Genomic DNA, 60,948 nt, shown 5'->3' with positions numbered 1-60,948 from the left:
GTACCTAATAAAGTGGCCGGTGAGTGTAACATTTCGGAATCTACAATGTATGCAATTATTACTTATTGCAAAAAACAACATCAGAGCTCTCAGGCTTGACCTCCGTCTCTGGCGAGCTTGGTGAACACCATTTTGTTTTATCTCCATGGTAATGGATATATAAGTAAGAGGGTCAAAATTCAGGGTTTGATGTTATGAGAAAGTGGTATATCCTGATTGTGGCCATACTGCAGGCAACAGTGCGTACTTTTAAGGGCAGCTGCAGTACATACTAGAAGTAAAAAGAAAGAATATGCGATTCGGAACGCACCCCAAGTCTTGTCAAGGAGGAGTCTTGTTCTGTAATCTCGCGAGAGGTGACCTGTAGGAAAACAAGGTGGGAACCTTAATTAGAGTTGGAGAGAGCAGTGCGGGAAGAGTTTGTTGTGTTCGAGCACAGAAAGCTTCAATAATTTACCCTACTCGAAAGCTTAACTTAGTGTTATCTAAGACTTAAAGTGTCATGCTTAATTTTGACAACGTGAAAAGACCGCGAGATTTCAAAGCGAGACTTCGTTAGCGTTGAAAACAGAACCTCGAAAGGTAAGGAAACGTTTAATTTCTCTGTTTTCGTATTGTCAGACTCTTCTATTAACAACCTGAGGCTTTCAGTGGCAAAAATAAGCACGTGTAATAGACATAAAATAATGGTGTACAGCTTGTCGGGTTAACATTGCAGCCTGTTTAGCCGCAGTCTCTCTCTGGACCAGTTTCAAAAACTTTTATCATTAGCCACTTAGACAGAAGAACATGGGGGAAAAGGGTCCAGGTTCAAATATAAGCAGGTTACCCATGTATGCTACTTTATTATCATTGACAGCTAATTAGTTGTAGAGGTTATTATAATTAGTTGCCACCTATTGAACCACAGGGAGTCAAAGGTGCTTTGCATTCACATAACATTAAGCTCACAGTTTACTCATACACAGTACAGTGATATTTGGAGGTGAAGTCATACACAGGCTGGGAGTTGGGTGCATTAAAAGACCTGTTGCAGGCTATAACAGTTGTCAGCTCCTAACACATTCACAGAAACTGTAACAGCACTCATCATGTGGAACAGAGGAGGTCAGTTTCACATACAAATATGATGCTGGATCACTCTCATGAATTTTCACTTTTCAAGAACACTGGCCTGGTTCTTTGAGTATTCTTGGAAATTACCTCTGGCCCATGTACCCGCTTACCTAACACTCTGTCCTGTAGACGCCAGACGTGATGCTCTATTTGTTTGGCCTGATTTCATTTAACCTCCTCAAGCTTGAGAAGGAGGCACACAGGTCCACCTGGGTCCTGAACTACTGGTTTACTAGCAGCTCAGCAGGTGTGGCTCCAGTGGTGGTCTGGAGGGATGACTTGATACCTAGACAGCTTTGTTTCAAGGCTCCGCTCCCCCATCTTCCTGATGGGCATCCTTAAACGCTGTATCACGTTAAGTGCAGCCAATGGATTATGGATGGTGTTGTGCAGTTGTTACATGCTTGATGCCATTCCTCTTTAGAAGTGTTTGAAATCTCGGGCTATCAGCCATTATCACTGGCAAGTAGGGGATACCGGAGCAATTGTAGAAAAACTTTGGTTTTGATGTCCTCACTCAAAAATGTCTTGAACTATTTGGATACAATTTTTATGCTTGTTACTTGTATCTGTGTTGTACTTTTTAAAAGTCATCAGTTGTTTTGAAGGCAATGTAAGAGTCACAATATTGAGTGAAACACTAAGTCAGACGTTACATCTGCCAGTTACAATTCCAACAACGCACTTGTTACCTTAACACGAATACCAAGGACCACATAAACTCCCAAAAGTATAGATATTATTAAAACTATTTGACATCCATTGAACAATTAATTATACAAATATAAAGTTACAGTATACAAATAGAAAAACAAAATTTGGACAAGTATGACACATACTTGGTTCTGTCTCAATTCTGGTTGGTGCAATATGAGATGTTATTGCCCATAGATTAAAATGTGTAAATTTAAATGGCTCCATCCACATTTTTGGGCTACTAAAAATGTTTTGGGCTTCGGCTATGGTTACAAATTAAAGAAACAAGTAGAAAGAAGCCATTATAGCAGTATTTAAAGTTAAGACAACATTCGATTTATAGACATTGAGGATTTTAAAAGCATCTTGGTGGGCATTGATTCACAGATTGAAAGGCAAGAACTTAACCATTGGACTACGTCACAAAGTCTATAATGAATAGAAGCTAAACACAAATCACTTTTCTTAAATTAAATCTGTTTTGTTCTTTTTACTGAGCTGGACACCATTTTGATGGTGTCCGAGTCAATTGTAACACAGTAATTTCTACTGTTGCAATCAACATGAGAAGCATATTTAGTATTTTTCAGTATGTGTGAGGTTTATTTCTCTCTCACTTACAAGCCTTTGTCTAAATTTCCACAGGACATGCACCAGGAAAAACCCTCCAAAATGAGAAAATCTATTGTGTTTAAAAGCAAGTTAATGGCTCTATTCGAGCAGTACCCAGTATGCCTGAGGAGGTGGACCAGCCAGCCACATGTCAACCTCTTGAACAAGTTCCTGCTGCTAACCATCAAGCTGCCGCCGCTGTGCTCTCCATGGGGTCATCTTTTGTAAGGTCTAAACGGTAAGAAAGTCATTTTGCTCCACTGTTTTTGGTGAAATACCAAAGTAAAATCAACTGCAAGCTCAGTGGTTCAAAGGTATTTTTCTACAATTTCTTTCTGCACTTTTATGAGAACCAGTTTTGTAAAGGAGATTCAGAAAATGACTTAATTTTAGTTAATTTAAATCAAGAAATATCCAGGAATGGCACCTCCAAACTTAATATACATTGTAAAACCAACATGCTTCTGTAAGTGTGCTCGACATTTTAATAGTTTCCTATATTGAATTACCAGATAAGAATAATAAATAAATATAATTGAGATGACATGACAAGGACAGATCACGTTAAAGTTAGTGCACCACTTCTTTTTTTTTTTCTAAACATGAAACTAATCAGCCTCGAGGGGAAGTGTTTTTTCAAATAAGAGAAATTAAAAAAGTTAATTATTACAGTAATAACTGAATTTATGTTTTAACATATCTGCACAAAGGTGTAGATAAGGTGTTGCCAGCACTGGTGCCAGAACCACATTGTTTCATCTTTGTTTGTCTTTCATGTGTGTGCCAGTAGTGCAGTAAATCTGTAGTTCAGCGTTTTCCCACCAGGGCTCAGCGTAAAGCCGTGCAAACAAATGTTCTCTCTCACGGAGAGAAACACATCCTTATCTAAATGGTAAATTAGCCAAGCCAGAACTCTGCTAATTTGATTTTCTTCAAGAGGGAGAGAGAGGGAGAGCTGTGTATTCACCGGGAGGACAGACTTGCATGAAATGCTACATGGGGTGGACAAAATAACAGGAACAGTAGTCACTACTGTGTGATAAGATAGCTTTGCAAAAATGACCCCCTTTTTGAAGCATGCAGGGTTTTGATAACATTCTGTCAGAGCAATGTTGATTCAGCTGTGTGTATTTGTAAGGCTTAACTTTGTCATGACTCTGTATAAAAAAATGCATATTTAATGTAGTTCCAGGAATGGTACACAAAAATATTGCAACCTCCTGTACACCAGGGGTAGACAGTAATGTTTAACTGGTCAGGGGTTAAGCCTGTGCAATTAGGAGGCTGCTTGTATGGACAATGATATACGTCAGAGACAATGTTTCTTGTTCATGGTTGCTATAAATGTCAAGATTTTACACATGCACTGGCTATGAATTTAATTATTTTTATTTTGATTATCTATTAGACCCAGTGTTTTTTGTTTGTCCATGTTTGCCTGTCTATAATTAATCTACCACTTAAAAAATAAATTAATTATAAGAAAGTAACTTGTGACAATAATGGGCTACTACATGCCAAACTGGAGGGGATGAGAAAAGTAGTAATTAGTAATAATTAGCAATATTAATGTGGTGATCTACTGTAAACACTGTATACAACCAAGCAGCTAAAACCTGCCACTGCCATGATCTGTAAATGCACAGTCTGCTGTAGAGTGCTCCAGGGATGACGTTTTTCTGTAGGCTGATGTGGAAGTTGGCATCATACTGTATTCCTTGTCACTTGTACAAATGGACATAGTGATAGATATGAAAAAGTCTGGGTGAGCTCCGTCACACACAACAACCAAAAGTTAATTTAAAATATTGTTGGAGAACTAGTTTAGAACTAGTGTCAATTACAAACTTCACTCTGGAGGAGTTAAGTTGATGTGTTGGAAGTTACTAAAATGCATTTAAGATTAAAATGAGATTTGAATTCACGCACTTTTTGTGTTAGAAAAAGTATATATTAATTGTACTGCAGCTATTGTGCATAATTAGGATAAAACACTCCCTCCAAATTGGCACAAGGGCTACATTTTGGGGTCTGGCTCATGAAGTAATAACCTATCTGTGGTAGGGCTGCAATGATTAGTCGACTAATCGATGACTGATCGACTATTAAAATAATCGGTGACTATTTTAGTAGTCAACTAATCGGTTTGAGTCATTTTTCATAGAAAAGAACTATAAAAGTACCCAAAGTAAAAAACTCTTATTACAGCTTCTTACATTCAAATATTGGCAGCTTTACACACTCTCCCATGATGATGAACTAAAACCCTTTGGCATGAGTATGAAATAAGACGTTAGATGACATAATTTTGGGGTTTGGGAGAGACAGACCGTCATTTTTCAACATTTTAACATATTTTTCGATAAAATGATTACTCGACTAATCGAAGAGATAATCGACAGATTAGTCGACAATGATAATAATCGTTAGTTACAGCCCTAATCTGTGGAAACAGCATCTAAGCTTGACCGATGTGTACAGGCGTAAGCTAATTAGGATGTGGCGGACATCTGTATGTAAATAATTCAATGTAAATCAACACCATTGATCTTCTAACCTGGTATCATCGTTCTCTCTCACAATATTATTTTCTGCAATACTTGACATTTTAATGGATTTATGAATGAAAAACAAAACGTGAGGGTGGCAAAGAGGAAAAGCCGTGTTTTTAATACTATTGATCCTCTATAGTATACAGCAACTATAGTGTGCTGCAGGGGTGACATTTTTTTTCTAGGCTGATGCGGAAGTTAGCATCATCCTGGTTCCCTTGGATTTTGGACTATTGCAGAAAATAAGCTCTGTGGCACACAAACATTTTTGATACTTACATGTTTTGTTCAGCAATATAATCCTCACTAATGAACACCGCTTTTATGATTGTTGAAGCCTAAGAAACTAATGTTAGGCAATAAACGATCGCCACGTCAAGGCTGTAAAGCCGTGTTTGGCGTGATGACATTCACTACATAGTCTTATTTAGCCACTTATTAGCAACTGCTTTTTTTTTTTGTAAAAGACATGTAAAATCTTCAATAATTCACAAGTGGGGTATTTACAGGTTTATTTTTCTGTGGTAGAACAAAACATGAAAGTCTCTTGAGCTTGTGTTAAGCACAGATCTTATTTGAGTCATCTAACTAACAACCCATTAAAAAAAAAACATTAACTTCAAGATGAGGGAACCAGGAGAGCTAAAATGCAAACTCATTTCCAGGTTTTAGGACTCATTCCTGGAGCACTCTGTTATCTTCCAAAACCAAAAGAAAAATATTTTTGACTCTGTAACCTTCATGAGCTGGGCTCTTTATCTGTTACTAGTCTTGTCGCCATTGCTACACATCATACCGTTATCCATTCACAGATCAGTTCTGTTGTTACTCATGAGTTTATCTCTGTGCGGAGTCTGTCGTTGGGATAAGATACACTGGTGTCACAGCATTTCTTATGAGATGTGTGTAGTTTACACTCCCCGCTTGTGTAGACACTAAATTCTTTGTGCTTTATTTATAACTACACTCTCTCCTTTTGATATATCCTCATTTTAATTCATCGATTTGTACAACACTTGTAAGGACTTGTACTTGTTTTTTGATAATGTCTTCCCTCTCAGGTAGTTAGAGCCTAATTTGGCAACTGTAATTGGATGTGATCTCATGCTAAAAGCCCATTATTTCTAATAAAGGCTACTTAAAGTAATTACAACCTTCTTGAGCAGACATCAGCACAGAGATTAGATAATTACCATGATGGTCAGTGCAAGGACAGGTCAAGGAGAACACACATGGAATATACTGCCACTGACACTAAAAGAGATGTTCCCATATTCTGATACTCAGGGGTATACCTGCACTTTCACATCACTTTCAAACTGGATTTAGACTGAGGTGATGGTTAGACGCCGGGGGAATTAAGACAAGATTTGTGACATGAAGCGTAACCACGGATTCTCTGGTCAGAAGGTCTTAATAAGACAAATGGGACAAGTGATAAATGACTTCACCCTTCTATGATGTAAAGACAATGGATATCCCAACAGATAACATTTTCCTCTTCTATCCATATCATTTGAGATGGATGAAAATGACACATTGTTTTCCACTGACTGAACTCTTCCCCAGTGGTGCAATTTTATTATGTGAACTCAGTGGGTGGTGGATTGAAAGTCAGACTCCATGCCAGACTGACTGAGTCTCATTAACTGAGGCGCCTCTGAACCACACAGTGGAATAGAACATTAAGATTATCTTATCGCCTGTCGTGCTTCTGCAACAGATGCTCCAGTTCAAATGAATCATGCACGTACTGTAAATAAAGCTTCGCAACTTTTTCTGTGTCAGCGCAGTTAAGCTCTAAATAGACAAACCTTTAGGGTTTTCGTAACAGCAGTACCGTGTGGTTCAGCCTGCTGTTTCATGTAATTCTATTGATTATTTCTCTGCCTACTCTGGTTGGTGCATCTCAGCAAATTCCAGTCCACATAAGATGTCCACCTCCTCAAAAAAACAAAGATCAGACCACAGCTATGACCTGGTTACTGTGAGTGTGAAACTGTGTAGATTCTCAGTTCAAGCGTTACTGCACAATAGTAAGATAACTGCATGCCCCTTTCACTCTTCCTCCTCATTTGCTGCTCTCTTACATTTGTTGCACTGTCTGTTTGAAGACACTAGGGGCTGTCCAAGATACTTAACCATGCAGATGTCACCTGAGTGCCACCTTCAGCTGAAGAGAGGCAGTCAGCAGAAGACTTTTTCCTCAGCAGACACTTATACAATATGTCTTACACTGTCAACCTAGATATTAATACTCTGATGAAGCTGTTGCACATAGAAGGCTCGGCCAATAAATATGACTTTTGTTTTTAATCAAATGGGCAGTAAATCTTCTGCATGCATAAAACAGTCATTTTTACTCCTCCGTGCCGACGATAGCCGTGGCCAAAGCATTATGTTTTTGGGTTGTCCATCCATCCGTCTATTCGTCCCAACCCTCTGTTTCATCCATCCCATACTTGTGAATGCGTTATCTCAAGAATGCCTCAAGGGAATTTCTTCAAATTTGGCACAAATGTTGACTTGGGACTCAACAATGCACTGATTTGTTTTTGGTGGTCATAGGTCAAAGGTCAAAGTCACTGTGATCTTGTCTGTCCTATTCTCGTGAACGCAGTATCTCAAGAACACTTTTGGGGGAATTTCTTCAAATTTGGCACAAATAATCACTTGGACTCAAGGATGAACTGATTAGATTTTGGTGGTCAAGGGTCAAATGTCAACTTGGCCTTGCATCTGTCTCAGTCTCATGGACGTGATATTTTAAGAACGCCTTAAGGGAATTTCTTCAAATTTGGCACAAACATTCACTTGGATTCGAGGATTACCTGATTAGATTTTGGTGGTCAGGGGTCAAAGGTCAATGTGACGTTGCATCTGTGTCACTCTCATGAACACGATATTTTAAGAACAGCTTATGGGAATTTCTTTAAATTTGACACAAATTTGTCCCCTTGGACTGAAGAACAAAACTGATTAGAATTTTGTGGTAGAAGGTCAAAGGTCAGTGTGACCTCACAAAATATGTTTTTGGCCATAATGCAAGAATTAATTTGCTAATTATGACAAAACTTCACACAAATGTCTAACAGGATAAAAGAATGACGTGATGATATTTTATATCCAAAAGGTCGAAGGTCAGCTCCACTGACCACTAACTAACCACTTTTCTGGCCATTACTCAACATCATATCTCAGACACTGAAGGGGAGGCATTTGTTTAGATACTGAGTTAGTGACACTAATCTTGGGTGTCCACCTTGAAACTGTGCTGATTGCATAGAGCTTCTGTGCTGTCGTGGGGAAATGTGTGTGTAGCATCCATGTTTTCACTGACATGGGAGTAAACTGTAAGAGAAACTTGACTGGTGCGCAGAGGCTGAGACATACAACCGTAGGGTGGTAATTCTGGTCTTTATTGATCCATAAATTGGTTCTTTCATTTCAAGTCAAGTCAGACTTTATTTATAAAGCACATTTAAAAACAACCTCAGTTGACCAAAGTGCTGTACAGTTATTGAAATATAAAATAATCATACACAAATATCATAATAAATAAAACAAAGGAAATAGTAAGAGCTTAAAGTAAAATTAGGATAAAAAAGGAAATAAGAGTAAAAAAGAGTAAAAGCCAAGGATTCTTGCCTAGCTGGCCACAATAGCTTCTTTTGTCACCAGTATGAAATCATCTTTTGATGAAGATTTGTTTAACCAGTTTTCACACACCTGTTTGTTTTGTTTTACTGTCTGTAAAAAAGGGATCGATGGCGCATAATTTAAAGACGGTAACAATTGGGTGCTTTCTCCTAGTGAAGCGACTGACTCACTGGGTGTTGGCTGCATCATTGTTAGAGGACAGGACAGTGCAACATTTAACACCTCATCAGTTCTCAGTGGATTTTCTTATCTACTGATGCTTAAAGTAGCAAGGTTTGTCATTTTTGTTCAGTAAAGCTGAATGCGTATTATTGTTCCTAGTTGCTCAGGATAGTTTTCACAGTTCTTTTTAACTTCTGGTTGAGAATAGCTCACGGTAATAGTTGTCTGTGTTTGACATCCGAGCACTCCAACAGATATTCTTTTTATTTCATTTGTATTGGGGTAGAGGCAGAAGTCTCTTCTGTGGATATTTAAAAACCAAAGCTGTTTGTCTGCATGACTAGATACCGCTAGGAATAAAGTATACTTTTGTAATTAGTTTTAACTGATGTCTGTGTGTTCACCGTGCCTGTGTGGCATCTTCCCACAGTCTCAAGACCCGCAGGTTGGGTTAATGGGCAGCTCTCGCCTGTGAGTGTGAATAGCTGTCTGTCTCGATGTGTCAACCCTGTGATTGCCTGGCGACCTGTCCCTGCCTCTTGCCTAATGTCAGCTGGGATCGTCTCTAAAGGATAAGCAGGTATAGCTAATGGATTCCTTTTTATCCTGATTCTGTGACATTCAGGTGTGCCAGCTGTAGCACTCCATGTGTATGCTGGAACATTTTCTAATGCACACTTAAGCAAGAGCAAATATAGACAGGAGCCAGGTATTTAAATGAATACATGGATAGTTAGTGCGATGCAACTTTGCATGATGGCTGGACTCTGAGAAGAGACTGATCCCTTGAGTGTATAAGGAAATGTGTTAAAGGGATACTTTGCTGATGTGTATCCAGACTATTTGGTAGTAGTAAATGAACTGAGGTAACTTTCACTCATCTTACCAGCACCCAGATCTCCCTGCTCACCTCTTATCGTAAATACATCCATCCATTTTACTGGCTTTAGGACTGTTGCTTGAACTATAGATTGTATTTTGCATTTTCGTATGCCCGCCGCCACGCACGCAAAGAGTGTAGAAGTGGATCAAAAGAGAGCTGCCCTTCTTTCTCTCTCTCTCTCAAACTCAGACCAAACTGTAAAACTAGGCAGTGACTACTACCATATTGTTTCCTGTGAAAAAACTGCCAAGCTTGCATTACATCATCCACCAGCGGGAGCGTTTATTAGTCCAGTGCAAGGCAGTGCATTCTGGTAGTCGTAGGTTTTCTACCTCTTGAGCAGAAGCAAATGCCACAGCCCTTTTCCTCTATTTTCTCTGGTCATATAGCACAAATTTCAAAATGATTTGTGTCTGTCTACTGCATAGACATCCCAGTTTTATGGAAAGTCAGTTTTTCCAGCTGTGTAAAACTTCTTTAAGCACACTCATAGAGGCTCGCACACACATGGTGTATGGTTGTGGGTCTGGAGGCGAGTCCAAAATGGAGACAAAAACAAACATATATGCTCTTCATACATGCATAAAGGAAACAGCTGCACGAATATCTCTGAGCGACCCCTGTGCACTTTTACTCGTGCAGCTCAGAGAAACATAAGCATAAGCATTTAGTCAGCAATGATTTATGGTGGTTGCAATGGATAACAGTAGTGACCTAGTTAAATATCAGGGAGACGAAGTATTAAAACACCCTCCTTTCTCCATGTATGTTTGGTGTGTTGTGGACACTCAGAATTGTGTCATAGTATGGCTAAATACACAGTTTCATTCTGTCATAAGCATAATAAGCTATTAGTTGTGATGGTATATATGTCCCTCCTTGTGCAAGAACATGTAGGAACATTGTAACAGTCTCTCGACAACAGTTCTCATTTGTATTTCTGTGCCAGTCCATTGTGTGTATTCTCTAGTAAACTGAATACAGTCAGTACGCAGGAGTCCAGACAATAGGACATCATTTATTCACTTTCATGTGTATAAAAGTGACAATTGAAGGAATGACAGTCGTACTGGCAAAGAACACGCTTCCTGTTAACTTACTGAAAATCATAATTTCATTAAATTTTGTTGGCAAGTGGCTTAAGTGCCTGTGACAACCAAGGAATGTATCCAATCAAAGAAAAATGTCAGCCTGTCAGCTCGCTGTAACAAAAAGCAGAGGATTGAGAGGAAGCTGATTAGCTGTTAATTATGCTCAGGTGTGCACACATGCACACGCACAGGCTGTCTGTATTGCTACCACTTTTCACCGTACAAAAACCCCGAAGTAAACCAGTTTTGCTTCACTCTGCCTTTGTTGTTTCAAAGAGCTGATGAGGCAAAGCCACCAAACTTAATAGTTCTTCCCCAGTGCAAACTCTATAAAACCAGTTAAGCCCATTTTTCCATGCTGTCTGTGGGATAGTGCCTCGAGTGTCTGATTTGGCTCACTAGACAGTGAGACAGCTGTAGTGTATGGGCTCAGAAGTATTATAAAGCTCCTGCTGGTGAAGCTATCATGTAATGGCTCTTTAATGCATATCCCTGGTCTATACTCTTCCGCATCATATACTTCCTGTTTTCACGACTTGTCCCTGCTCTGGGATTTTACCTGTTTGGCAAAAACTGCAAATAATAATAGATAATAAATATATGTGTATCTTTGAAATTGATTGCCAAAATTAGTGTCTGTATGTGTAGTTGAGACTCAGTCAGCACAGATCCGTAGATCATAGGCCAGTGAGGTTAAATTTAGAACTAGGTTGGACGCTCTTTTGTGGTAAATAGCAGGCTGGGTCCCTCCTTTGTAGCTTGGCCATTAAATTACAACTCTGTCTCGGTTTTAATTGAAAGCATCTTTGACTGTATGGGATATGCAGAGCTTTGGCTAGAGCTGGAGCAGAAAAGCTGGCAAAGCTTTAGCTCTCTTATTTGGATTAATATCCCCAACACCTGTCTTTGGGGAAATTAATGGGTGTTACTGTAAGCAGCTTTCTTTCTTCCTCAAACCTTTTCTGCTGATTTCTTACTTTCTTGACCCCTTCTGCCAGCTCTTTTTCCCCCTCTCTCAGTTGTCCCTCCCATGCTTTCCCTCTGTAGATTAATTGCTCAGTGATACCGTATGTTAAGGACTGCTGTGAGTTTCCCTACCCAGCTGTTTGAAAGCAGAGTAGTCAGCAGGATTTGGCTGCTCGGTCCTCACTTGCCAATTCGTATGCACTCCCTCCTCTCGTTTCCAATTCTCCTTCAAGGCTCCTCCTCTTGTCCTTTACCCTTTCTCACTCATCTGCCTGCTTCCAGTGTGATTTTCCCTGCTGGCTCTGTCATGATGTGGTCAATTTTTGTTTTATCATTGCTATTTCTGTTGTAGCCTCAACAATTCTTACATGGTAGCTTAAATAGAAAGAGCGAATATTATCAGATTTTAAAGAATTTAAAGGATTTTCAACTATCTCTTGATGAACATTATCATCATGTTACAAGATTCTCTGCTATATGACCTCTAACTTACTGCAAGTGTGCTTTCACAACTAACCTGAGGCCTGTACTACAAAGCTTGTTCAACTTACCTAGGATATATTTTTGTTATCTGGCTAGACTGATCCGAACATTGGCTGTCTGGATAACAGGTACTACAAAGCCAATTATCAACTAGTTGAGTCAACTCTGGGTTTTCTTATCTAGCCATGAGCTCGTTCATGTGAAAGAGGCGAGGGTGTTAATTACAAGCAACGTCATCAGAACCATGAATGGAGGAGGCTGCTTCATATCATATGACATGAAACAGTACCAAGTGTCTTGGACTGCGATACAGTGAAAAGTAAATGACGCGGAATGTAAACGATACTGTAGTCTTATTACAGAAAATGTAGGAACGTTGAAAGCAGTATCGAAAAATACACCATCAGCAGAGACATAAATTACGTATAGGTATCACTAGGCTATATGTGACATTAGTATAGAGTATTTTATAGATTTTTTTTTTTTTTTGATATTTAGTTGGATGATGACAAAACATCTCTGAATATGTCGCATAAAACACTTTAAAGTGATGCTAGACTGTTTCTGCTACTGAAGTAAAGGGTGGAAAAGCAGCCTAGTTAATGACTGATGAGGTCTGTGTGACCAAGATGTTGCATTTATAATAGCAGGAGCCAATTAACACTGCATGGATTATTTTATTAATAAAATATGATCTTTTTTCCTAGTTCTCATCAAACAGGTGTCTCATGTTATTTTGAGCTGCAGTGGTGGAATCAGAGAGTTAAAAATGGCAATGCGATCACTGCCGACTAAAATAACTTTGCATATGTCAAAATGCTGTTAAAATCATGTGTTTAGTGTGTAAACATATCTCTATGTTCGTTAGAAGCTATGTTTTAAAGCCGTGGAAATAGAGCCCTGGAACAATGACATGATTCTGCTGACCTGTAACAACATATAGGCTCCTCTTTTTTACCTTTCACTCTGGACTTTAGTTCGTGGATCATTTTTTTCTTCACTGATTGGTCAGAGGTCAGGGAGCTGACAGGCTGTGATCCCGTGCTCCGGAGCAGGTTAACTGTTCAGCATAAGTTACCAAGGTGATTTATCCTGGTAAACGGAGAACCAGCTTCATCACGCTGAAAATCCAAAGTTAACCCTGAAGTTACCTCACTTACTTACAATCCTGCTTCGTAATACAGGCCTCTGGTTCAGTTCAAATGAATGCTAGTGTGTTTAGGCTGGTGTTGGAGCTGTCAGTGGAGCACTGGTGTGGACAAAATAACCATTCCAAGACAGAGATTTTCCTGGATACATCAGAAAATGTAAACAAGTTACCACAGATTTGTTTTGTGTGTTTTTCTTGAGCAGTTTATCATTAAAAAGCAAGTGAAACACAGTGACGCCACATTTACTTTCCTTATGAAATACTATGGTAAATGACTTGTTATTACAAGTTATTCATTTTTCACAACATGTGGTCAGATTGCAGTCTTTATTAATAAAGCTTATAGTCAGTAATTACTTGGTGAGCTCTTGGTGAGCTCATGGTGTGGTTGTCTTTTCACCTACGTCCAACGCTTTGCTTGGCAGACTCCACTTCCCATGCTGTGGCTTTTCTTACTGCTGCTGTCAAGAATAAGGAAGTGAAATGAGGGGAAGAAGGGAATGAAAGCCAGAGAGGCTTATTGAATACATAAATCACTTCCTGGATAGAGGGTATGTTGTTTCATTGCTAATGGATCTCTGCCACTGCTCCGTAAATCACAGTACACGCAACCAGACGTGGTACTACTAGGAGGCAGGACTCCTATGATAGAAGACATTATTCTGTTGCTTTTCTATTTTGTTTTCCTCCGTTCCTCCCATCCTTCTCTTGCAGGGATTTGGGGTTCACACAGAATTGCAAAACAAGCAGTATTTAGGTTACTGCTCTCAGTCCTGCCTTTCTCCTCTCTGGGTAAATGGGCACTTACTCAGCTCGGTGGGGGCGGCAATAATCCCTGACGCTGAGGAAAGTCACCAATAGTTCATACCTGACCAAGCAGCCATAATGTCTCAGCTTGTCCTTGGGAATTATTTCCTAAAACTGTAGGAAAATCAGATCTGAATTCATGTGATTTTCATTGAGAGCCCAAGTGTGCATCTAATGCAAAAAATAGTATCACTGAAAAACACTTTAGTTCAGTGTGTTTTTTCTGATTGAAGTCCAGATGCCAAGGTGGTAGGAGTGTTTCTTTTGTATGCTAATGTAATCAAGGAGGCTGTGTGAATAATACCAACAGCTTCAAGATGTCACAAAACAACAAATGCACGTTTCTTGGTTGCAAGGTGGCAGTTTGGTTCAGTAACAGAAGAACTGCATACAATACATCATATATTTGAACCAAAAAACCTTATTTGTCCAGGCTTGTACCAAGTCTGAGCTGAAATGTGAACAACATCTTACATCACAAGAGGCTTGGAGTTTGTATAGCTGATATCAGTTGCAGTTAACAGATGCACATATTACATTATATCCAGTGTTCCTCTCATTGCAATAATCACCACTCTTTCTGCAAGTTGTCATCTGAAGTGTTAGGTAGCACATCAACCAGCTCACGAAGGCAGCAGGCAGCACTGATGAGCAGAGGTCCACATAGAGAAACATTCTCACCAGTTCAATGCAATTATTCCATGTTCAGTGTTTAAATTGCATTAGGAACAAAAATGAAAAATATAAAATAAGTTAGGAAAGTGCTAAAATAATATCTATTAAAGATCCAGTGTGCAGGATTCAGAGGCATCTCTTGGCAAAAATAGTATATAATGTCCATAACTATGTTTTCATTAGTGTATACAGTAATTACCTGAAAATAAAAAATAGTTGTGTTTTCGTTTGTATCTACATATGGAACAGATCTTATTCCACAGAGTCTGCCATGTTGTTCTACAGTAGCCCAGAATGGACAAACCAAACACTGGCTCCAGATAGGGTCATTCGTGTTTTCGTGTTAGCCACGATAGTTCTCCTACATGCTTGGCACACAGGGCTAGTTTCAGTTCTGCAACCCTACTGCCACTTAAAATGCCACTAAATCTTACACACTGGACCTTTAATTGAACATTTAGGATTTAAATACTAACTTTAAGCTACAGTAGGCAGCTTTACAACAAATGACTTGATGTAATATTTGCTGAAATTTTCACTATATCCTGACCAGTGTTGGGTAAGGGTTACTTTAAAAGTAATCAAAGTATGTTACTGCATTACTTTCTAAAAAAATAACCAGTTACTTTACTGCGTTACTCCCTGAGAAAAGTAACTCAAGCACTTTTAAAGTACTTTTGAGTATTCTACATTTCCTATTGGGCAATGAACCACAGGGCGCTAAGCCTACATTTTTTTGTCTCTTGCCCTTCACTGAGATCCAATTCTCCCATCACAGCCGTCACTTTGACCAGTAGAAACACAGAACGATCTGCTGCCGTAGACAACTGTATGACATCAACACCCCAGCACTTTTAATATTTCCTCTAGGGATGTTACCACACAGAGTAAAAGGGGGAAATGATGGTGTGAAACAGCAGAGGCACTTTGTCAACAAGCTGAGTTAACGTTACTGTCATTAGCATCAAGCTAGCAAACAATGGTACATCCTCACGGTCGGACATAAAGTAATAACATTAACAAATAGCGGCGGGGCTTTTACTCACCACAACTGCAGAGGCTCCCAGCTTCATTTGAAACAGACTACATTATAGACGGTCCGTTATTCATTAATCCCTCTGTGTGTTTATATATTTACTTTTTATCCGCTCCGTTGTCTTTGTAAAGGTAACATATCGCACCGTCATTTCAAATTCAACACTAAAATTAAAAGCCCCTTATAAGCTCGGCTGAGAGAATCCCTCCATTTTCTAAATAGGCTTTTATTCTGAAACATTTGTCAGAACTTCCTGTGGAAGATACAGTAACTTGATAGTTTACATATGGTGCTTCAAATGTAGCTCCTGCCATCTGCTGACACTTTTAGGTGACTACAACAACATGTCGGCTGGCACATGAACGGACACACAGTGACTCAAATAATAGTAAAATAAAAATAGGACAAGAATAACCCGATGACATCACACACGCCGTGAAAGACGACCGGGGATAATTGGTGAGTACCAGCGTGTAGCGTGTACCAGGCATAATGCAAGTCCTGAGTCTGAAATATGTCTGTCAGCAAGTCCTACTCCACCTATTGAGACTCCACTGTAGACAACGACAGCATTTCTCTGACCATGTAGCGAGCCACAAGCTCCGTGGCTTCTTTCAGACTGATAGGTTTAACGTTATCTCCGTTATTAGAACCAAACGACAGCCGTTGCTGTTTCGGAGCTGAAGGACCAGCGTTCTAAAAGTAACGGAAGTAACTGATGTCTTGTTTGAAAATGTACTTAAGTATTTGATTACTCAAACAGCAAACTAACGCGTTAGGTTACTCGTTACTGCAAAAAGTAATCTAAGTACTCTAATGCGTTCCTCTGGCTCCTCCTATTGCTCAAAATGGCATTTGCAAGAATCCACCATGCCTAAATGAAAATGAAACATTTTTTGCTAATGGCTAAAGAAAAATAATCTTACCTCAAGTAACAGGTTTGTTTCAGTCTCACTCTCTCTTGACTTTAGCTGCTTGTTTACTTTCAGTAATCACTAGCAATAAGAAAAACAAAATACCAACAACAGCAAAGACGAGTAAACAAAGCAAAGCAAGCTTTTCAACACTGGTCTTCTTCTGTGAAAGTGAAAGCAAGCTTTTAGGTGTCAACCTTTGTCTCTTTTCTTGTCTTTTCCGTGTATGATGTTGCTAGCTGCACAGTGTGTGCACAGTTGACAGCTATGTTAGAGAGCCATCCTTACTCTGACAGGTTGTTTTCGTTCAGGCATGATAGATTCTTGCAAATGCCATTAGGAGCTCTAAGAGGAGACAGAGGAACATGATTTTTATTTTTTACAGATTATGTGTCATGTACTACTGTCAGTATAGTGAGACTTTAAGCAAATACAACAAAGACTTGAGTTCAGCAAAAAATGGAGAGAGGAGTTGTTAAGTTACCCTTAAATTCAGTCAGACTCAATCAGATATGCATAGTTAGTACGTAGATTCTACTTTTTAAAGGTTGACGTTGATCCTCACCCAATCTGTCTGCCTTCTGTGAGGGGTGACTTTGGCTTTGTGCTCCTAGGCTCCTGACTCCTCATGCTTCACTAGCCTTACTGCAGCAATTGCTATAGTCCCTCAGCTGGAAAAAGCTTCATTAGAGAGGGGAGATAGTTAATGAACTCTGATCCCATGTCCACATCTGACATGGTGCCTTCATTCCCAGCTTTCACTCCTTAGCAGCCTTTCAACTCTCTTTACCTGTGGACATCGCTCTTCTTATTTCCTTAGTAGACCATAGTTAAATATGAGATCACACTTCCTGAAATCAGTTGTCTGGACCTTTCTCAGACAGAAAAAGGAAAAGGTGACAGTTAATCTTGGTTTTTAGCTCTGAGGCATGTGGCCATTAAGGATGTATGAATGAAGCTACCTCCACAGCCTTCTGCAGAGAGTCTAAACAGTGTTTAACTTTCATTAGGGAGATGTTTTAGCTGTGGGAGAAATAGATAGCTGTTCAATGCATGGCTGTTTCCTAATCAACTTAGTTTAGTTAGTGCTGTGTCTTCCCCACAGAGTCAAACAGTTGTCAGGGGTAAACTGTTTGATCATTTGTATTCACAAATTAGTCATTTGTTGCCTCAAATGAATAATTCTTTCTTTTAAATTACTGACTTTATTCCTTCACATTAATACTTTGTTCTTGTGGATGACTAGATCATCCCCCCACATTGCGGTCATAATTGCCTCAAATTAGTCTTAAAAGAATACTTCACCTGCAAAATGACCATTTGTGTATCAGTTACTCACAGCATGTAATCCTGAATGTATAATGAAAGCTTTGTTTTTCTCCCATGCCTCCACGGTGAACAGAGAAGCCAAAAAAGGTCAACATTCTTCATGGACTGAAGTAAACAGGGTTCGCATTTAACAACAGCAAAAGTATATCAAAAGATCCATTTACAAACTCTCACACAACTCATGAAGTTTGATAAAATCTTCCACCTATGAGTAGCACTCCCTGAGTGTGCCTGGGCAGGCACGTGTTGAGCAGAGTTTAAGGACATGTGCATGCCCAGGCACACTACTTGGCTATGCATGACACTGTGTGGACTGAGTTTTTTAGGGTTTCACACCTGCCCTGTATGGTTTGGTTCAATTGAACTCAAGTTTGTTTGCCTTCTAAGTGCGGTACGTTTGGGGAGATGTGAAAACAGCAATTGTACTCAGGTGTGCACCAAAACAACCAAACCGAGATCTGCTTGAAGAGGTGGTCTCGGTCCGGTAACAAACGATCTCTGGTGCGGTTTGTTTGTGGTGAGGACATGTTCCAACCTCGATCCGAACCTACTGCAGTCGCATTACACATTGTTTGGGTTAAACAAGCATGAGCATGTTACAGTCCTGGAGGATAATTAATGTGTGCTTCCTCCTGTACTGTCTTAATATGCACATTCAGCACATCCAGTGCATCAAAACATTGTTTTCTAGTTGGAGCCGTGCCTCGTTTTCAAACTGTATGGTTTGACTAAAATGAACAATGCAAGCAATATAGTACACAATGACCAGCGCTAAAATCAACCTGCGTAGTTGTCCCTCCATTGTGACATTAGAAAGTGTCACATTTATCTTGCAAGTTTAGTTTTCTTCAATGTTTTGTTTACTTCCTGGATTTTTCCCACATGGAAATTCTGACCAATCAAGCACAGCTTTCTTGTACAGGCGTTTTATCTGGTCCGCTTGTAAATGCTGCCGTGAGAACATGAACCAACTCTTGGCAATTATACAACTTTGTAAAAAAAATTAGTCCCTGATTTGGACCAAAGCAAGACAACTCTAGGTCTGAAAGCACCCTCAAATAGTAAAGGTTTAGCAAAAATGCATGTGTTTGGGAAGAACTGAGCACAGGACTGGATAAATGAGACCTGGATTACATGACGGAAGTTGTGTAAGAGTTTGTAAATGGATGTTTGGATATAGTTTTGCTGTTCTTAAATGCGGGTCCGTTTACTGCGGTTCATGAAGAATGGTCCCCATATTTGGATTCTTGGTTCACTGCAGAGGCATTTGAGAAAAGCAGCGATTTCTTAACACATTCAACCTTACATAGGGAGAATGATTTATAAGCAAATAGTCATTTTGTGGGTAAAGTATTCCTTTAAGTTACTGTAGTCATAGAAACTTACGTTACAGTACATATTGTTGTGGCTAGTTCTGTCAGTCCCGATAGGCAGCAGTTTTAGTGATGAGTTGAATTATACGCAAGCAGTCTTCATGTGTGAATAAACTTTGATTAACTGCTTGTGATAGGTAAGATGCTTTTTATGCCTCCATGCCTGGGATAGCTGTGGTCAGAGGCATTATGTTTTCAGGTTGTCTGTCCCATTTTGTGAACAAATATTTTAGGAACACTTGAAGGGAATTTCTTCAGATTTTGCACAAACATCTGCTTTGATTCAGCAATAAACTGATTAGATTTTGGTAGTCAAAGGTCAATTGTAAAGGTCACTGTGACCTTGTCTGTCTCATTCTTGTGAACACGATATATCAAGACTGCTCTGACAGACTTTCTGACAAATTTGACACAAACGTTCACTTTTAATGGCACTTTCCTGATATTTTGGCATCGGTAATCTCCAGACTTTGTGGAATATGTACGGGAATTAAATGAGAAAAAAAGTATTTTCAACTGATTCAAATTCAATTTGATTCAAATTTGGTGGTCAAAGGTCACTTTGATCTTGTGTTTGTTTCATTCTCATTAACCCAATATCTCAAGAACAACTTGAGGGAGTTTCCTCAAATTTGGCACGAATGTCTACATGGACTCAAGAATGAACTGATTAGATGTTGGTGTTTAAAGGTCAAGGTCACTGTGAGCTCACACATGTTTTGGGCCATAAGTCAAGAATTCATATGCTAATTATGACAAAATGTCACACAAATGTCTAATAGGACATAATGATGAAGTGGTGACATTTTATATCCAAAAGGTCAAATGTCAGCTTCACTGTGACATCACAATGTTTTGCAAAAACACTTTTCTGGCCATTATTAACCGCTATATCTCAGGAACAGAAGGGGAGACATTTGGTAAGATACTGTAATGGTGACACTAATTTTGGGTGCCCACCTTAAAACTGTGCTGATTTTATAGATCTTCTGTGCTGACTTAGGGAAGATCTGTGTGAAGCATCCATGTTTTCACAGACATGGGATGTAAACTGGAAGTGAAACTTCACTGTTTCATGGAGGCACACAACCGTGAGGTGGTAATTCTAGTATAAATGTGTGAAGATAGCAAGAACTAGTCTCGCCACCAGACAATCAGAGATCTCCGCCTTCTGATAGTCTGGGGACACTCCTTTCTAAAGTGTGTTTAACATACCGGCAAAAATGGCCGGCAACAAAGCAGTGCCTCTTGCATTTTTGAAAAGGACACGCCTTCTCGGAAATGTGCGCTCCCCCTTTTCTCGTCCACAAGGAAACAAACACACAGAGAGCTTGAAAATGGATGCCGAGAGATTTAACTCCGTTTTATCAAACGTGTTCTCATCCATGAAGAAAATATTTTTCCAGCGGATGTCTTAGTTACAACATAATTGAGCTAACTGGAGTAGTTTCATGTCGTATCCGACAACGGGAGGCTTTTAACAGATGACGTCCTGATGTTAGCTTAGCTGCTGCTGTTAGCTGTCCCTGTCAGCTGCAGCCACTGATGCTTTCTAGACATCGTGATTTCCCAAAACTGAATAAATACCACACATAGCAACACAAAACTGCTTTGCTAGCTCAATCATGTTGTAACTAAGATATCCGCTGGAAAAGATATTTTTTTCACGGACCGTTTAATGAGTTATTACCTATTACAGACACCGCTAACGGCTAACAGGGCTAACAGCTAACGGTTAGCCCAGCTAAACGTGCACACAGAAATAGTAATGTTTGTTCAATCATTGTGTTTATAGACTTTACAAACATCGGATTAGTCCAAACGGTGATACAGTGATGTGAAAAATGTGTGTATGTATATATGTATATACATACATATATATATATATATACAAAACAACACACACACACACACACACATATATATATATATATATATATATATATATATATATATATATATATATATATAGAGATATATAGAGATATATAGATATATATATATAGATATATATATATATAGCTAAAAGCTCTGCTGGTTTTCTACCCGGAAGTATTTGTAAACAACAAGGCGATTCCCTCTATAGTCCGGCTGGACGGATGAGTCATGGCCTTGTAAAAGATTATGTTTGTTTCTTTAAGTTGGCGAGAATGTGTCGCCGCAAACGCGACAAACATCCACTAACTTCAACGGCGTTTTCTGCGAGCACGGCTGAGCCATTTTGTACTGTTACACGTGTTTCTAGTGGGACTATGTTTACAAGTACAAGAGTTCAGCGAGCCACCGAAGGACCGCCCTGCAGATTTACTATTGGCTCTGCAACGTAGGGAGTTTTTTTAAACTCTGAAATTGTATCCGCCCATCTAAACACAAAATCAGGGAGAAAGTCATCAGTCTTTAGTTAAGCAAAGCGTCTAAAGAACTGACCCGTCTTTAAGGTAGTTACGTCTCCAGTACAATCTCGAGTGCATGCCTGATTGTTACGTGTTTTGTTTACCTGACATAATAGGAGTGCATTTATAATGGATTCAGACTGAGAGTGTCTGATGTTTTGCGATATTCGGACGCTTGCTTGCTGTTAGTACATGATGTTAAGCCTACGTATTCTCAGAGGAACTTATTTTTACTGCACATTATGACCAGATGGATGTAAATATGTTGGACTTTAACAGATTTAGATACATTTTGTTACATGTCTGTCCCTCTTTTTCTCTACAGGATAACTTAGCAGGCATGTCAGAAAGCACAGAGGCGAGGAATAGTGTTAGACTTCTTTTACTTGCCTTATATTATCTTCTTCCGTTCTATAGACTGATGTGCAGCATGAATTCTGTAGTTGACTCTTAGTCCCCTGTTGTCATATCAGACTTGTGTACCTGTTATCATAATGACATCAGTGCGGCCTGGCAGCCTTGTTGTCATACCAGCACAGTCATAGTCCAGACATGGGAATAAATTTAGACAGAGCTGGAGTTATTACAGAATACAGGAAATGAAATCTCTCTAAAGACTCCTAAACTCTGATTTACAAATTAGTATGTTTCCAATCTTTGGCCACATAAGCAAATGAAAAAACGGAGGTGAATGCACACAAATAAAACCTTGGAGCTAACAAATCTGCGATGGCAATAGACATGTTTCCTTTACTGTTAAGAGCATCAGTGGCACTAATGGCTTTTTGTTTAAGAATAAAAACCTGTGAATTAATATTACAATAGTTACCTGCAGCGATGGTAAAACTATTCCGTCACTTTGTGCTTTACATGATCATGTTGTCCCGTTCATATAATCAGTACATAACACTGTATGTAATCAATGTCTGAACACTTGGTTCTGACAAACATAATCCCCCTCATACACAGCAAACACACGTCATGTCATGTTGTTCTACATCCCTCTGATAACGCAACTAATATGAGCAAATACCGCTAAATATAACCTTGGACTCATAATCTCATCACTGCCACATTCCTAAATAAAGAAACCCACCAAAGCTTCACATATAAGCTGGTTACAGGCTGGTGGTCCCAACTCACATCTGTGCTACATATCATCACCATGATCATCTGTTTCTCAGTCTCCACCTTCTACTCCCTCTGATGTGTACAATTTAATAATTCATGAAATATGACATTGAGAAATACTAATTATGCATCAGGGCATGTATGTAATTAATGCAATAAAGGGCTGACTGACACAGGTTTTAACTGGGAGAAATAAGAATTGCAGTGTAGTAGATGTTAATCATACTGGGAGGCAACATAGTCCACTGTGCATTCATCATGTGCATTGGTTTTAATATACAATACATGGGATTAATTGGTTGACTTTTCCAGTGCAGCTGTATTTAATAAAGCACTAGTAAAGGCCTCAATCTCACAATAAATATTTTGAATTATTGTAACAGGAAAAGAACAATAACTTTCATGATGGCTCCTGAGCCATCATTCACCAGTGCCTTTGCACTGAAGCACTATTAATAATTACTGCTATCAGTTACACCTATGTTAGACAAGTCAAAATGAGAGGTATGAGGAAGATCTGCCAAGCAGGATGTCTTAGTGGGAAGTTTAACTTAGTTTTAGTTTAGTTTTAGTTAGGATCCCCACTAGCTGCAGCATAGATGCCACTGTTCTTCTTGGGGTCTGGCACATACTCTTAACATATGCAATTCATAACATATAACAGTACATATATGTAACAATAAAACAAAACACAACAAGAAGATTAAAAAAAGTAATAACAAAGGAAGTACGGATAGGCTGGTCATGATGACAGTTACAGTGTTCAAGTAGCCAGACTTTCGTGCTAGTTCTATTGGAGTAAATGGGGCAGCCACAGCAAATCACACTATAACCCATCATATCTTTGTTGTTTAGTGCCGAAAAAATTCTTCCACCAGATTAAAAATCACACATTACATGATACTTAATGATTTTTTTTTTTTTAATCTAAATATGCACATTCTTTGTCCTTGTTATTGGTCTCCAAACAGATTGATGCTCTGTCCAACAGAGGATGAGGTGCAGCTGCTGGACAGAGCTATGATCAGACCCTGAAGTGATGGAGCTAATTGCACAGGACAAGTGCCTTGACCCTGAAATGATCACCTTGCTGCAGTTTATTCACATGAATGGTCTGGAGGAAGCAGCTATTGCTTTGTTTAGGGATTTTATAGAACAACAGGAGGTCAGTGATAATGGAGATTGCTGTTGTCAATGACAATCTTGACAATGGTGATGAAGTTCACCCAGCTTAAGACGCTGCTGCTGAGCCTGAAGTTGAGGTAGAAATCAACCAACCTGTTGAAGCAGAGGATCCCCTGCCTGGAGGATCCAGAAAGATGGCAAGAGAGGAAGATAATGGTGAAGGTTATGAAAGGAGCAGCAAGTGATTCGAGGTTTGTCTGGGCTATCTCTGACAGCAACACCGACAGCGACGTTGAGGAAGTATACCCAGGATCAGTGCCCTCCTCCAGCCCAGCACCAGGAGCATCCAGACAGAAAGTCAGAGAGGAACACCATGAAGGTGATGAGATGGGCAGCAAGCCATTCAGGTGCTTGTCTCACACCGTCTCCGACACAGACAGCAATGTCAAGGAGGTAGACCCAGCGGCAGGGCTCTCCTCTTGCCATGTGCATGGACAATCTAGACAGAGGTCAAGGGAGGAGGATGACGAAGAAGATGGAAGGGACAGCAAACAATTCAGACACTGCAGGTTTGCTGACAGACATTTTATAGTAACCTACAGTGACTGTAGGACCCCATCTACTGAGAGACCTCATTTAAAATGGTTAATTATCAAAAAATAATAATTAATGGGTTATGCCTCATGACTCTGATGTCATATTACTGTTTTTCAAAGTCTTCAAACATATCTGTGGAAACTACATTTTCATCACTCTTAGTTTGTATCACAGCTGTACCATCCTAAAATGTTTGAGTTTTTAGAGATTTACATAGTTTACATTTGACAAAGGAAATAATGAAACACCTGGCACAAACTTGACAGGTTTCCCATGCTGCAATACTGAAAGAGATTATTCATTTAAACCTTTAAGCCTGAAAATCATTGGTTTCTCTCATTTGCAATGATGTCAAGATACAGAAAAATACGCAAATTTAAACAAATCAAAAAGGGACAATACTCGGTGAAAATCACACGCCAAGAGGAGGGGATTTGTGACCATCGTCTTGAATTGTCCTTGGATAGTGAGAGTGTCAGTCCAAGAATGTGAAGTAGATAATTCCATGTGTTTGGTGCAAAAAAATATACATTTATCAATAAATAAATAATTTGCATTTGCTTCTCTGGAGCAGGGCCAAAAGGGTGGCCGCCCATCTCCAAGCGGATAATGATGATGTCTTGCCGACAGCAGCCAACCCCCAACGACCCTCCTTCTCCCCCTCAAACAAGTGTATGTGTTGCGAGACTCCACTCATCTCTGTCTGTGCAGAAGACAAGAGAGAAAGGTGTTTTTAAAAGTCTCTCTGTGATCAGCTCTCAGTACTTTTTTGGCTTCCAACTGAATCTCTTTGGTTTGAAGTTTAGTTTCTCTCCTCTGTCCTGTTGTACTGTAGATATCAGCTTTATTTTACTGTTTCATGTTCGCTTTCAGCTGTATGAGTTGTGTTAAGTTACTGCTGATGAAAACCCAGCATTTCCTTATTTTGCTGCTTCACAATAAAAGCTTTTCCATAACAAAATGATGTAAAATAAATTTATCACTGACTCAGCGGAACTTGGTTAGTGACTTTTCTTCAATAAAAACAAGTCTACTGATACCACAAGGGAGAAAGTAAAAGCAGAACCAGACGCAGTGAGATGTTAGATGGAGAGTTGCACACAACAGGCTCTTACTGCACCTCTAACAGGTAAACGTTCTTTTACCTACCCTGCTTTGTGATGGAAAAACACTCTTGGCAAAAGTAACACCGGACTTGAGCTGTAAAACAGCCTGCTGCTTTTAAATGCCATCACTCAAGACAAGCCATTGATATCAGTTTAAGACACGCCTTCCCTTCCCCTACCCACAGCAGGTAGCCCTGTTGTAATCGAGATTCAAATTCCTGCCATGCTGGGCTGACTGACCAAACCAAGCTAAGCCAGCCCATGACTGTCGTAAAGGGGTGTTTGAATCAAGGACAACCTAATTAGGATTTGGTGGTCATTTTGACCTTGTGTCTGTTTCATTCTTGTGAATGTGATGTCCCAAGAACACATTGAGAGAATTTCTTCAAATTTGTTGCAGACCTCTGCTTGGACTCAACAATGAACTGATTAGAATTTTGTGGTCAAGGTCACTGTGATCTGGTGTCCGTCTCATTCTGGTGAAGGCAATATCTCAAGAAGGCCTTGAGAGAACTTCCTCAAATTTTGGCACAAATGTCCAGTTGGACTCAAGAATGAACTGATTAGTATTTGGTGGTCGAAGGTTAAAGGTCACTGTGACCTGAATGAAACATGACTCAAGAATTCATATTCTAACTATGACAGAATTTCACACAGATGTTTTATAGGATAAAATGATGAAGTAATGACATTATATATGCTAAGGGTCACAGGTCAACATCACTGTGACATCACAATGTTCTGCAAAAACACTTTTTTGGCCGTTACCCAACATCATATCTCAGAAACAAGGGGGGGAGACATTTGGTCAGCTACTGAACTGGTGACACTAATCTTGGGTGTTCATCTTGTAACTGTGCTGATTGTATAGATCTTTTGTGCTGCTGGGTAAAAATGTAAATTATAACTGCAACTTGACCAGATTCATACAGCTGCAAGGCGCTAATTTTAGTTTCTCCCAGAAACCACTGATAGAGGGTGTCATTAAGTTTACAGGACAGCTTTTAATTTCTCTGACTATTTGGAAATGATAATGAATAAAGGTATTAAAATGTGGACGTAACAGGTAAAACATGGGACTAAGGGCGGCTGATGGAGGAGTTTAGTGTGGGGCGGCTGCACTGCAGTTGTGCTGGATTGATATTGACAGTGCAGGGAGTGAATAATATATTTCTCATATTTGCAGGTAAGAAGTATTCAAGAATATACATAAGTAACTCTGTTGGGTGATCATAAAAACAAAAAATGTTGATACTGTAGACAAGAATGAACCGCAAGCACATGACAGCTTAATATTCCAAAGATACTGTTGCTGTAGGCTAATATTGTTACAAGGGGAAACAAGTTGTATAAGGATAACCTTTTGTTCTGCTATTTCACAGTGTCAGACTGAAAGTGTACATGGCCACCAATTAACATTTGTAGTGCCAACCCTGGTGTTGGAAAACCTTTCTTTTGTGCAACCGTGATTTTTGCAGAAGGCTTTTTTCACACTAAAATTAGAGAATGGATTAACAGAGAGCAACACAGAGAGCCTTTCTTGTCCATCAAAAAACCTACAGGCTCTCACCCCTTTGCTTCCCTGGAACAATGGCTTTCTCATGCTGGTAATTGCATTTATTGAAAAAGTAGCTATGGACAATGAGTTATCAGCCCCTGCTGCTTTTAATTAATATATTTTACCCATGCTGTTGCTCTTTCAAAACACTTTTGTGTTTTATTGTAAGACTGACACGCACTTTGCTCTTTAATTTATATAGACACAAAAGCACAAAAGAACTAATACCTGGGAACACCTGACATTTCAGTGCTGTCAGAATGTGAGCCTGATTAGCTCAGTCTTTACAAGAATGCAGTACAGTAATCAGGGTTTTCAGGGCTCTGGTTTTGTTTTGAGTAGCTGTGTTGTTTTTAATCTTGGTCAAGAACGATGGTCTGAACAACTATTGGGAAAAAAATAGTTACTCCAAAGAGGGGTTATGTTGTAATTTGTGCACACACTGTATAGTGAATAATGTGTGGACTGAAAGGTTTTGACCACACTGAGGAGACTTTTTTGCATTGGTACAATACTATACATTTCAAAACTATGACCAGTGGATGCATGGCCAGAAACATCCTTTAGAGAATCATGTTTTCTGTATAGTATCCATCCTCTTTGCAATAAATTTGAATTTTGGTTGATAGTTAGGATTAACTGTAGGATTAAGTATCTGTGTATGGATCACACGCATACATTTGCATGAATTTGGTTTGCTTCTGCTCTTTATGTTTGTTTACAGTTTTACAAATTAAGATATACAGTGTATATAATCTTCTCATCTGCTGGACTCAATGAAAGTGGCAGAAATGTACACTGCTCAAAAAAATTAAGGGAACACCTAAATTATGCATCAGATCTTGATGAACAAATTATTCAAATGTACATTGTATAATTTGTTGAGAACAAAATGACGTAACAATGGTCAGTGGAAACCAGCATCATCAACCTACTGAACCCATGATCTAAAATCACACCGAAAATCAAAGTTGAAATCGCAAGCTAAACCAACTTGCCTGAATTTTATCATGGCAACTCATAATGTGACTTAGTAGTGTGTATGGCCCCCGTGTGCCTGTATGCTCTCCCAACAATGTCTGGGAATGCCCCTGATAAGTCAGTGGACGGTGCCCTGGGGGATCTCTTCCCAGACCTGGAGCAGGGCATCAGTGAGCTCCTGGACAGTCTGTGGCGGTACTTGGCGGCGTCAGATGCACTAAGGTCTGGGGATTGAGAGGGCCAGTCAATGGCATCAATGCCTTCATCATCCAGGAACTGTCTACGTACTCTGGCCACATGAAGCCAGGCATTGTCCTGCACCAGGAGGAACCCAGGGCCCACTGCACCAGCATCTGGTCAATTGCTCTGAGGGTTTCATCCTGGCACCTAACAGCAGTCAGGGTTCTGTTGACTCTGACAAGGATATGCCTCCCCAGACCATCACTGACCCACCACCAAACCAGCCGTGCTGGATGATGTTACAGGCAGCAAAATGTTCACCACAGTGTCTCTAGATCCTTTTCATCAGCTCATTGTCAACCTGCTCTCAACTGTCAAGGGAACGGGGCGCCACCTTGCAATTCTGGTGTTCTCTGGCGAATGCTAATCGGGCTGCATGGTGCTGGGCTGTGAGCACAGGTCCCAGTAGAGGCCGTCGGGCCCTCATGCCACCCTCATGGAGTCTGTTTCTGACAATTTGGTCAGAAACATGCACACCAGTAGCCTGCTGGAGGTCATTTTGTAGGGTCCTGGCAGTGCTCCTCCTGTTCCTCCTATCACAAAGGAGCAGATATTGGTCCTGCTGCTGGGTTGATGCCCTTCTACAGCCCTGTCCAGCTCTCCTTGTGTCTCCTAGTGTCTCCTCCATGCTCTTGAGACTGTGCTGGGAGACACAGCAAACCTTCTTGCGACTACACATATGGATGTGCCATCCTGGAAGAGCTGGACTACCTGTGCATCCTGATTGGGCTGCAGGTACTGCCTCATACTACCGGTAGTGACAAGGACACTAGCAGAACACAAAACTAGAGAAGAATCAGTGAGGAAGGATAAGGAGAGAGCAACTGTCTGTGGCCACCACATGTAAAACCATTCCCTTTTTGGGGGTTGTCTTGCTTTTGCCTCTCCATTGCACCTGTTGTTTAAATTGATTCACAATCACTTGTGCTTCCTAAACGGACAGATTAATATCCCTGAAGTTTAACTGACTACGATTAAATGTTCTCTTAATTTTTCGAGCAGGGTATTTAAGCCTGCAGAGTTGTGTCTGAGAATACATACTTTAAGTATTGAAAGGTACTGCACATAATTCGAGAAATGTTGAATGTGTAAACAGTGAATATTTAAATGTTGCCACATGTTTGAACTTAAAAAAAAAAATACCCTCTACACTTCTGACCTTATTTGACCTTTTACTCATTTTGTTGGAGGGTAAGAAAGTAGGGTGACGGCATATTAATAGCAACCACTAAAGTCATTTTAAAGTTTTGATTGCCAATCTACTGCCTGTAGAGCCAGATGGGTTTGGAGCTCAATGCATGAATGAGTCTATTAGTCTTGAATAGAGTTTCTTATGAGATGTTATTTACAGCAAGGCAGCCTTCCAGGGCACACTCTGTGGTTTGACCTTCAAATCAGAACAGCTGATTTCTTAATATCCTTGATACAACAAAGTGCAGATGTACTGAACGAGAATTACATCACATCCGGGGACAGCCGTTTCATATAAAACAAGACTGTATGTCTGTAACTCCAAGCTGTATTCTACATGTAGTGATAGTGAAAACTGTTATTCTAATAATTCAGAATAACATGCTACAAATACCTCTTTAAATCTGTTAGAAAGGCTACATTACAGTGTGTCATTGACTTGGAAAACAAGTGCATAGTCATCCCATATATTAGTCCCCTGGTCTTATACTTGTGGTCTTAAAGTAAAACAGACCAGTAGTGGCAAGGTCTGCGGATGGCCATGCTCTAGTAATAAGATTGCACTGGGATCAGTGTCATATGTATAAATGTGTCCATTTTACCATTTTGTTTGTAATTTTGGTTTGCCATGTAAGAGATGGGCTCCCATTGAAGAGGCAATTCTACGCATGGCTGACTCCTCGTCTCTTTCATACACCCTTTCCGTCTCAACTGAACTAAAATGGGAGATAGCTTTGATCCCTTATGAACACATTATTTTCATCTTACACAACCACTTTCATTTCTATTCCCTTTCTTCTGTTTGTGGAAAAAATATGTGAGCTTAACAGCAGGTGTACCGTGTTCCTGTCTGAATAGTTCCATATATCCATCCTCTCTCAGCACAATAGCACTTCAGCTAGCCTGGGTTCAGTGAGGCAGTGATTCGTACAATAGGTGGCCTCTTTCCATAGGGGGAGGAATGATTTCTAATTTCAGGAGAGCCTACCGCTTGGAAATTGCAGTTCTATCACACCACCACCCTTGCTGGTGAATACTGACAAGCCCATATCTTACACTCAAACAAAGTGACGTGGCTGAATGGTGTGGAGAGGCAGCGATGTAAATATGAGAGATTTGTTGTACACCAGTGTATCAAAGGAATGGGAGTACACTGCTGTGTCCTTGTGGAGCTCCAAAGGACTGCATATTAAATGTCACTGCCCCTTAATCATCCACTGCATCCAGGTGCTGGCTCTTTATGCGCTGTCACTTTCCATCCAGGGACAATGGACTGTTTTAAAGTCCCCTTCAGCCACTGTGTGAGCATATGGTCCTAAATAGTGAGATGTCAGACCGAGCCCAAACTGCTATGCATGGAGTACTTAAAGCTGAAATCATGACAGTTTTTATTGATGCACATGCACATTCACACATGCGTGCACAAACACTCTCTCTCCCCTCATATGACTCATGACTTCGGTCCTAAAGGTGCGTTAAGATATCCTGACTTTGCCAGACCAAATCCCAAATGAAAATTAGTCTAGAACCCCTCGGTTTAATTTTGTTTTCCAAGGGGTGTTGTAAACAGCTGTAGGCCAAAAATGTGTCTGGATGCACAACCAATTAGAGCAGTGGTTCCCAACTGGTGGGTCGCTGTCCAAAAGTGGGTCATGATTCATTCTGAATGGATGGCAAGTGACTCATCAACATGTCAAGTATCTTAAAAAGAACTCTTTATTCTAAAGTACAGTGAATTTCTGACAAAAAACAGCAAGCTAGCTTGACGACATGGCCAAACACTGGTATGACGTTGAATATATTGAACTAGGTGGACCTTGAACTATTGACTAAGGGGAAATCTGGACCCCATGGCTGGGCCAGTTTGGAACCACTGAATTAGAGTAAGGAAACGTGATGTAGTTCAAAGTGACAGATAAAAGTAAACAGACTACAGTGTGCAGATATAAGCTATGATGGTGTAGCATCAATATGTCTGTGAACTGTTTTTTCCGTCAGAATTTGAAAGTAGTACTGCAAAGGAAAGTTCTACTTCATCTGCAGCCATGTTGGTTGTTTTTCCTCAACGACGCCCCATTTTTTACTAAGATAGGTTTATGCTTGCAGTAGATTCATCAGCATGATGAGTGTGGCAGCCAAAAATTACATCATCACGTATTTTGCATAAAGCACAAAAGCTCCACATGTTGTCAATCATCGTCTGAAATAGGCCCCAAATTTGATGAACAGTTGTGACTGGCCCTGGATAGGCCGGCTATAAATGTGTGTGAACCGGAGGGTGACCCAATCTGCCAGAGCAAATAAAACATAAACTTGCAGACTTGCTTGGTTTTCAGGCTAGTGTTTAGACTTAATGTGAAACTAATTTACGAGGTGGAGCGGGCACTGGCATTTTCTGTGAGATGTGAAATGAGGTCAAGACACATTTGGGGAAGTTGTAAGTTGTCAAGTTCATTTATTTTGAGCAAAATGGTTGCATGAAATCTTATACTGTACTTTAGTGAGAAACAATCTACTCACAGTTAAGTACATTTTAAAATGTTAACTACATGGTCGACTAAGGCATTAGGACTCTCTTCCAATCAGTTATCCAGCCCAGCCAGAAAGCCATCTCATTTTGAGTATGAAGTGTTAGCTGTTTTCTGCTCATAGATGACAATACTTTTGAAATGCTTAATTGACAAAGGGGTGTTTCATCAGTAATGTAAAGCCTCTAAAACATTGTAATCATTGTGACATCCTACTTTTAACTGAGATATACTCACACTCGTAGTAAACACGGGAAAGTGCTCTTTTCTGTGTTATATTTCAATTGGGCATTTTTTTAGTAATTCAAGGCAAACATAAATCATACTGCCCTTCCGAAGAGATTTGTCAATGATCACTCAAACACACACAGCTGCAATTATGCACACATATGAGAACAGGAAACAGCCCGACCCATGGCCTGTTTGTGAGTGTTGTTTAATAACAGCCTGGCAAAGCCGAGTACATTTTTTGTACATATGCTCCATGGTTGGCTGTATGTCTTGACGAGATTTCTGAAAACCTGCAGCACTGTACTTATTTATTTTTATTAATTTATTTTTTGCTAGAAATAGCATTGAAATTGCACCTTTCCTCATCAGTCTATGATAATAGTGATATTACCAGTAAATTATAATCTTACTGTATCTTACTATATCTTATCTTACTATTCTTGATGACAAGACAATGACAAAAACTCTGTCCGTGTGTGTGTCTGTTCCACGTTTTTCTCCTCACTGACTTGGTCAATCCATGTGAAATTTGGCACAGTGTTAGAGGGTCATGGGGGGATGCGAATGAAGCAATATTACATCAGTTGGCCAAAGGGGGGCGCTATAGCAACGGATTGAAATCGCAAACTTTGAATGGGTATATCTCATGCCCTGTATGTCGTAGAGACATGAAACTTTGCACAGAGATGCCTCCTCATGAGGAACATATTTGCCTCAAGAACCCATAACTTCCGGTTTTATAGATTTTCCGCCATTTTGAATTTTTTGAAAAGCACTTCAAAGCACTTCTTCCTAGGAAAGGAAGAAGTTTAACCGATCTGCATGAAACTCTGTGAACATAATCTAGGGACCAATATCTAAAGTTCCCTCTTGGCAAAAGTTGGAAAACTTACTAAAACTGAGCTTCTATAAGGCAATGAATATTGCGGAGGGCGTGGCTCATCACATAAAGGTGTATAACATCTCAAGGGTTTCACCGATCACCACGCAACTTTGTAGGCATATGACCATACATAATCTGAGGGGACACCTCCATTATTGACCCGATCAAACTAACTATCCCTCTGTTGGCAATGGTACTACTGTACTTTCAATAAAGCAATCGTACTATCAAATTCACAAAAACTCTGTCTGAATACATTGCTCTTCTTAATGGCTTCAGTTGACTATTTAATCTGCTATTTCCTATGACCTGTATCCCAAACACACACCACGTGAAACTGTACGTGGGCAACTGTGCACTCAGTGGGTATGGTCTAGTCTTTATAAATTCACTCATTCTAAGTTCATATGATAATCAGACTGTATGGGCACAGTTTAGATGTAAATTATTTCTACTGCAACCCCTTTTTCTTTTAATATTTAACTCTTATTTTGTGCTTTTATCCACAGATAACTGAGTCAAGCTGTGATTTGTGTTTGTAAAACACATGACTGTCTATTGCGACACTGACCATTGATTACAATGATCGTACATTATTTCTATCTGGGTATAGTTGCGGCGGTTGGCAGGACTATGGGTGATGAAATCTCTGAAAAAATAAAGCTCTTTCTTTCAAGATAATAAATATACTGAATACTTTAAAAGCCATTTTTATTTATGTATTTCACTGCACTATTGGAAACTCAAGGAAAAAGTCTCATAAATTACTTACGCATACACTCTGGTAGTAAAATGCATTGCTTTTGTCTGCATGATTTCCTTGATTGATTTTCTCCCCCAGTCCAAACAAAGTTTAGGTCAATGAGAGTCAGATGAATAGCCCAAGGTAACATCTTCAGATGTCTTCAATCAAAAGTCCAAAACCTAAACATACCAAATTCAATTTACAGTGACATATGAAAAAGGGAAGCAGCAACTCATCTTATTTGAGAAGCTGAAATCAGAGAATATTTAGCTTTTTTTCTCCACTATTTTTGCTCAAAAAATGATATTAAAAATAGTTAGTAGTTACTTTCTGTTGATTAACTCATTGATAAATTGGCTAATTATTTTAGCTACAGATACTGTATTTGCAGATCTTACAAGTTGAGCCGCCAGTTGATGCTCCCTACCAACTGAGACATCAGTAAAATGGCTACTGACATAGTTAACAAATCAAGAAACAACATACACATTTGGCTAAGACATCATCATTAAATCAAATTGTGCAGGATGAATCTGGCATAATATCCTTATTTCATGATATCTCTCTTTATCTTCTCCATCTGTCCTGTGTCTGTTAAACCAAAGGAGAAAATAACCTTAAAAATCAGTGGGCGTTTCATTTATACTAAAACTCTGTGCTTAATTGCCCTGAAATTCTGTAGTATTGAATAACTGGCTTGGCACCGCAGAGAAAACTTTTGAAATTAAAATTCATCCTTGACTGTAGTCAAGGTCATTGTGCTGTGATCCACTAATTTACCTGAGACATACACTACATAGATCCCCTCGTTAGTATGGAACAGCTGGAGTCTTTGATTGCTTTGTCCTCTGCGCTCATTTTCTCATGAATCTAATTTAGTATCTCAGAGGTGAGGAAGAAGAAGGAGGTCACCGTAGATGACAGTTCACAGTTATAGCTCAGTTGAGGTGAATATGCTTTTTATGAGCTTTTAAATACACAGAAAGATGTGTAGTCTAAAATCTTAAAGAGTTTACTGGTAACCAAGCATTCTCAGCACTGGCCGTTCCTGTATTTACCTGCTAACACATTGACGTATCTATAAGTCAGTAGAAACAAAAATTAAACAACACAAAGAGTCCCTGTAATGTGAAATTTTAGTTATGCTGCCAATCCTGTAGGCCAGTCAACCAGTGTGCAGCTCTGTCAACAGACCAACACAATGCTTGTTCTACACTTAACTTGCACACACTCTCTTTTTCCTGTTAAAAGGCCCAATGACTATTTCTCTGCCACGGTAGTCGAATGAAATACCAACTCTCTTTCTCTCCCTCCATGCCTATCCAATAACCATCACTGCTTTGTTGACAACAGTGACAGCCCAGTTCTGTCTGTTGTTGTCAGATGATAATAGGTCTTGGTGGCTTTGTGTCATGCTGTGTTTGACAATGATTATTGGAAGCTAGATTTCTGTACAATATTCTGAAACATGTACTTACCAGCACCAGTTCTGAACAGGAGCAAATTATAGATAGGGTTCCTATGCTCATGAAATCCTGGAAAAGTTATGAAATTAGAAAAACAGTTTTCAGGCCTGGAAATGGTTTGGAATTAGCAGAATCTTTTGGAAAAGTTTTGAATATACATTGTTTTGGCTATTTTTAAAATAGATTCCCAAAACATGTCTAACGTTACATAAAAATGCACCTTGTGTTTTCAATTTAAAATCTAGTGCTGCACTGCTGTTGAAACGAGAACTAGCATCACTAGTATCGCTTGATATACATAGAAAAGACAGACATTGAGGCATTGAATTGTGACCACTTTTAGGGAAAGAAATGTGCTGTCACCTCACTTTTTTCTTAAAAGAAGGTTTACTTTTTACGGCTGTTGCACAGAGCTAGAGTGGGGCGTCCACTAATCGAAATATTGATGGTTCAATCCCCGGCTCCTCCAGTCTGTATGTTGAAGTATCCTTGAGCAAGACACTGAACCCCAAATTGCTCTTGATGGCTGTTCCATCAGTGTGTGAGAGCATGTGAATGCCTACTGAGTTGCAGGTGGCACCATGTATGGTAGCCTTGGCCACCAGTGTGTGAATGTGTGTGTGTGAATGGGTGAATGTGGTGTGGTGTAAAAGTGCTTTGAGTGGTCGGACGACTAGAAAGGCGCTATACAAAGTGCAGTCCATTTACCATTTAGCACAGTGAGAGGATAATAAGATAGGTGAATATTCACTGTTGGTGTGGTAAAAAACTAAATGATGCTAGTGACAATTATTTACAATTATACTTTATGATCTTCGGTTATCTGTCCCCCCAAAAAAGGGGCGCTGATGTTTTGAGAAGTGCCCGTATGTGCCGATCTGGTCTACTGGCATATGCAGCTGGTTGGTGGCAAGCATGTCTAATAAAATTAGCAAGTGTTAGCAGTTTGCGTATCCCCAAATGCCAGGGAAGTGTGTAATAATGTACAGCTGTATTGCTATACAGGCCTTAAATGGCTTGAATAAAGTCATGGAAATTGGGTTTAATATTATGGAGAAGTTATGGGGAAAAACATTAAAATTCATTGGTAAAAATGTGTGGGAGTGTGAACAGATTAAAGCTATTAATGGGACACTCCACCAAGTTCTTGTCAGTTGAATAGCAGTATGTAGTCCCAAGGAGAATCAGTTGATACTGGACAGTTCTGCAACACATGATTTCTGCCCAGCACATTATCAGATTTGATATAAATTTGATGCATTTTATAAATACAGCTTGAGGATGTTTCTTAATTTAATTGTATGATTGACATGATTGGGATTAGTGCTTAAACATAAATGGGAGCATGCCTAAATACACACTGCATATTTCTTGATGCCCTGAAGACTGGACCTACAAGACATGCAGATGAATTGGAAGGAAAAAAATGACAGCAAGTTTGCTCAAAGGTCTGACTGCCAATCAGATAACTACTTTAATAGCAGGGAGATAAAATGCTGAAATTGCTATGCTTGCGGGCATTTGTGAAACATAGCTTCTTTCTGAAATGTTTTAAATTATAGGTACAGTAAATGAGTCATGAAATTACCAGTTTACTGGAGCGCAGAGCTGAAGTTACTGTATGTTTTAGATGCTGCCGTTGACTCTCCATGGAGGTAATATTTAAAGATAAAAATGAAGCAAACAACACAAACTTTTGCTGTTAGGATACTCTAGAGAGGCTACTGCAGTTAACTCTCTCCAGCTGCAGCCCTCCTGATGTTTGATCGAGCTTTGCCAACTGCAAACCCAGCAGGAGCACCAAACCTAGCATTGAAATGAGGCTCTGTAATGACCACTTAGTTCTCCAAATAAACTTGAAGTGACTGCTGTGGCTACTGCAGGCACCAAATGTGACCAAAACTAATTTAATATAAACTTCCAGAATAAATGACATTCATTTATGGATGTTCTGTGGATGTGTTTCTTTTAATGAGTGGTTTTTTAATGATGTTCATTAATTTGGGTTTTTGGAGTAAACACTGTGCTTAACAACAGTCAGATCTGCCAGATAACCACAGAGTGACTGAATTATTCTCCCCCCCAACACACACACACACACACACACACACACACACACACACACACACACATACAAACGTGGAAGAGTGTATTTATTTTAGGAGCTGCAGACATTGTGCAGGCTTATCTGTCATGTTGCGGTGTACTGCAGTCATGTTGATGACAATGTTTCTCGCTCAAGATTCAGATTATAGACTTGGAGATTGCATTATGCAGCCCTCAGGTTCAATTAGAGAGGAAATTATAGAGAAATGACAAGTCTTGTCTATTTTCATACTTCTGATTTCACCTGATCTCTGCAGCTTCTCCATTCTTAGTCTGTCACACACACACACACACACACACACACACACACACACACACACACACACACACGCATTTGGATTTCTAAACTGAAGGGAATTTCTTCAAATTTGGCGTAAACATCCACATGAACTGACTTTCCACCGCAAACAGCACTCTTTCATGTGGGCGAGGTTGTTGTCATTCACTGTATTTCCTCCTTTATCAGTCTGCATCTCATTTATCATCCACAGAGCAGGGTTGCATGCCGACATTTTCAGAACAAAATAGAACAGGCTGCAGGGGATATTTTAAAAAAGTGTGTTTTTAGTTTAGTCATTTTAGTCCTTCTCAGGCAAGCTCAGGGGTGTAGTTACTAAAAGTGCATGTCATCCAAAAGAGACAATTGAAACTTAAGTAATGATCATAGTTGTCATATTTAAAGTGTGCTGATGGATTCACGTTGTCAACTCATGCAATGAGTAATATAAGAAGCATTCTCGGAAACCATCGGCTGTATTCAGCGTCTGACTTCCGGCAGACGGCGATACAGCCTCTGGGGGCAGACCCCCGATTTTTTGGCATTCCAGTTTGATTTGGGTGGAGGAGGCGAATTTCCATTTCCGACTTCTGTTTATATGTAAGTAAATATGTTGAACCACTGCGATGGATTCAGAGTTTGCAGTAACACCAATTATGTTCCGCCTCGTTAGTTCACCGCACGAAGCGTTTAACAACTGCAGCCAGCTCAAACGTGATTGATCAATATCATGCGGACTACAAACAGCCTGCAACCGGAAACCAGGGCTCTTCCGCTCTTCTTCCGGGGGCAAGATCTCCGGGGTTTGCCTACAGACTCTACATTCACTGAATGTAGAGTCTGTATATAGAGACTACATAAGTAAATGCTCCACCTTAAAAGTTGCCGGCATTCAGCCCAGTGAATTATTTTTCTCAGACTACAGCTGTTGCTAGAGGCAGCAAAACATTTTCATTGTATAGTTACAGTTTACTATAATAAAACTGTCCACAATATGAACAGTGATTACATGAGCTTCAAAGCCAGCCACAACTCAGCCCTGAGCAAAGTTTCCGTCCTCAATTGACCAATCAACAGACTGCAGTGTTCACAGCTCCACCTTTTAGTACCAGATCTGTGTGCTAGGTACCCCAGCAGAGGGCTGACCAAAAATTGGGGATGGTATGGAACGTTCCATTGGTACCATCCACAACTTTTCACAGTGGAAATGGAAAAAAAGTGTACCGAACTGAACTGTATCGCACCGTACTGCTCGGTGGAAACGGGGCTAAAGGTCACTCACACACAAATTATGACAACATTTCACACAAATGTCTAACAGGGTAAAATGATGAAGTGATGACATTTTATATCCAAAAGGTCAACCTCACTGTGTTACCATAATGTTCTGCAAAAACACCTTTTTGGCCATTATTAAATGCCATAACTCAGGAGCAGAAGGGGAGACATTTGGTCATATGCTGATTGGTGACATCAATCTGGGGTGCCCTCCGTGAAACTGGTGATTGTATAGATCTTCTTTGCTCCCGGGTTGAAGATGTGTGTGAAGATACACCTGATACACCTTTTATTAAATTCCTTCAATGTCTTTACTACATATGAGGTGCCTTGGTAGCTCACCTGGTAGAGTGCCCCATGTGGGCTGAGTCCTTAGTGGCAACCTGGGTTTGATTTCAACCTGCAAACTTTTGCTGCATGTCTTCCTCTCCCTCCCGTCTGTCCCTTTAAATATAGGCCTAAACAATTAATCATTTATCATCCGTCGTCACTAAGGAATCACTCCATATGAGTGCAGGTAAGGGGAGCTGGCTTGGCTTAAGGTAAGATGATGAAAAGATGAAGGACAATCAGAAAAGGCAGGACAAATTTAATGCTTAGACCTAGGCACTTTTGGAGAGACTGTTTAGCAATTTTACTTTTACTGAAATTATTTTTTGCAAGTGTGGGAAATTATTTCAACAACTTTGTTCCCATTATCCAAGGACCTTTTGATATTGAAAAATATGCAGTTTAACCAGGATTCAATAGCATTTGGTTTACTTTTAACTGCTAGATCAACATTCTTATTTCGAGTGAGCTTTTTTTCTATAAAATATACCAAAAAATACAAATTATACATCAAATGAAAAGTAAACATACAAGTATAGAGCACATACGTATACTGTCAATTCAGTCTGACAGCTTACTGTCAATAAAAAATCCAACCATCTTTATAGATTGATTAGAAAGTGTCTAAATATGTGTCTGAGTCCAAGTCTGTCTTCCACAGAATATTTTCTCTTGCATCTCATTATTGGAATTGCCTCCACAACAAAGAGGTTATCAATTCTCTCAAACTGTCACAGTTATTTCAACATACTAGATTAAAAAGAGAAAAAGTACCTTAAATGAAGCCCAGTAATTTCTCTCATTAACACCCACCTCCAGTGTAGGAAAAGAGCCTTTGAAGAAAAATGCTTTCAAATTAACTAAGGTGATGTGAAGGACACAGACTCCGTCAGGGAAATGAAAAAGAAATTTGGATATACCGGATGCCCTGTTTTCTCTCCTGGGAATGATGATGAGAGTTAGCAGTATATTAAAGTATACAATATAAATGATCACGGGTAAACCAAAATAATGTTAGAATTTATCTTCACTCTTTTTTAGAATTGTAGTTCTTCTTTACTGGGGCTTGAATACTCTTCCATAAAGCATTAGTAACAGCACTTAAACCCAATATACATTTTTATCAATTTTTGCTTGTTGAAGGTAAAACAGTGTATTACCTGAGTATGATGTAGCTTGAAAACTTGGCTTTGATCTTGGTAAAAGGTATGATAAAACATGTTTATCACAGAGGGTTTGATTCTGTTTGTTTTACGTGATATCATTAACAATGTGTGCTTTTAATGGAAGATCATATTTTTGTAGCTTTGGCCATCATAACAGCTTAAAAATTTGGACTCTTAATGCAACGAATACAACTCAGAGGGAATGTATAATCTATCGAATATTGTTAAGGTGCAGTTATCACATCTCTTAGTAATGGTTTTTACTGATTATGATATATGTAACAGTAAGGGAGGTCTTTTTGCCTTTCTTTGTGGATCCAAACAGCCTTGCGATTGATCAGGATCACAGTAACCACTTCTTTAGCCCCTTTCCTGCTGGACAAAAGACCACTAAATTGGATCGGTATCGGCCGCCGATATTAGCAAAAAACGTGCATTGGCATCGGATCGGACTGCATGGAAAAATGCCGATCCAAGAACTCCAATCCACTTGACGTGCTGACGTATTGCGGTAAGCGAGTTGTGTCATTTCCGGTGTTTCTGTGACAGTGTCTCTGTACTGCTCTGGTGAATTCTGCTAGCCTGCTTTCTCACCTCAGTTGCTTTAACGCTGCTTTAACGTCTACTTCAAGTCATAACCCACAGTGGTTCTGTTTAAGCACTTATAGCTCTCCTTCTTTCTACGACTTTCTCGCTAATCTCTTAGCTGTTGTTTGCACGCTCTTAGCCTTGTTAGCTACTTTAGCTTAGCCATGGCTTCTCCTTCTCCTGCTCTTTCTTGCCCGGTGTGCCAAATGTTCAGTTATGCCTCTGCCTCCTTTAGCGACAGTGGTAATTGTAATAAGTGTAGCTTATTTGCTGCGTTGGAGGCGAGGCTTAGTGAATTAGAAGCGCGGCTCCGCACCATGGAAAACCATTCAGTAGCTGCGGTAGTTAGCCAGCCCCCTGTAGCCGGTGCGGAGCCACATAGCATAGCCTTAGCCTCAGCTAACTGTCCTCCGGTAACTCCCGTTCAGCCGGGAGGTTGGGTTACGGTTCGCCAGAAGCACAGCTCCAAGCAGAAGCCCACGGCTCACCACCAGCCTGTTCACGTTTCCAACCGCTTTTCCCCACTCAGCGACACACCCGCTGAGGATAAAACTCTGGTTATTGGCAGCTCTATTCTGAGGAACGTGAAGTTAGCAACACCAGCGGCCATAGTCAAATGTATCCCTGGGGCCAGAGCGGGCGACATTGAATCAAATTTAAAACTGCTGGCTAAAGCTAAACGTAGATTCAGTAAGATTGTTATTCACGTCGGCGGCAATGACACCCGATTACGCCAATCGGAGGTCACTAAAATTAATATTGCCTCGGTGTGTGAATATGCAAAAACGATGTCGGACTCCGTAGTTTTCTCTGGACCCCTCCCAAATCTGACCAGTGATGACATGTTTAGCCGCATGTCATCATTTAACCGCTGGCTGTCCAGGTGGTGTCCAGCAAACGATGTGGGTTTTGTTAATAATTGGCAAACTTTCTGGGGAAAACCTGGTCTTATTAGGAGAGACGGCATTCACCCCACTTTGGATGGAGCTGCTCTCATTTCTAGGAACCTGGCAAATTTTATTAGTAATTTAAATCCCTGACAACCCAGAGTTGAGACCAGGACAGAGAGTTGCAGTCCTAAACGCCTCTCTGAGCTTCTAGTTCAGTTACCCAGCCATAGTTTTCATAGTTTTATACAAACGGTGTCTGTCCCCCGACCACCTAAATTATTTAAATCTAAAATTAAAGAGGAGTTGTGCATAAAAACCTCATAAAAATTAAAACCTCTTCTGTGACAGAAAGACAAAACAGGAGAATTAAATGCGGACTGTTAAATATCAGGTCTCTATCGTCTAAAGCAGTGTTAGTAAACGAATTAATATCAGATAATCATATTGATTTACTCAGTCTCACTGAAACCTGGCTGTGTCAAGATGAATATGTTAGTCTAAATGAGTCCACTCCTCCCAGTCATAATAATACCCACATTCCTCGAGGCAGCGGCCGAGGAGGGGGAGTTGCAGCCATTTTTAACTCTAGTCTGTTAATCAGCCCTAAACCTAAACTAGATTATAATTCATTTGAAAGCCTCGTTCTTAGTGTTTTACATCCGACCTGGAAAACCTCGCAGCCACTTTTATTTGTTATAGTGTACCGTGCTCCTGGCCCGTATTCTGAATTTGTATCTGAATTCTCAGAGTTTTTATCCAGTTTAGTTCTTAAATCAGATAAAGTTATTATTGTAGGCGATTTTAACATTCATGTCGACGTTGATAATGACTCCCTGGCTACCGCGTTTATCTCATTAATAGACTCCATTGGCTTCAGTCAGGGTGTACATGAACCCACTCACTGTTTTAACCATACCCTCGATCTAGTTCTGACGTATGGAATTGAAATTGATAACCTAAAAGTCTTTCCACAGAATCCCTTGCTATCAGATCATTATCTGATTACTTTTGATTTCTTTTTACTCGATTACACGCCACTCAGCAACAGTTACTATACTAGATGTTTATCAGATAGTGCTGTCACAAAATTTAAGGAAAAGATTACTTCGTCGTTAAATTCAATACCAATACCTTCAGTAACAAAGGTTTCCCGTGCCGACTTTAACCTCTCCCAAATTGATCATTTTGTTGATAGCGCCGTAGGCTCGCTGCGAACAACGCTCGACTCTGTAGCTCCTCTTAAAAAGAAGTTAACAAAGCAAAGAAAGTTTGCTCCTTGGTATAACTCTCAAACCCGTAGGTTAAAACAAATATCGCGAAAATTTGAAAGGAATTGGCGATTAACCAAACTGGAAGAATCTCGTTTAATCTGGACAGACAGTCTCAAAACTTATAAGAGGGGCCTCCGCAATGCCAGAGCAAACTATTACTCAGCATTAATAGAAGAAAACAAGAACAACCCCAGGTTTCTTTTCAGCACTGTAGCCAGGCTGACTGAGAGTCAAAGCTCTATTGAGCCTTGTATTCCTTTAGCCCTTAGCAGTAATGATTTTATGAGCTTTTTTAATGACAAAATTCTAACTATTAGAGGCAAAATTCATGACCTCCTGCCCTCAGATGGTAGGCCTACCTATCTAACCTCAAACACAGCTGTAGAATCTAATATATATTTAGATTGCTTCTCCCCAATTTCTCTTCAAGAATTGACCGCAGTGATTTCTTCATCTAAATCATCAACGTGTCTCTTAGACCCCATCCCAACTAGGCTACTTAAGGAGGTCTTTCCTTTAGTTAACACTCATATATTAGATATGATCAATATATCCCTATTAACAGGCTATGTACCACAGTCTTTTAAGGTAGCTGTAATTAAACCTCTCCTAAAAAAGCCCACCCTGGATCCAGAGGTGTTAGCCAACTATAGACCAATATCTAATCTTCCCTTTATGTCAAAGATCCTTGAGAAAGTAGTCGCAGACCAGCTGTGTGATTTTCTCCAGGATAATAATTTATTTGAGGAATTTCAGTCAGGATTTAGAGTGCATCATAGCACTGAGACAGCTCTAGTTAAAATTACAAATGACCTTCTGATTGCTTCAGACAAAGGACTCGTCTCTGTTCTTGTTTTATTAGATCTTAGTGCGGCGTTTGACACAATTGACCATCAAATTCTACTGCAGAGACTGGATCACTTAATTGGCCTAAAAGGTTCAGCACTAAGCTGGTTTAAATCTTATTTATCTGATCGTTTTCAATTTGTTGACGTTCGTAATGAATCATCCTTACGTACCAAAGTTTGTTTTGGAGTTCTGCAAGGTTCTGTGCTCGGACCAATCCTATTTACTCTATATATGCTTCCTTTAGGTAACATCATTAGAAATCACTCTATAAATTTCCATTGTTATGCGGATGATACACAGTTGTATTTATCGATGAAGCCAGAAGAAAGTAATCAATTAACTAAACTCCATAACAGCCTTAAAGACATAAAAAATTGGATGAGCACCAATTTCCTGATGTTAAATTCAGACAAAACTGAAGTTATTGTTCTTGGCCCCAAACAACTCAGAGACTCTTTATCTGATGACATAGTTTCTCCAGATGGCATTGCTCTGGCCTCTAGCACTACCGTAAGAAACCTCGGAGTAATATTTGATCAAGATTTGTCTTTTAATTCTCATTTAAAGCAAACCTCACGGACTGCATTTTTTCATCTGCGTAATATTGCGAAAATTAGGCCTATCCTGACCCGAAAAGATGCAGAAAAATTGGTCCACGCTTTTGTTACCTCAAGGCTGGATTACTGTAACTCTCTATTATCAGGTAGCTCTAGTAAGTCCTTAAAAACTCTCCAGCTAATTCAGAATGCAGCAGCTCGTGTACTAACAGGAACTAAGAAACGAGATCATATTTCTCCTGTTTTAGCTTCTCTGCACTGGCTCCCTGTAAAATCCAGAATTGAATTTAAAATCCTACTGTTAACTTATAAAGCTCTAAATGGTCAAGCTCCGTCATATCTAAGAGAGCTCATAGTGCCATATTATCCCACCAGAACACTGCGCTCTGAGAACACAGGGTTACTCGTGGTCCCTAAAGTCTCCAAAAGCAGATCAGGAGCCAGAGCCTTCAGCTATCAGGCTCCTCTCTTGTGGAATCATCTTCCTGTTACGGTCTGGGAGGCAGACACCGTCTCCACATTTAAGACTAGACTTAAGACTTTCCTCTTTGATAAAGCTTATAGTTAGGGCTGGCTCAGGCTTGCCCTGTACCAGCCCCTAGTTAGGCTGACTTAGGCCTAGTCTGCCGGAGGACCCCCTATAATACACCGGGCTCCCTCTCTCTCCCTCTCTCTCTCTCTCTCTCTCTCTCTCTCTCTCTCTCTCTCTCTCTCACTCTCATCCTATTACTGCACCTTGCTAACTCGGCCATTCTGGATGTCACTAACTCGGCTTCTTCTCCGGAGCCTTTGTGCTCCACTGTCTCTCAGAATAACTCATACCGCAGCGGTGCCTGGACAGTGTGACGTGTGTGGTTGTGCTGCTGCCGTGGTCCTGCCAGATGCCTCCTGCTGCTGCTGCCATCATTAGTCATTAGTCATACTTCTACTGTTATTATACACATATGACTATTGTCACACAAGTATGCTGTCTGATATTAATACATACTTTCAACATATTGTACCACAGTAGCCAGAACTATAACTATAATATTATTACTTTCATTAATGTTGTTGTAAGCTACTGTCATTACCTGCATCTCTCTCTCTCTCTCTCTCTCTCTCTCTCTCTCTCTCTCTCTGTCTCATTGTGTCATATGGATTACTGTTAATTTATTATGCTGATCTGTTCTGTACGACATCTATTGCACGTCTGTCCGTCCTGGAAGAGGGATCCCTCCTCAGTTGCTCTTCCTGAGGTTTCTACCGTTTTTTTTTCCCCGTTAAAGGGTTTTTTTTTGGGGAGTTTTTCCTTATCCGCTGTGAGGGTCTTAAGGACAGAGGGATGTCGTATGCTGTAAAGCCCTGTGAGGCAAATTGTGATTTGTGATATTGGGCTTTATAAATAAAATTGAAATTGAATTGAATCCAGTTTTGCATGGAATCCGATCCAGGTTTTCCGGCCAGCCCAGCGCTCCGCAATTCAAGCAGTCCATTCCAGTGATCCGCTCCAGCACTTACTATCAATCCACCAGGCCAGCATGCAGAAACACAGGAAACAGCAGCACTAGGCTGGCACTGACACTACTAAAATAACTGAAAAGGAAAGGCTGCATTGTTTGTTAAATGTCAACAATGTCTTGTGGTGTTAATCTTTTTTTTATTTATTAGGGGAGCAAAGCACAAGTGTGTGGAGTCTTGCTGCTATTTTAATTTCAATGTCAGACATTTTTAAGATTTCTTGTGTTGATTTATTTTCTATTTATTAAGGGGCCAAATCAGCCAAAGCAAACCAGCTATATTTTTTATTTAATGTTAATGTTCAAGTTTAAAGTTTGTTTATTTAACCCTGGTCAGTTTCTCATACCAACTGTTGTGGATCATTCTAACTAACCTGCTTAAGTAGTTGTTCTTGTTAGAGTAATATCGCTTGATCAAACCTTTTCTAACATGACTGACAACAAAATAAGTGAATATGTATAATACACGCTTGGATTGGATTGGTATCGGCCAAAACTCAAGGCTGTAATATCGGTATCAGATCGGAAGTGAAAAAGCTGGATTGGGACATCCCTACCACTAACATCCACTGAAATCTAGCCTTTGTATTTAATGCAAAAGGTTACAATAGGCATTCACCCTCCGGACAAAAGACTGCAGTAATCACGGGTGTTGTCGCCTCTAGCTCTGATTGCCTTTGATCGGTAATGATGAAAATACAACCCCTGGATGGACACGCGCTAAGTTTTGCCCCTACCGTGGTGCAATGCAATGACAGCCCACCACACATTACTATCTGTCTCCATCCAAGCAGTCCTCGAACATCGTTCAGAATTTAGTCAGCACCAAGTTTGAGAGAGAGACTCAATAAGTAACTTTTAGAGATAATAAAAATAACCACTGTAATGTTTCCATTGGCCTCCATGAGTCTTTCTATTGGTTAGTATCCTGTTTTCCAGCCCGCCCATGACTTTAAACATGACATGAGTGAGATAGAAAAAAAGAAAGGTATACTCATACTGGGTCTCAGAGCTGTGAAAGTGCTCTATCGCCTATTTTTAAGGAGTTTTCTTGCTTTAAGAAAAACAAAAAGCATACACATGCTAATTTTGGTGGGAAAAGGGTATTTGACTTTGCATGGGTAAAACTTCCTCCATAAGAGCTGCTCTGTTTTGCTAATATTTTTGCCCCATAGCAATCAGCCTTATTTATGGGAAAATAGAATATGCTGGCGATAATAAATGTGTATTTCCATGTTTTTAAATGAGATAAAAGCATTAAAGGCTATTGATGGATGGAACATAGTACAGATTGAAAGTTCTTGCTTGAAGCTAAATGGTAAATTATATCGGTTCACAACCAGAGGGAATCTATAAAGTATTATTTTTTAGAAAAGGCTAACCTGCCAAAAGGCAAAAACTCATTCCACAATCACCAGTTGAAATATTTCAGCTTCACATGAGGTTTAAATGTTAATCAATTCACAACAGGTAATGGTTTGGTTTGAAAAAGATCAAAGGTGGAAAATTGATAAAACCCCATGCAGTCAGTCTGGTGGCTGAAGGAGAGGTCTGATGTCAAGCTAGGTTTCTTGGTCTTGATGAATGTCTCGGTAAAGCATGCCCTGAAAGTCATTATTCCTTCTCAATGAGTTGCATGGTAACCCCACTGAATTAGTTTAAAGTAATTAGTTTCACCTTAAATTATTCACCAGAACCCATCTGAAGTGAGAGAGCGGAGAGGGAGAGTGTGTTGTGAGACATTGAAAATGCACACTGCCCATAAGGCATTAAGATCCTGGGGTTTGGAAAGCCACGGAAGTGTTATATGTGAGAGCGGAGGTGATATACAGTAAATATTTGCTTGTGTTTGCTTATGCAAAAATGATAATCTTTGCAAATGCTAGTTTGATAATTACAGCTTCTTCGTAAAGGCAATGCTGAGAGACAAAGCTCGTCAGCGAGTAAGATAGTGAGTAACATGATGTCATAATCAGTAATATTTCTCTTGATAATGAAAGGGATGGTATGTTTCACTGTTGGGGACATATTTTATTGTAGGCTGAACAGAGACATAAAGAGATGTAACAAAAAGTGATCCAGTAAGGAGGCTTCAGCAAATTTCCGTATTGTTTCATAATGGGTCTTTATCTATTCACAACATCTCTGTGAATGTCTAAAGGTTTCTTTTTAATATTCTACCACCTAAAAGGCAGCAAACTTAGGTGCCCAATTGTATTTCAATACTAAATCAAGCGTCTGCATTTTACTATTTAGATAAACAGTTGACCAAGTGAACTTGGCTTTATTATTTTGTTGTAGTTTTTTAAAAAAAAAAAAAAAAGATTATTTTTAGGGCTTTTTTGTCTGTATTACAGAACAGCTAGAGAATGACAGGAAAGGGGTTGAGAGAATGGGGATAACGCACAACAAAGGGGTTGGAATTGAACCAAGGGCGCTGCCAAGGACTCAGCCTACATGGGGTGCATGCTCTACCAGGTGAGCTAAAGGTCAGCCTGATGGTACTGAAGTGTTTATCATTATTTTAATCATTATTCTGCTCTCACTCATATGAAAGGGACAGGCAAACACAAATAATGCAATGATGCAATGTAACACAATACAATTTAGAAGCACCACAAACTGCGATGTAGTGGGATCAGGTTTAGTGCAGTAGTATTTTAATACTGGTATATGTTTTCACTTAAAGGTCCAGTATGTAGGATTTAGGAGGATATATTGGCATAAATGGAATATATCATAATAGGTATGTAGTAGGGCTGTAGTCTCCTGGTCGACCAAATTCTTATTAGTTGAATAATCACCATGTTACTTTCATAAGGAGAAAAGTGCCACATCAATAGCTTTCCAGGATTAATCCATTATTTCCTGCAGCGGGGGGGGGGGGGGGGGGGGACAGGCTAAGTTACCTGTGAAAATGGGGGTGTTTTCAAACCACGACTAATTGATTAGTTGAAGATTATGTGCGACTTCAGTTGACCAAGATTTTCTTTGGTTGACAACAGCCCTAGTATGTAGGGTTGCAGCAGTATTCTGGTTTTAAGGTATACCATGATATAAAAGTTGATGGTTATCATAGTGTCAACTTATCTATGATACTGAAAAAAAAATTCAAGTGGACGGAGAATCTCTGTCCCTTTTTTTTGTTATTTAAGGGGAGACTTTTTGCACATACTTCCATCAACAAAATGGTTTCAAGTATAGTAACAAAACATTTGTTCAACCAAAACTAATCCTTCCTTTTTCGTTCCTTTTAAGGGTCAGTCTGACTGATAATAATATAAATTCTGTAATACAGTGACACCATGAAATCGCAATATTTTTTGAGAGGGTCATTATGCTGTGATAATCTCATACCACTGGAACCTTATAAGTATGCTTTACTTGGTATATAATCACCTGAAAATAAGAAGTGTTGTGTTTTTGATACCTTAGAATGAGACATTTATCTTCATGGGGAGTGGGTCCTCGTCAAGAGCGCCATGTTGCGCCACCATGTTTCTAGAGTTGTTCAGAACGGGCAAACCAAACACTGGCTTCAGACAGGGCCATTTTCATGTCAGTCACTATAGTTAGCATCCCCTCTGCGCTGAGCTGAACAGCAGCGGCAGTACATCTAGTCTGTTTGTTCTGGAGAGAAAGAGACCTCTGTAGATAATTCGTCTCTCATTATAAACCTCCTGAATGTCTGGATCTTAAGTTATCAGAGAGAAGAGGTGAGCACATATCAGCAGGTGCTGGGATAGTGCCCTGTTTGCGACAAGCTAGAGAAACACTGATTTGTAACGTTAAACTGCTTTATTAAGTGTATTTTGGGGGGGTGGGGGTTGGGGCACACATACGCAAACAGAGAAAGATACCCATGATGGAAAAACAGCCCCACATGTGACGGAGACAACAGCTGGGAGCAGAAGCGCTTGTCGACCAGCGTGGAGAAATGCGCGTCTGATGTGAACGGGCTTGCGCAAGAATTTCGGTGCGCTGTGCTTCGCAGCACTTCGTTGGCAGTGTGGCCCTGGCGTAAGAGACCTCTGTGGATAATTTGGCTCCTAGTAAAAATTGCAAGAACAATGAACACAGAAGGAATTCTTACCGGGAGTTCACACTTCGCAGATGGAAGAAGTTTCAGCCAGTTGCAATCTGCAGGCCTCACCACTAGATGCCACTAAATTGCAAACACTGCTCCTTTAATCAGTTCACTTAAAAATTATGAGAATTGGGGTCCATGGCAGCTCATTAGGTAGGGCAGGCACCCCATGCACAAAGGCTGTGTCCCCTCCTGTCATAAAAGGCAAAAAAGCCCCCCAAAAATAATCTTTAAAAAGAAGAAAAAAAAACCAATTACCAATTACTCATTTTAATTTACCACACATTGCACATGTAATACTTTTTTTAAATTAAAATATTAAGGATAGACAAGTGCTATTCCTTCCCTTTCTTATATCTGCAGCTGTGACACACATGTGTAGGTATGTTTGAGACCTGTATGTCTCCTATGGCTGAGTCCAATATGGCAGGCTTCTCTGTCTCACTGTGCACTCACAAAGTGACCAGACTGAGAGTTAATGAATGCAGCAGGTTCAGGACAAGTTCAGAGACCTCGGGCAATGACAGTCTTTTATTTCTTTCTCCATGTTCAAGGACTCAAGCTGAATACAAATTAGAGGTAGGAATAGTACAGCGTAGATCGCCTGAGGTTTTTAACATCTAAATTGGTTAAAATTAGCAGTCAGATAATTCTAGTGAATTGAGTGGCTGCGAGTGAGAGCAGCAGGTGTTGTTTTATAAAACACTTGGTGGTAGTTCAAGTGGTCGTATACACCGTCGGGGGCCAGCTCATTGATTGGCTGGGTATTGGCTTTTTTAATTACGGATTATAAAATGATATAGTATTATAAAGTTTAAATGACTGTCTGCAAAGAGCTTTGTGTTTTAATGTCCTGACCTGAACACTGGGGGCATGATGTGCTTTATCAAAACTCTGCATGACCTCTACAGCTTCTCTGTACTTTACTCTTAGTACCTGGGCTTTGCTCTGTGGTCATTTCTGACAGTCTTACCCATTTTCTTAAACTGCATCATATATCACGTTTTTATGGAGTGTGATATATTCCTGATATTTCACGATACTTAGAGCTGGTACATTCACATTACAAAAAGTTAATGTTTTCAGAGCTTGTTACTCTGTTGTCTTACAAGCTTTATATGCTGTGGGTTAACTAATGATTGTCATTTTTTTAATTACACTTGTGATAAAATAGCTTTAGCTTCCTTAAAGTTAAACATCAACTACATCTACCTACCTTATTATGTTTTATCCCTTTGACATAGTTGTATAAACATGTGATAGCTCATGGAGAGGCTGTGCATATATAATTTATTTTTAAGTATGTATGCCATTCTTTTTTATGTTGTCAGTAAAAAAAATCAGTTCAGTGCAGTTCACCTCGAATTCATGAGGAACACTTTGGGCCAGTCCCAATACCCCCCCTTAGCCCTACCCCTTGGCCGTACCCCTACATTTGCGTGTTCCCGCGAGGGGTAGTGGTGTCCCAATTCCTTTTTGCTTGTAGGGGTAGGGGCATAACGAAGGGTAGTGGGTATGAAACTAGCCCTTTGGAGCGAGGGATTTCAGATGCTGACTTGCCAGCAAGGGTTAGACGTCACCAAGGCTACCACCGAGCAAGAGACGGGGAAAAAAGTTCATACATAGCTAACGTTACCGTTTTCAGGTTGCTTGTTAGCTAGCTAGCTAGCTCGCAATATCTGGCGTCTGTCATCTGTCCTGTTCTGCAAAATTGTCGGACTTTTCACATTAGCTGGTTAGCTAGCTAGCTAGCAGAAGTCCCCTGTTGTCTGTTGTTCATCAAACAAAGCATGATGAATGCGGCAAACGCGATTGGTAAGATGAATGAGACTCCATTGTAAATGCCGGTTGGAAATGTAGATGGCTTGCAGCTTCCTCTTTAAAATAGTTACATATGCGTGAATGTAACCAACGTGGTGACGCAGTGAGTGGTCTCCCAATTTCTAGGGAAATATTTCTACCCCTACCCCTTGTTGCTTCATTTTAAGGGCCAATGGGTAGTGGGCAAGGGCTAGGGGTAGGGCCAAGGGCTAAGGGGTAGCGGACAAGGGGGGGTATTGGGATTGGGCCTTTGTCTTTCTTGCATGCCCCCACGGAAAAAAGGCAACCATATAGACCCTTCCTTTACTGTTAGTAAACAGTATGATGTTTTTTAGTGGGTAGGACTTTGGTGGAGGCAAAAAAATAATCTCTAAAGACATTAGCTAGTGCTAGCTAGCAAGTTTTGTTGGCTTGTTTTAGACAGTGAATGAAGATGATAAGAGTCTCTCTGAATGGGGTGCATTCAGAGATTTTTATGCACAAACTGGACTGATCACACATTTGAAACACTGTCTTAATGTACCGTTTGGATATCCAGAGCACTTCAATCTTGAAATGGCATTCTGGGCACTCTGTCTGGGGAGGCGGAGTAGCAGAGCGCTAAGCGGAGTGAATGTGTGGTTAACTTAACCTTCGTTAATTCATGTAGAAATAAAACACTCTGTTTCTTTGACCAACAGGACTCTCATCTTAGTGCAGAGAGTCAAACTGAATTTATGAAAACACCATGTCAGGTTACTCACTCTGTTGAATAAGTAAACACTGACCAGCGGGACCAGACTGGCTGACCCGTATGCTCTCACTCAGTGGATGGATGATTTGACAGGATTACTGTCACTGACACTTGAATGGTTTCCTCCTGTTTGTTTTGCTATCAGAGCTAACATTAGCTAATGTGCTTAAAAGTTAGCATTATGGAGAAATCCTATAAACTCTTACACAACTCGTGCAGTATAATCCAAGTCTCATTTATCCAGTCGTATGCTCAGTACTTCCCAAATGAATGCATTTTTGCCAAAACCTTGCTATTTGAAACTAAACTGGAAGTGAAACTTACCTGTGCTCTCCCCAAAGCCAGACTCCAATCCTAAGGTTTTTTAGTGAAAATGCATGTGTTTCAGAGGTACAGAGCATACGACTGGATAAATAACGCTTGGATTATACTGAAGGACTTGTGGGAGAATTTGTCAACGGATGTCTTGATACAGTTTTGCTGTGGTCCCCAATCAGTAAATCAATATGTTTGCCGGTTTCGGTGGAGGCGTACTAGAATTTCAAGGTTACACAGCATGACTAATTGATTTACAAATGGTCATTTTGTGAGTGAACTATTCCTGAAAGTTGAATCCTGAGGCTGTTATGCAGCTCTTAAATGTGGTATTTTGTCAAACTGCCAGTGAGTTTATTTGTCCATGTCTTTGCCTGTAGCTTTGCTTATCTCGGTCTGTTTGTGTTGCACAGTGTGCTCTCCAACTGCTGCACTATATTCAATTTCTGCTATAGAATTTATAGGTCATGTGTGCCTGTTGTTTTCTGTGCACTTGGCAAGATGTTTAAATTTCAATAACTGCCCGCATTACATTTTTAATATGTAGCCTGCAACAAAATGTGCTTTTAATCCCAAATGTGCAAATATGTGTTTTTCCCTGCTTTATGTTGGCAAATATAGGATGCATATAATGAATCCCTGAATATGCAGTAAAGGAAGAAACTCATGGTTTACTAATATTTTCAGGATGGAAGCCTGTATCCCTGCATGAATTGATTCCTAAAACTATTCGTCTCACAGCTCTGACCTTTTGTCTACTAGATTTTCAAAAGTTAGAGATGGTTGATGGTTGGGTATTCATTACCTCTATCGTAAAGAAACTGGCCAGTTTAACTCTGTGGCACCTTGACACTTTGTATTACACCGTTCTGTTTTGAAGAGGATAATGACTCTTCAGCAGCGCAGAAAATTACATCACTTTTATCAAAGGGCATGCTGTTCTACCTGTGTTTGATGGGGAGTGATTTTGTCAGAGCTGATGAGGCACATTATTTGAAAGACAATGAGAGATTGAAAGAGAGTGATGCAGCAGATTGGTCTAATTAAAATCATCTTTCCATTGGGATTTAATTTATCTCTCGTCTTTGTGGATGGTTTATCTGTCACGTTCTAATAAAAACTGATAAAAACGTTTTTTTGTGCAAATGGATGATTTTAAACCTTGTGGTGTGGGTAAGTTGTGTGTGTATCTGCTAAATTAGATTCCTCGGACTATTCTCACTTCTCCAAGGGATTGTTGTATGGTAGCATTTAGGAATATGATAAAGGGACTGGGTAGGAATGTAGTCTAAGAATAATTCTCATGTATGTACAGTACAGGCCAAAAGTTTGGACACACCTTCTCATTCAATGCGTTTTCTTTATTTTCATGACAAAGCAAGAAATTCCACTAATTAACCCTGATAAGGCACACCTGTGAAGTGGAAACCATTTCAGGTGACTACCTCTTGAAGCTCATGGAGAGAATGCCAAGAGTGTGCAAAGCAGTAATCAGAGCAAAGGGTGGCTATTTTGAAGAAACTAGAATATAAAACATGTTTTCAGTTATTTCACCTTTTTTTGTTAAGTACATAACTCCACATGTGTTCATTCATAGTTTTGATGCCTTCAGTGAGAATCTACAATGTAAATAGTCATGAAAATAAAGAAAATGCATTGAATGAGAAGGTGTGTCCAAACTTTTGGCCTGTACTGTATGTGTGATGTAACATATACATTCAGTTGTAGGGGTTCTGAGAGAAAGCTGATGGCATAATTTAATAGTGCCCTGTTACAATGTAGAGCTCATTTGTCACGTGTATTCAGTAAGTTTAAGTCTTCTTGCTGCTGGGTGGCTTTATTGTACTCACAAAGCTCTTTGGTGCAACACTGGATCAGCTGCCTAGGGTCTAAACATTTCCCCATTCAACTTCAAATACTCCTGTTACATTAGACAAGTCATTAGACTTGTGTTACTTTCTTTGTTCTGGGTGAAACAACAGTAAGTTTGACAAAATAATCTTAACTCAGAATCCTTGATGCTAGTCAGTGGGGTTTACATCCTGAGTCCTGTCTGTGGTTAGTTTTAGGCACGTAAACACTTTGGTTAAGGATAGGGAAAGATTGTGGTGTCGGTTAATGTGGAGCTGTGGGGAGGGTTGATGGTAATTTGAACTATGGGGGTGGAGTTCCAAAGGGGGATGTGTAGGTTCATGATGTAATTTGTTTGTCTGAAATTTGGAATACTTTGGAAAGTGTTTTTATTAGGGCTACCCCAGACTAAGAATTTTCCCAGCTGACAAACAGTCGTCATTAAGGACCATTAGTCAACTAGTCACCCGCATGTTTATGATATTAATCTAATTATTAAATGATATATTTTGGGCGGGGCAACACAATGGTTTGAGTTCAAGGTGTGAGAAAGAATAGTATCAGTAACATTGTTAACACTGTGCTGCATTACAGAGAAATACAAAACCGTGCTAATGAACCTTCATTGATATAGGCCTATATTTTATCTACAAGTGCACGTCATACACTGAGCGAGCTGCCTGTTAATGACGCTGTCGGCAAAGCAGTAATGATTGTGCTAAGTGGCTAACGGGCATGTAGCTACTTACATGTTTCAGATGATGCGTCATGTTTGTAGTCGAAGAATGATAGGCAAATGTTTGCCAGCAGAGTTTACTTGGGTTCATCCTTAACCTTCTCAAAATGATCCCACACTTTGGATTTCCTGCCTGACATGTTTTTAACTAGCCTGTGTAATAACCACAGGTACCAGCCCTGTACATTAATGTGACTCCTGTCTGACTGCTGAGCGTGGCCACTTCCTGTGTCTGTCCTTTCAAATTAAATTCCCATATGGTCCAGTCATATAGGTTTTGATTTATTTTGACAAGGTGCAGCTCCTAATACAGATTCATGTTTTTTTTTTGGGGGGGGGGGGGGGGGGGGTTCTGCCACAAAGTGACCAATGAAATCTTGCCGACTAATGACCTTTTTGGTCGACTAAGGTTTGGTCGACTATCAGAGAGCAGCCCTAGTTTTTAGTAATACTTTTAAGTGCTGCCTTCTGGGATTTTTTATGTCATGATACTCCTGAGTCATTGTGCTTTTACAATTCCAAATGCAAATCAAATCAATTATTAAATAAAAAAAATTGATAATCATGTTGTTTTATGACCCTGTTTATACCTGGTATTAACAGGTGTTTGGGGTGATCAATTCACAAGCAGAAAGCGCTAAATACAAGTGTTAACTCCAAATTAGAAGCATTGTGATCCAATCACTCGAACCACATGCTGAGGTGGTTTGGGCGCATTTGACCACATATCTTTTTAAGTAGAAATACTCCTGATGTGTTCCCAACAAGGGAACTATAACTATAACTTTAACTTGCCCATTTTACAACAAGTTTATGTGGTTTTGTGTGACTGTCCATCGTTTTGTTCTATGGAAGGAGACACGTTGAATTCTGCTGACAGCTTTATATCCAGCTGTACTGAAACAATCATTAAGGGCCGTAATATACTTGCTGCTTGATCGAACGCACACGTACACAACGCGTTCACAATGGTTCACAATGCACACAGCGTGTTGTGTACGCAGCACTATGCAGCCAAAATGCACAATACTGTCGGTCACCACTTGGGGCAGACAACAGAAATATAACCCGGAAATCGTGAAGAATCTCATGAGAAGAAGAAGAAGGGTCTGGTCTGATCATCCGGTCGGGTCACTGTGTGCATTCACACCAGCGCCTCTAGCAGTTATACGAATATTGCATCTCGCGCACGCGTCGCGGTACCTCGCATTGAGATGTGCGTTTGACGCGTCAAACAAACGCAGATCACGCGTGGCAGCCATGATGTGGTCACGTTTGCATGGTTTGCAGTAAGTATATTACGGCCCTAATGTGCCGTGGAGGTAAAAACCACGGGCAGGGCCCTTTGACTTTCTAGCATAATTGGCATAGGCAGTAATAAAATCTGAACAAGTGGTCCACTGTAGATGCATGATAGACACAGGAGTGAATGGTGATGTGTCTTAGCTGTCCACTTGTGTTTGGACCCAAACGCGTGTAAATACCAGGTGTAAACAGGGTCAATGATTTGAGTTATGCAACTTTTTCTGGAATAAACCAGACCACAGACTTTCCCTAATCTTAACCAAGTTATGTGAGTGTTCATGAAACATAACCTTAACTATGTGTGCATGTGGTAGGGCTTGGGAGTGACATGATTTATGATAATGATCCTGCCTTTGGCTTTATGAGATTCTGCCGATCGACAGTTGAGATGCTAACATTCCATCAAAGGCTAAAGAAAGCTGCCTGCAAGAAAATGTGTGTGTACACAATGCATTATTTTAGATGTTTGCAAATGTTCTATGAAGAAGAAAACACATCCAACACATGTTACACGTCAAGAATACACACAATGCATTTTGGTGAGAAACAGTGGTTAATGTGATAAGCCACAGTTACACAATTATATGTCATATGCATACGAGTGGTAATTGACTTCTAATTACTGACAAAGTTGCAGAGAGAAATTAGACTAGGGCCCAAAGTACCTCCTTGAAGAACTCCATAATCAGCATCAACTCTTTTAATATAAAACTGACAAGGTATGACAAGTATGAATATACCTAATAAAGCACCAGAGAGACCCATCTATTTCTGAAGTACAGTGTTTACAATGCCATCAGTGTTGTGTACAATACCACTTCAGAGGAGATAGCTCAGTGTTTAGTTCACAGATTAAAATGAAGTATGATCCAATAAAATTCTTCTGATCATCATTTACTTGCAGATGTGTTCCCAGACAGATTGAATGCCTCAGCTTGAGTTTCAAATTTATTGCCAATGTGGCTGACATATGGCCTTTTTATTTGTTTTCTAATCCGGCTGCACAGTTTGCATAAAAATGTGCAAATTGCAAAAAAGTGACACTTTTTTAGTTGCAATCTGTACTGATTTGTTCATAAAACTCCTTCATACAGTATATTCATATGAACTGGCTGCGGCAGTACTAGCAGCAGCATTGTCTGTAGTACCAGTTGGACTAGCCATGCAGGTGTTGCGGACTTTTCCTAGTATATTGTTGTTATTCAGACAGTTAAAGAAATCCTCTCAAGAGGTTTACCAAGAAGAGAAAGATAAGAGATGAGCCTATAATTACCATGGTCAATAATATCCAGGCTAGGCTTTGTAAGCAGAGGTTTTAGCATAGCAGTTTTAAAAGCCATTTTCCTTGGTTCCTGGGAGAGGCATTCACACTGCGTTGCTAGGGATGCACTGTTACTCCATTACTATCTTACCACTGGTTACCATTTTTGTATCCACTCAAGTAAATTACACCGCCATCCACCCCAACTGACAACTAACTATTGAGCTTTGATTGGCTGTGTGCCGTTAGTTCGTGGATGACACAAGGCAAAGGGAGCAGAATATCCGTCATTTTCAAAATATTCTACTCACATCCACACACCATACTGATTAAGATACATTTCATAGACGAGTTTCATATGTGTCTCTGTGCCCCATTTTAAAGCAGACGAAATGAAGCCCAATGGATTTATTGTTGCTTGCAGACCCATAACTGTTCACACATTTAAGACCATGTTGCTGAGACTTTACAGGACAACCATACCTAATGTAGCTTGACCAGTGACTTTCATTACCACTGTACACGAGAGCTGTAGCAGAACAGCTAGAATGGCACTGGAGTTCACCACCTGCCTGAGTTCATACGATCAGCACAAGGCCAGTGTTTATGTACACATAATTATCAGTACATATTGAGATAGAAAACAGATAAGGGATACATATTTTACCACCGACAGGCTGAACTTGCTCTCCACTGTTAAACCCAACAAAGCTTTGAAAAACAATTCCATTTTCTCCAGCTTAGATCACGCCTTAATGGCAGACTTGTGTTCTTTGAACGCAGTGGTCTAATGGACCAAAATCAACAGTCGCACTGGCCAATCACAATAAATAGTGGCTTCTGTCACCATGTTTTTGTTGATGGAATCTCTGTGGCTGCTGCAATCAGCTCATGTCCTCAAGAGAAACGTTGCAGTTCTTTCTGTGTGAGAGGTTAAATTAGATTTTCTGGTAAAGTGCTGCAACTTAAAGAAACAAAGTGAGAAACCTATAATATCATCACCAGCCCTATCACTGCTCAGCCTCAGGTTCATGTTTTATGCAACTCAAACCTGTGTCACTGCTCAAAAATTCGCTGTAACTATTTACATTTAGGTTGTCATACCAGGCAACCCTTGCTAGGAATGGAATGAGCAGAGGCCTACTAACACAATGTGCAACTGTGTAGTTTCTGGAGGGCGGCGGGGTTCTATTATTTGTAGTTGCCTTTCAGAATTTAACAGTTGGAGGAACAGCTTCCAGCCTGATGCTTTCCGAGACTTCATGTAGGGTTCCTATATCAAAAGTAAGATTTCAAGGACACAATAGAGTTATATGTGTCAAATATGCCAGCAAAAGTATTGATTTGGGTATTAACGAAAAGTTTTTTATAAGTTGATGAAATGTTTTCTCATATCTACACTGAACCACCATTTTATACTGAAGCAAGGTATATAGCAAGGGTGTAACCTCCAAGATGACAAAAGAAAGAACAGATCTCATTTTGCATTCTGTTGTGTCAAGAACTTTGACCACTTGGAATTGGAAAATGTACGACAGTTGTCAGAGCATAAAACCAATGATCTGTTGATCTATATCCTCTTTAGATCCGAACTTTTGTTTAGTATGCATTTTTGATTTCTCCTAGCTATTTGGGATCAGTAGGCACCGATAAGTATAAAAACTAACCATTGTCAAAAATAATTAAGTCCCAATGTCTTCAAACAAGTACTTCCTAATTTACAGTGTCTTATCTTGTTACTGTTGCTAAAATTGGTCAAATGTGTTGCCATATCAAACTACAAACATTGTTAATCATGAATAAAAAGGTTCCAACCATAAAATGTGATCAGGTTTTGGACCTTGTCCACTTTTGTGTCAGCATCGGCTGCAGACTGACTTGGCAGAGATGGCTGCCATCTTGTTTTTACATGGATTAGTGTATTGTTCTCCTACTACCACTAGATGGCACAAAAAAGTGCCCACAAATGAGGACAGCAGGTCTAAGTTAAGAAGAATAAAGTATAAGGTCAAGTAAACCTAAAATGTGATGTCCTTGTTTGAGGACACAGGGTCTCGAGGATATGAAGACTTGATGTGATTAAAAATCATGGATAACAGTTAATAAAGGATTTTTAACGACAGTCAGAGTGCCTCGGAGGCATTTTTGGACTGCCTACTTGTACCATGGACTTTTACACTAAGTGAGCTGGCCAGTCATTGTTTTTTATCTTTATGTGACTATTTGCCCCATCTTCAGAGAGCACCTGATTTTTTACAACTAACGACACAGTGTCTTAACCCAGTGCAGCAAAAAAGTAAATCAATTTGGAGTGATTGGAGAATTTGGAGAATTGTGACACCCTTACT

The 60,948-nt window shown here is 39.9% G+C and overlaps 1 long non-coding RNA gene across 1 annotated transcript; it reads left to right on the top strand.

Annotated features, from left to right (window-relative positions):
• Window positions 1-374: 374 nt before the first annotated feature.
• Window positions 375-25,732, top strand: LOC144459115 (uncharacterized). The gene is made up of 3 exons (XR_013488316.1): window positions 375-582; window positions 2,458-2,662; window positions 24,001-25,732. It is a non-coding gene; the product is annotated as an uncharacterized LOC144459115 (long non-coding RNA).
• The last annotated feature ends 35,216 nt before the right edge of the window (window positions 25,733-60,948 follow it).

This window comes from Epinephelus lanceolatus, chromosome 2 (genome assembly GCF_041903045.1).
Source record: "Epinephelus lanceolatus isolate andai-2023 chromosome 2, ASM4190304v1, whole genome shotgun sequence".
In the NCBI taxonomy this organism is placed as follows: domain Eukaryota; kingdom Metazoa; phylum Chordata; class Actinopteri; order Perciformes; family Serranidae; genus Epinephelus; species Epinephelus lanceolatus.
Note: the sequence above shows the minus strand (reverse complement) of the source record. Positions and strands in the feature narration are given on the sequence as shown.